The 72,089-nt window shown below is 39.4% G+C and overlaps 1 protein-coding gene, 1 long non-coding RNA gene and 1 pseudogene across 3 annotated transcripts; all 3 read left to right on the top strand.

The window, feature by feature from the left end:
• The first annotated feature begins 16,581 nt into the window (after nucleotides 1-16,581).
• On the top strand, nucleotides 16,582-33,794 carry LOC112649472 (uncharacterized). 2 transcript variants are annotated; one of them, XR_007409539.1, is made up of 5 exons: nucleotides 16,582-17,657; nucleotides 18,457-18,593; nucleotides 23,150-23,264; nucleotides 23,691-23,839; nucleotides 29,667-33,794. It is a non-coding gene; the product is annotated as an uncharacterized LOC112649472 (long non-coding RNA). The 2 variants fall into 2 exon arrangements; XR_003129590.2 differs by lacking the exon at nucleotides 23,691-23,839.
• A 4,940-nt stretch (nucleotides 33,795-38,734) lies between these two features.
• LOC112649223 (cell death activator CIDE-B) lies at nucleotides 38,735-39,896 on the top strand. The gene has a single exon (XM_025431379.3). The coding sequence runs from the start codon at nucleotides 38,787-38,789 to the stop codon at nucleotides 39,450-39,452; it is 666 nt and encodes a 221-aa protein (XP_025287164.1). The 5' UTR covers nucleotides 38,735-38,786; the 3' UTR covers nucleotides 39,453-39,896.
• A 5,106-nt stretch (nucleotides 39,897-45,002) lies between these two features.
• LOC112649095 (28S ribosomal protein S7, mitochondrial-like) lies at nucleotides 45,003-54,744 on the top strand (annotated as a pseudogene).
• Nucleotides 54,745-72,089: the final 17,345 nt, after the last annotated feature.

Here is a 72,089-nt window from a genome sequence, read left to right as displayed (position 1 = left end):
CTACTTCAGTTATCCTAAGAGCAATAGCCAACTTCTTTGCCACAAGGAATCTCCTGCCCGTGTGGCATATGCCACACTCAGGACCCCCTGCTGATTAGGTCAAGTTCCCAGCTCTACCACATAACAATACTAAAGTAAAATCACCAGACCTCACCACCACATTCTCCTAGGTCATTCTGGTTTTTTTCTTTTTTTTTCTCTTTATGATAGTCAGAGAGAGAGAGAGAGAGAGAAAGAGAGAGAGGCAGAGACACAGGCAGAGGGGGAAGCAGGCTCCATGTACCGGGAGCCCGATGTGGGATTCGATCCCAGGTCTCCAGGATCGCGCCCTGGGACAAAGGCAGGCGCCAAACCGCTGTGCCACCCAGGGATCCCTTTTTTTTTTTATTCCTAGGTCATTCTGATTCGAGGCCCTCAGCTCTCAGCCTGTGGACCAATCCAGTGAGTTCCTTGCTCACATGTGTGCTTCTACAAAGAACACAGCATGGGGTGGGGAGGCTGACAGAGCCCCAATAAAGGGTTGGAAAGGGGGGGGGGAACGCAAGGGGCACCTGGCTGGCACAGTCACAAGAGTGTGGGACTCTTAATCTCAGGGTTATAGGTTTGAGCCCCAAGTTGGGTGTAGAAATTATTAAAAATAAATAAAAACTGTTTTTTAAAAAAGATGCTCTAAGAAACTAAATAGGGCACCTGGGTGGCTCAGTTCGTTGAGTGCCTGCCTCTGGCTCAGGTCATGATCCTGGTGTCCTGGGATCAAGCCCCATGTTGAGCTCCCCGCTTGGTGGGGAGCCTGCTTCTCCCTCTCCAGCTCCCCCTGCTTGTGCTTTCTCTCTCTCTCTCTGTCAGATAAATAAATAAAATCTCTCTCTCTTTCTCTCTCTCTCTCCGAATAAATAAATTAAAAAAAAATCTTTAAAAAAAAAAAGGGCAAAAAAATCTTTAAAAAAAAAAAAAGGGCAGCCCTGGTGGCACAGCAGTTTAGTGTCACCTGCAGCCCGGGGTGTGATCTTGGAGATTTGGAATCGAGTCCCATGTCAGGCTTCCTGCATGGAGCCTGCTTCTCCCTCTGCCTGTGTCTCTGCCTCCTTCCCTCTCTCTCTCTCTGAATAAATAATTTTTTTAAAAAGCCTTTAAAAAAATAAATAAAAATAAATTTAAAAATAAAAAATAGATAAAAATAAAATGAACACAGTGTAGAGGAGAGCTAAATACAAGTGGATTCCCTGTTGGCTCCATTTCTTCCTACTCCATAACCAGTGAGGCCCGACTGGCCAGTCCCCACCATTCTGTCCCCACACTCTGAACACAACCTCTGAGAAAAGAGTGAACTAACAGAAACCCATTTATTTATTTATTTTTAAAGATTTTATTTATTTACTTATTCATGAGAGACAGAGAGAGAGAGGCAGAGACACAGGCAGAGGGAGAAGCAGGCTCCATGCAGGGAGCCCCATGTGGGACTTGATCCCGGGACTCTAGGATCATGCCCTGGGCCAAAGGCAGGCGCTCAACCGTTGAGCCACCCAGGCATCCTGAGAAACCCATTTACCTTAGGAACTTGTACACATCTCAGTTTCTTTTGACTAAATCTTATGTGTATCAAGATATCTGAATTACCATCAATATATTGAAAAATAAATGGGAAACCAGGGTACCATCCATAACTAGGACTAAACCTCATAGTTCAGGAACAGGTTACAGACCCTGCCTCATTCCTGATCATTAGAAGGAACCGGGAGCTCAGTGATCTAGTGCCTGTCATTTTCTCTTGTCATGGCTCTTTGCTCATTCTTCCTAAAAGTAATGTTCATTTCCTTCACTTCCATAAACTTCCAATATACACTGTTCTGATCTGCTCCTTAGACTCAAGTGATCCAACTATCATTTTGCTTTGGATCTGATTATCAAGACACTGCTATTTCTTCTATCGTGGCTTCCTAGCACTACTCCTGTGGGAAGTTCATGTGCCTAAATCTTTTTTGGCTTAGTTGCCTTCCAAGAGACCCTATGGTCCTTTATAGCAACTGACTCCCGGCAAATCTCATAGTCCTTCCAGATGTGCCCAGACATACCCAATTAGTCAGGTAATATGACCTTACACTCAACCTGGGGTCATTAGGGACACTTACAATAACTCTGTGAATAGGGAAGGTCAAGTGGTATCTACATTTTACACTTGAGTTAACTGAAACTGAAAGGGTGAGACTTACCCAAAGGCACACTGTCAAATACAGAGGCAGAACCACAGTCTAAGTACTTCGTACTCACCAATAGAGAAACCAACAACGATGATGACAAATACAACAGTAAATTTCATGGAAGAAACAATAATGTAGAGTAACAGAAAGAGTCACCTTCATATGTGCCACTCTGGCACGCAGATTATTTTGAGCTGAAAACAATCAAGGCCTAAAAGACTCAGGGAGAAACTGTGACCTCCCCTCAACTGTCTAACAGACTCCGCATGGAGGACCTGCTCCAGGAAGACAGCAATCACCATAAATTATAACATGAACCAGGGCCTGGAGAGAGGGAAGCACCTAACAAATCCTGTTTGTTAAAATTCTTCCCTTATGTCCCATTTTTCCTGCGTGGTCCGACACGTGTTTGTTTACCAAATATTTTTTGCTTTCCTTCCCTTTGAAGCTCAGGCCCCTGCCCCTACTAACTGCCTTAGGAATCACCTGTTACAAAATTACATCCGATTTGCTTCTGTTAATCTGTCTCATGTCAACTTGATTCTTAGACCAGCCAGTAGACTCTTGAGAGAATAGAGGAAATTTTTCTTCCCCAACATAACAAAGTCAGTAAACCAGTTGTATACAGACCTGATCTAGATGTTCAGCATCTTGGTATCTTGGCTTTTACCCCACCATGTCTAATACTAGGATGTGCAATACATACCTGTCAGTTGTCTCATGAGTACGTTGGCTGTAGCAGGGCCTTATCTCTTGTGAAATACTTCAACCAAAGACACGACAGGCTTTGTCAGACTATCTATCTTCCTTTGGCTTCGAACAACTCACGCTGAAGGCCAGCAATGCATTTCATGATTGAAAATGAACCTAGAAGTGCAGCATTTAAAAGGTCCATTAGAAACACAGCAGAGCTTGAAACCTCCAGAGTAAGGAAGGGAAGCAATATACATATTCATCTCCATACCAGACAAAGCCTCACAGCCCAAACCTTAGAAGAAATGGGATAAAACGGCAACAACTATCAGTCCTGTGTTAGGGTAATGAAAGCACCACCTTTCCCCAAGTAAGCTGTGGAAATCCATGTATCCACCAATCTGTGCCCATGGAAACAATTCTGTCTGCAGAAATTGTCCCCGCCAGAGAATGAGTTAGCACAGCTCCCAGTTGCACCTCCAAGCAGTGTGAGGTCAGAATGACAGACCTCTAGCCCTGCGACTCACTAGTGGCCCTTGATTTGACCATCTGCTTCCTGCCATCACTCCCTTATCCCCCAAGAAGAGAAAAAAAATTAAACTCTGGACCCTCAAAGCAAATCAAACAATGGGTCGGTCTAACTGAACAAACAAGAGATGATTCATTGGCTGATTTGTCCCCTCAAAGTGGCAGAGGGGCCGAATTTATTGCTTGTCTCAGGCATCCTTCAAACTGACCTGCAAAGCAAGCAGATTTAAAGTAACCTTAGCCTGGTACTCAAGAGTTTTGGGCCCAATTCCAAAGCCACTTCCATTATTTGCATTTTACACACACACATGCACAGAGACAAGTGTCTTTGCCATACCAAGGTCATTCAATATCAAGACCATTAAATTAAATTCTCTCTAAAATGAAGCCCCATTATCAAGACTAATTAAATAATGACTAAATGCACTGAGCAGAGCCTCCGCTTCAGAAGTGCTTATTCACTGTTCTGGCGCTCCTTAGCAAAAAGCTGGCTATCAATAAGGAAAAGTTATTTGTATCTTTAGGTTAAAATAAAACCCTTCCTCTCCTCCCTTAACTCCACTGTCACTTACACACCACCCACTAGTACCATAAACTCAGGTCTAGACGAGTCTGGAAAAGAGTTAGACTTGAAGGTCTAGCGTTTGGTTTTTTGTAGTCATTAGCATGTGAGCTTTAAAATGCCTCTCATTTTCCAGCACTCTCTCTGAGCCAAAGTCAGCTCCCATTCCATAATTCCACAGGCTGCATCATTATGCATGGCTTATAACACTTTAGGGGAAAGGATGGAATGTAAACAGTTCCATCCAAGCACACATTATCAAACAGAGCAGGCAGTGTGGGCGGGTGATGTACAACCTTGGCCGTGACATCAGTATTTAAGGTGGAAACTTCTCCTACAAAATATGGGAAGAAGGGAGAAAGAAGATAAGGAATTCCACTCAGTATCTCAGAAAGCCAGGACAGGTTAAACTCTCACTGCTGGTGTGGCCCTGCTAGTGTCAAATTTTGACAAGATAAAAGTAACTCCCTTCAAATTTTTGAAGTCCAGGAAGGAGGCTCCTTTGTCTACTTGACACAAATATAAGAAGGACCAGACTATTCTCCTCTCGTGACTTGATGCACTTAATATTCTATGGCTATACTACACACAGGTTGATCCCAAAGTATATTGCCTACAATGAAGAATACCAATATTGCATTCTATTGTTCAGATTTTCAACAAGTTCAGGAGAAATGAGAACAACCGATCAAAAAATAAAAGCTCAGTCTCAGCCACTGACTCTCTCCTACCCTAAGACCCATGCAATTATGATCCTTTACTATTTTGTGAGTCACAATTACCCAATGACTCATAAATAACATCCATTCCTGCCTCTGTGCCTTCATTCATTCTGGTTCATAAGTCTTCTTTTCAAAAGTCCACCTGGTTCCCATATATAGTTCATCTCATCTTCCCTGTAAAGTCGTCCTTTCTATTCTAAACTTCGAGGGGAGTTTTTCAAACTTTAGCCAGCAACAGTGTCTCCCGCAGGGCACGTTAAAACAAAGGTTACTTGGTGCCACCCACAGACATACCCAGCCAGTAAATCCTGGGCAAGGGGCTAAAAATGTGCATTTCTGTTAAGTTCTCCAGTAACACTAATGCTGCTGGTGGTTTGTAATAGTACTTGATTACACATGGTCATTTATTGTTTTTCCGTTGATTTATGAACATGTTAGGTAAGACTTTATGCTGGAAAAAATCCAGAAAACCCAATGCAAACTGGCTTCCAAAAAAAAAGAGGATTTATTTTCTCACTTAACTAAATCGTCCAGATGTATAGTTGATCCGGTAATTCAGTGAATCCCTTCAAGGACTCAATTCCCTTATATCTTTCTCCTTTACCATCTTCCGTGTCAACTTTATCCTAAAACTGGATTTTATCCTAGCAACAATATAGCTGCCAGCTACAATCAAGACCAGATTTTTCTGACTAATATCCAGAGGGATACACAGAACTTCCTACCAGCATTCCAAAGAAGAGCACAAAAATTGACCCTGATTAGGTAGCCTGAAGCTAGTGACCTGTGACAGGGAAGGATGGCTACCAGTAGGCAGATGTGAATATGGTTAGGAAGAGAATGGATCCCAGAAGGCACCCAGCAAGCGTCTGTTACACAGCCCAGCATGAGTATAAAATCAACCAGGGCAGTGATGGCATCATCTACATCTCATATCATACATGGAGCACTCGATAAACACTGGAGGACTCGGTGCCTTTAAAAAACAAACTTCTATCAAATGATTTAAATATAGTCTTAGAGACTAGATAGTCACTTGACTAAATTTTGTTCCTGATCAACCAACTTCATGCAGAAAACACTGGTAAGAGATTTCTTTTTTAAAGATTTTATTTATTTATTTAGGAGAGAGAAAGAGCACACATGAGCAGGGAATGTGTGGGGAAAGGGAGAAGCAGGCGTTCCCCTGAGCAAAAAGCCTGATGTGGGGCTCCCAGAACCTTGGGATCATGACCTGAGCTGAAGGCAGACATTTAACTGACTACATCACCCAGGCACCCCTTAGATGTATGTCTTATATACATCTAAGTAAGCAAGGAACCAGTCAGACTTTTCTGTTACAATGTTAAAAATTATTCTTCCTGGCTTACCATGACAATATCTAACTCTCTTTAATTTTTTTTAAGGATTTTATTTACTTATTTGGCAGAGAATGAGAGAGAGAGAGAGAGCACACAAGCAGGCAGAGCATCGGGCAGAGGGAGAGGAGAAGCAGACTTCCCACTGAGCAAAGAGCCCTAAGTGGAACTGGATCCTAGGACCCTGGGGTCATGACCTGAGCAGAAGGCAGACCCTTAACCGACTGAGCCACCCCGGTGCCTCCTAACTCTCTTTAAAATGAATTTTTATCTTAAACATTCATTAAAAAAAAAAAAATAGTTCTACTTCAACCAAAGGTCTAGGATCTGACTACTAGGACAGCTCTCACTGCCATGCACTTTTTTTTTTTTTTAAGATTTTATTTATTTATTCATGAGAGACACAGAGAGAGCGAGAGAGGCAGATATAGGCAGAGGGAGAAGCAGGCTCCATGCAAGGAGCCCGATGCAGGACCCGATCCTGGGACTCCAGGATCACACCCCCGGCCAAAGGCAGATGCTAAACCGCTGAGCCACCCAGGGATCCCTGCCATGCACTATTGTAATCATTCAAAGCTCTATTTTAGGGACACCTAGGTAGCTCTGTTGGTTAGTCATTTGACTTGATTTCAGCTCGGGTCTTGATCTCAGGGTCGTGAGTTTAAGCCCTGGGTTGGCTCCGTGCTGGGCATGGAGCCTACATTAAAAAAAAAAAAAAAAAAAAAAAAGGCTCTATTTTATATATTGAACTAAAAATCAGTTTCCTTATAACTTTTACTAAATGATCTTAGTTCTATTAAGGGCTACACCAAACGAGTCTTAGGGTACTGCTGGTATCTTGGGACATATATTTGAATGTAGGTGTCTTTTTTTTTTAAGATTTTATTTATTTACTCATGAGAGACACACAGAAAGAGAGGCAGAAACACAGGCAGAGGGAGAAGCAGGCTCCACGCAGGGAGTCCAATGTGGGACTCGATCCTGGGACTCCAGAATCACTCCCTGAGCCAAAGGCAGACACTCAACCATTGAGCCACCCAGGCATCCCAAATTTAGATGTCTTATATGCTGAAAATAAACAAGACCATGTTTAATATGCTACTTCAAATAAAAAACAATTTAGGAAAACATGGTAAGCTGCTGGATTAGTTTCTTAAGCTGCCATAACAAAATACCACAAACTCGGTGGCTTAAAACAACAGAAATACATTCTCTCACAGTTTGAGAGGCTGGACATTCAAAATCAGGTCCATGCTCCTTCTGAAGGTTCTAGAGAAGAATTTTTCCTTGCCTCTCCCTAGCTTCTGGTGGTTGCCAGCAATCCTTGGCAACCCTTGGCTGCATCACTCCATTCTCTGCATGTATTATCATATGGCCTTTCTCCCTTGTGTTTCTCTTCTGTGACTTTGTGTCAAAATCCTCCTCTTCTTTCTCTTATAAAGATAACAGCCACTGGATGTGAGGCCAACCCTAATGCACTAGGACCTTAGCCTAACTGCTTAATACCTATGAAGCCCCTATTCTGAATAAGGTCACACTCACAGGCACCAGGAATTAGGACTTGACCTCTTTTTTGTGGGAGCACAATTCAACCCACTACAGCTGTGTAGGGTACCAGTCATCTCAAAAATTGTATAAGGCTGTATGCTTGAAATATTTCGTAGCCTTTCCTAAAGAATTTTTTTTTTTCTAAAGAAATTATGTGAGGGGAACCTGAGTGCCTGAGTTAGTTGGTTAAACATCCAATTCTTGGTTTCAGCTCAGGCTGTAATCTCAGGATCATGAGATGAAGTCCTACATCAGGCTCCACACTCAGCATGGAGTCTGCTTGTCCATTTCCCTTCGGTCCTCCCCCAGCTTGTGCTTGCCCACTCTCTCCCTCTCGCTGTCTCTTTCTCTCTCTCTCTCAAATAATCTTAAAAAAAAAAGAAATTATGTGAGTAGACAATAAAATTAGGCCACATAAATATAACAAAAAGCAAAAAGCAGAGGGAAAAAAACATTTTTCCAGTAATAGTTCAAATATGAATGAACACTTATTGAGTGTTTACTACATATCACATCTATGTCGAGCTCTTTACATACATTAGTTCATGCATTTCTCATAAGAATCATGTAAGGTAGGGGATCCCTGGGTGGCTCAGCAATTCAGTGCCTGCCTTTGGCCCAGGGCATGATCCTGGAGTCCCGGGATCAAGTCCCGTGTTGGGCTCCCGGCATGGAGCCTGCTTCTCCCTCTGCCTGTGTCTCTGCCTCTCTCTCTCTCTCTATGTCTATCATGAATAAATAAATAAAATCTTTTAAAAAAATCATATAAGGTAGATGTAATAAATCGAATAGTATAATGATGCAATCTTCCCTCTCACCAAACAGATGTCCACATTGAATCCTCAAGACCTGTGAATATGTTACTTTGCATGGCAAAGAGACAGGCATAGAAGTGATTAAAATTAGGGGCCTGAAAGTGGAGGGATTATCCTGGATCATCTGAGTGGGCTAAATCTAATCACAAGAGCCCCTAAAAGTAGAAAACTTTTTGAACCTGAAGTAAGAGAGAAAAGAGGAAGACAAAGGCAAAGACAAAGAATGATGTGATGGACAAAGAGGCAAGAAAGATTTGAAGAGTGAGAAGGAGTCAACCCACTGTTGTTGGCTCTGGAGATGGAAGAAGGAAGTTACAAGCCAAACCACACAGGTGACCTCTACATGCTGGGATTTGCCCTCAGGCAACAGCCAATGAGAAAACAGGGATCTCAGGCCAACAACTGCAAGGAAGTAAATTCTGCCAGCAACCTGAAAGAGCAAGGAAATGAATTCTCCTCTAGAGCCTCCAGAAAGGAGCAGAGCCCTGGTGAAAACTTGATTTTAGTCCAGTGAGAGCCTTGTCAGACTTCTGACCTACAAAACTGTATGATAATAAATTTGTGTTGTTTTAAGGCACTAATTTTGTGGCAATTTGTTATGGCAGTGATAAAAAACTAACACTAATTATTATTATTACTAACCATTTAAAGATCGAAAAGAAAGTAACAAGTCTCAGAAAGATTAGGTAATATGCCAAAGTCATACAGGTAATAAGAGGAAGAGAAAGAATTAAATCATAAGTATGCTTGTCAGGGGCACCTGGGTGGCACAGTCAGTTGACCATCCGGCTCTTGGTTTCCACTCAGGTCATGATCTCAGGGTCATGAGATCGAACCCTGTGTCAGGCCCCATGTGCAGCCTGCTTAAGATTCTCTCTCTCCCTCTCCCCCTGCACTCCCCCATTCATGCTTTCTCTCTCTCTCTCAAATTATCTAAGTAAATCTTTAAAAAAAAAATACATATGCCTGTCAGCAGAGGCCATGCTTTTTATCACAAGGCTATACTGCCCATCCCAAGAAATGGTAAGAAACCAAAGAACTTAGTTTTATTATTTTTTTCAGGAAGTTAGTTTTAAAAGTAAAGGAAACAAAAATTATGTTAACCCTGTACTTCACCTCATGGAGTACCAACAGTGATGCCAGTAAATTTAGGCAGGCAGCTTTTCTGGTCTTTGACTTCAAAGCAGGGTTGACTTTTAGAAAAACTGTGATGTGAGCAAATGTGTATTCGTATACCTTATTCTCTCCCCTTCTTTCTCCTCAAAACTCCTTCTCCCTCTAATATCTTACCAACCTAAAATATCTTGACAAAGCAAATGGCCAAGAATAGGCCAAGATTGATCCTGAAAAATAATTTGGAGAGACTTGCTCCCATCTCCAAAACCTTAAAACTTTATAAAGCCACGGTAATTAAGATGGGATAGGAAAAAAGATCAACAGAATAGAAGAATCCAGAAACAGACTTAAATATGTATGAAAATCTGACATATGACAAATTAGCCATTGAGGATCAGAAGGAAAAGAATGTGTTATTTAATAAGTGGTTCTAGGGTAATTGACTCTTAAAACATAAAACTTTTATTTTACCAGGAATAGCAGAGAATTGCAATTCGGGATACACAAGCTAAGACAAAACCACAGGCAAGTCCAAAGAACAAAGGAAAAAAATGATCTTTTTAAAAAAAATTTTATTTTATTTTATTTATTTATTCATGAGACACACACACACACACACACACACACACACACACACACACAGAGAGAAGCACAGACACAGGCAGAGGGAGAAGCAGGCTCCATGCAGGGAGCCTGACGTGGGACTCGATCCCGGGTCTCCAGGACCACACCTGGGACTGAAGGTGGCACTAAGCCACTGAGCCACCCGGGCTGCCCTTTTTTTTTTAATGTTTTTTTTTTTTAATGTTCTTAAAAAATAATCTCTGCCCCCAACATAGGGCTCGAACTCATGACCCCAAGATCAAGAGCTTCACACTTCACCAACTGAGCTTGTCAGGTGCCCCAAAGAAGAGCAGTATTCTTCTAGGGGGGAGTTGGGAGTGGCTGTTATAAACAGAAAGTCCATTGGGGTACACTGGGAGTTTGAAATATAATGGTTTTTCATTGGCTAAGTTGTAAATTTCTCATTGGCTGTGTCATTGCCAGACCAGGAGAAAATCTTTCATCCTCCTGCTAGAGTAGTTAAGTACTATACAGGATTCTTCCTGTCAGGAATGTAAGGAATATCTCTTCCTGTTGAGTCTGCAAAGGGCCATGAGAAGTGTTACATTTTGAGAGTTCCACCTCCTGGCCTCCCAACTCCATTTTTTTTTAAGATTTTATTTATTCATGAGAGACAGAGAGAGAGAGGCAGAGACACAGGCAGAGGGAGAAGCACGCTCCATGCCGGAAGCCCGATGTGGGACTTGATCCTGGGACTCTGAATCATGCCCTCGGCCGAAGGCAGACACTAAACCGCTGAGCCCCCAGGGATCCCCACCCAACTCCATTTTTTTTTTTTTTTTTTTTTTTTTTTATGATAGTCACACAGAGAGAGAGAGAGAGGCAGAGACACAGGCAGAGAGAGAAGCAGGCTCCATGCACTGGGAGCCCGACGTGGGATTCGATCCCGGGTCTCCAGGATCGCGCCCTGAGCCAAAGGCAGGCGCCAAACCGCTGCGCCACCCAGGGATCCCCCAACTCCATTTTAACTCAGTTTCACATGACTATTTATATGGAGGGGAAAAAACATATCCTGACATTACAATATACAAAATCAATTGCAATTCAATTAAAGATGACTCCAAGTTCATTGGAGCCATTGGACCACTGAGCCACCCAGGCGTCCCAATAAAAACATTTTAAAAAATTGAGAACTTTTATTTACCACAAGACATCATAAAGAAATGAAAAGGGTGGGGTGCCTGGGTGGCACAGTCAGTTAAGCATCTGCCTTCAGCTCAGGTCATGATCCCAGGGTCCTGGGATGGAGCCCCGTGTTGATTCCCTGCCTGCTTCTCCCTCTCCCTCTGCTGCTCTCTTGCTCAAATAAATAAATAAAATCTTAAAAAAAAAAAGAAATTAAAAGGCTTAGAAAATTAGAGAAGACAATTATAAGTCATATAACTGGCAAAGATTCAGTATTCCAGAAATCACTAAAGAAAAATACAAATTGTTCAATAATGGCCCAATGATATAAACAGATATTTGACAAAAGAAGAATTATAAGTGTTAAAAAAAAAAAACATGAAAACCTGTTCAACCTTACTTGTAATTAGAGAAACACAACATACAAACATAAATTTGGGGCCACCTGGCTGGCTCAGTTGGTGGAGCATGCAACTTTGATCTTGGGGTTGTGAGTTCAAGCCCCATATTGGATGTAGAGATCACTTAAAAAATAAAATCTTTATTTTTTTTTAAATAAAATCTTGGGATCCCTGGGTGGCGCAGCGGTTTGGCGCCTGCCTTCGGCCCAGGGCGCGATTCTGGAGACCCGGGATCGAATCCCACGTCAGGCTCCCGGTGCATGGGGCCTGCTTCTCCCTCTGCCTATGTCTCTGCCTCTCTCTCTCTCTCTCTGTGTGACTATCATAAATAATAATAAAAATTTTTAAAAAATAAATAAATAAAAATAAAAATAAAATCTTTAGGGATCCCTGGGTGGCTCAGCGGTTTAGCACCTGCCTTTGGCCCAGGGTGTGATCCTGGAGTCCTGGGATCGAGTTCCACATCGGGCTCCCTGTGTGGAGCCTGCTTCTCCTTCTGCCTGTGTCTCTGCCTCTCTCTCTCTCTGTGTCTCTCATAAGTAAATAATAAAATTTAAAACAAATAAAATAAAATCTTTAAAATAAATAAATAAAAAATTTAAATTCTTTTAAAAAAACATAAATCTTAACAACCACCAAATTTGTAGTAAATTAAGAGTCTGTTAATAACAAGTATTGGTGAAGAGCAACAACAAAAAAAGTTATAAACCACTGACAAATTAGTATAAACACTTTGGAAGAGTTGAATATGCTCACTCTCTTATGATCCAGTAATTCAGTCCTATACACATCCCCTAGAGAAATTCTCGAACATATACATGAGGCATGTACAAGAATATTTCTTTTTTTTTTAAGACTTTATTTATTTATTCATGAGAGACAGAGAGAGGGAGAGGCAGAGACATAGGCAGAGGGAGAAGCAGGCTCCCTGCAGGGAGCCCGATGTGGGACTGAATCCCGGATCCCAGGATCATGCCCTGAGCCAAAGGCAGACACTCAACCACTGAACCACCCAGGCATCCCTACAAGAATATTTCAAAGCAGCACTTAAAGTTACAAAACATAAGAACAAAGCGAATATTCATCAATAGGGGAATATTTAAATTATAATACAGTCGTACAATGAAATACAGACTGATAATTAATAAAATATATGCATTACCATGAAAGTATCTCAGAAATATAGTGTTAAGAGAATAAAGAAAGTCATAGTGTTATTCCATACCTACAAAGTGTAACACACGCAAAACTAATATTTTGTATAAAGATATATACATGTATGATTTTTTAAGTGAAAATAGCAAGAGAACAATGAATACACAATTCAGTATAGCTTTCCTCCTGTGAGGGTGTAGTAAGGAGTACAGCAGGTTTTCAAATGCACTGATAGTGCTCTACATCTTAATCTAGGTGGTAAATATATGAATGTTCATCTATATTATATATCAGCTTAGAAAATATATGTTTGAGGCATAGTATTCAAAATGTGTTCCATTGAGTTGTTGAAAAGGAATACCAGAGCTGGACAGTGTTAAGGAGGTAAGACTCTGAGCTCCCCAACTCTGACTTCTCTCAGAGCAGCTGTACCCTTCTGATGACAGAGGTTTGAAAACCACTTCATTTCAAGCAGGGTTATTTTGCAGAAAGAAGGGTGCATCCTGAGTCACAAGGTCCCCTTGTACACTTATGTATTTGTATGTCATTAGCTATTTAGCAGAAGGCCAAAGAAATAAAAAGCTTAAGTATCAATAACATTGCCCACAGGTGTCTTTATCAAAATAAAGACAAAAGAGTCATGAAATGATATCATACATCAAGAGAAGAAAACTAGTACCTACTTTCATGCAACTTTTCAGGAATTCATCAATAATGAAATGGATAAAGAGGGATCCTTCTTTCAACCACCTGTAAACTTCATAAAAATTTCTAACATTAAAAGGAGGGCTTATCACTTAATCTTTTTAACCCTACCTCTGTTGCTCATTCACTCTTTTGCTCACCCTCTCCGATAAAATGCCCCGCATGGCTATATATTTTTTCTTTTATAAAGTGTGTCAGCAAATGTGAAAATTTGTCAACTCCCTGTTATTTCAGATCTTCTCCAAATCCCCAGCATAATCTCCATAACCATGGAGTATAATTGCATAAAATATTCTGATCTAGCTATGTTTCCCCAATTCCAGTATCTAAATGGAGACCATCAAAAAATGTTCTTATGGCTTTTTTCTTTTCTCTATAGCATTTTCAACCTGGTACAACATCCCTGCTGACTCTAATACGGTAAAGCTAGGTTCCTGTCTCATGGAGTCAAAGAATGAATCTCACAGACACAGGAGAATGAGTAAAGGGATAGAAGTTTATTAAGTAAAGATACAGAGAAAGCTCTCAGAAGTGAGAGGGATCCCGACAGGGTTGCCACTGAGGGCTTAGGGTTGGTCTTTTATTGGAAGCCTAATCAGGGAACCTAAATCCTTTTAACATCTCCATTGATATACCATTGAGTAAGGACTGTTTTTTTTTTTTTTTAAGATTTTATTTATTTATTCATGAGAGACACAGAGAGAGGGAGAGAGAGAGAGAGAGGCAGAGACACAGGCAGAGGGAGAAGCAGGCTCCATGCAGGGAGCCGGATGCGGGACTCGATTCCAGGTCTCCAGGATCACGCCCTGACCTGAAGGCAGATGCTCAACTGCTAAGCCGCCCAAGCGGAGTAAGGACTATTGATAACATCTTTAATGGCTTAAATCTTCTTTGGGGTCTGGTTATTCTTCGTTGGTCACAAGTAACTGTTATAACAAGACACCCTCCCCACCCATACATTAGCATGGGGTGGTCTGGCTTGTTGCTTTATCTCTGGTTTCTTTACACCTCAACATTTTCGGGACAAACTGGGCTAGGCAGAGCTAGGTAGGGGGCCACAGAAGCAGGCTCAATCACTGAGCCACCCAGGCACCCCTCCTCCAAGTTGTTAATGTTATGTAAATGTACATCGAATATGGCAGGAGGATGTAAAATTTAAAGGACCAAAATTAGAAATTTGAAGATATAGGAAGGTATTTTAAAATATGGCTAATCATCTTCTTAATTTGTTGGGCTTTGAACTTTGAACTTTTACTCACAGATAAATACTCTTATATACAAATTCTATTATAAAGGATTCTGTATAAAAAGGATTTCTAGGGATGCCTGGGTGGCTCAGTGGTTGAGCTTCTGCCTTTGGCTCAGGGAGTGATCCTGGGGTCCTGGGATCAAGTCCCACATCAGGCTCCCTGCAGCGAGCCTGCTTCTCTCTCTGCCTATGTCTCTGTCTCTGTGTGTCTCTCATGAATAAATAAATAAAATCTGGGGGAAAAAAAGGATTTCTTTTTATTTTTTTTTTATTTTATTATTTTTTTTTTTGAAAAAAAGGATTTCTAAGTCCAACTGGATGATCTTGTACTCAGTAAAGAAGCTTTTCTGTGCAGTGCATCACAAGCTAGTGTACCAACACTGAGGGGAATGTGCTACATATGGCATTTGGCACAGCTTCCTGGGGTATCACTATTACTCAAAGTCTTTAGGGGGCAGGGAGAAATGCAAGCAATTTAACAAAGTAATTAAAAGCAATTATTTTTTTATTAAAATGAACCCACATTCTAAAATAAAATAAACGAACATTCTAAAATGAATTATCTTCATATAATTTTAAGGTAAAGTACAACTATTCAAAGAAATAATTTGATTTCAGAGGTACTCAAAACTTTGCCCCCTCACCCTCACAGTTAAATTTACTTTTCTCTACAATTAAGGGTACTTTGGCAGAGAAGTTCGAGAAGCCAGAGCTATAGCATCTTGACAAGAAGCTAGCCAGTCTCTATTTGAACACTTTATATAATGCATGGGCTTTCACCCAAAAAAAGGAAAGCACTTACAATCATTAAAAATACCTTTAAGGGGATCCCTGGGTGGCTCAGCGGTTTAGCACCACCTTCACCCCAGGGCCTGATCCTGGAGAGCCGGGATCAAGTCCCACGTCGGGCTCCCTGCATGGAGCCTGCTCCTCCCTCTGCCTGTGCCTCTGCCTCTCTCTCTGTGTGTCTCTCATAAATAAATAAATAAAATATTTAAAAAAATACCTTTAAGGGTGAGCTGGCTGGCTCATTCGCCTCAAGTCTATGCCTTCAGGTATTACTGTGCTTGTGTGCTCTCTCCTCCGCCCCTCCCCCCACCCCATTCCACGTTAGTCTCTTTTTCTAGGTAAAGGCTACTTTTTCTTTTTTTTTTAATAATTTGAATTTTTCTGATTTTATTTATTCATGAGAGACACAGAGAGAGAGAGAGAGCTAGAGACACAGGCCGAGGGAGAAGCAGGCCCCCCACAGGGAGCCCGATGTGAGACTTGAACCCGGAACTCTGGGATTGCGCCCCGGGCCCAAGGCACCACTAAACCGCTGGGCCACCCGGGCCTCCCAAGGCTACTTTTTCTTTTTTTTAAAACTTTTTTTTTTTTTAATTTTTATTTATTTTTGATAGTCACACACAGAGAGAGAGAGAGAGGCAGAGACATAGGCAGAGGGAGAAGCAGGCTCCATGCACCGGGAGCCCGATGTGGGATTCGATCCCGGGTCTCCAGGATCGCGCCCTGGGCCAAAGGCAGGCGCTAAACCACTGCGCCACCCAGGGATCCCTACTTTTTCTTTTTCTTAAAGCCTAAAGAAAGCCGTCTAACCTAACTCAGCTCTGAAACCCTTCCTCTCTTTCCTCCTCAACTCCATCACCGGAACGGGAAGTGGGTGAGAAGGGGTCAAAGCCGGGAGCCCGTTGCACTTCCGCCCCACTGGCGCGAGAGGGCAGGGCGCAAGCGCCGCCAGGCTCAGGGAGCGTGACTTCCGTTTCCGTTGTGCCCCGCAAGCGGAATCATGGAGCGGGCTGGAGGAGGAGGTCTTGGTGAGGAAGAACGGTATGACTTTAATGGGGGCGAATTGTTTAGAAATGAGCAAAGTTCTAATGAAGAGATTGTCTGGGACTTTCAGATAAACATCTTAGGACAGAAGGATAACACCTCAGTTCATTTGTGTGAAAAATGCGAATTACCTATTAAAATCTATGGGCGGATGATTCCATGTAAGCATGCTTTTTGCTATGCCTGTGCAATTTTACATGGAAAAGAAGGTGATAAGATGTGTCCAGGCTGCAGTCAACTGGTGGAGCGAATTGAGGAGCATAAACAAGGTTCTTTATTCATTTGCAGCGGTGTTCAAGGATGCAAGACAACATTTTTGTCTCAAAGACATTTAGAGGCTCATATCAACCTCTGCCATATGAGAGCTGGAAACCCTGTGGCCGGGCCTTAATTTGAAAATGTTCATCTGACATGTTGCCCCAACAACACACGAAATTTCTGATTGTTTTACAAGGCTGCAAGACAAGCATCATATGAACCATATTCCAACAAGGCAGCATCCTATACCACCACCTCCTTTCCAACGTGTACTGTACAAGCCATACAATCAGCCATAAGAAGATATTTGTGCTCCTCCAACGGAATTCATTGTATACAGCTTCACCTCAACCTCCTTCAGTGACTCAGGGAACCTTTGTAAACAAGAAAACAAAGCAACCTACTAACTGTCCCTATTCAGAATGATTCAAATTTAGGTGCTTGAGAACCACTACCCACTGTCTCCACAGCTGAGCTCAGCATCATCCTGCATGTCAGAGTCAACTAGTGATATTGAACTCTCGTCATATACCTCCAGAGCAACATTCTGTACCATACTCTCACCTCCACCACCAAGAAGTCAACGCATCAAAAGGCACATCCTTCCCAGGTTGCAGGTACTTCTCGCTTGATTCACAGCCAAGCTTCAGGTCTATCAACGACAACTGCTCTCTCGCCTTCTCCATAGACGTATTATTTCTCAGATGCTACCTTATATGAAGTGTTTTCCTCCAGGACCTGTACAACCTCAACAGTGTAGTTCACTTGTAAGTACACACCCTTCTCACCATTGTAATTCACAATTTTTACCCCAATTCACATATAATCAAGGAACTTGGAGTCCTCTGTTTATAAAACTAGGGGAAATGAAAGCCACAGTCACTCCTTCCTCCATGAGTGTAGGATCTATTTTCTCGAACCCTACTTTTTGGACTGTATCATCCAGATCAGACAAGATACAAACCATATTAACAATGATAATAGCATTTTGAACAGAAGATATGATGAGGAAAAAACTTTAGTATTGCCCACCTTCTAATTAAGATTTGACCATTTGGGGCAGGAAAGTACCTCTTACAGAGGTGGCTCTGAAACTCTTAAAGTCTTGTCTCTTAAAATGGTTTTAAACTTTGCTCTTAGGAATGATTTCAAGTACTTTACAATTGTGCAGAAAAGTGGCTCAGGTGAGCATAGCTATGCTTTAACAACTTTGCTCCTCTACTGCAGTAAATTGACCCAGAGGTAACCATTTGCAATATTATTTCCTGAAAAGAAAATTGTGTTCTTTTTTTTTAAAGATTTTATTTATTTATTCATGATAGTCACACACAGAGAGAGAGAGAGAGAGAGGCAGAGACACAGGCAGAGGGAGAAGCAGGCTCCATGCAGGGAGCCCGACGTGGGATTCAATCCCGGGTCTCCAGGATCGCACCCTGGGCCAAAGGCAGGCACCAAACCACTGCACCACCCAGGGATCCCAGAAAATTGTGTTCTACTTTCAAAAGTGTCGTTTTTGTTAAACATGCTTAGTCGTTTTTAAATATTTTATTCATTTATTTATTTCAGAGACTGAGTGAGAGAGAGAGGAACACCAGCAGGAGCAGAGAGAGAAGCAGACTCCCTTGCTAAGCAGAAAGCCCGACGTGGGGTTCCATCTCATGACCTGAGCTAAAGGGAAGTGCTTAACCGACTGAGCCACCCAGGTGCCCCAAACATGCTTAGTTTTTCTTGCAATATATTTTGTTAACTGGAGTAAAGGTAGTAAATTTCAATATGGCTATAAAAAATAATTCCTTTGTACACAAATCTATTTCTCTATAACTTCTAATCTTGTTTCTAAGCCCAAATTATGTTTCCTTTCTTCTTCCTCTTCTTCTTCTTCTTCTCCTTCTCCTTCTTCTTCCTTCTTCTTCTTCTTCTTCTTCCTTCTTCCTTGTTCTTCCTTCTTCTTCCTTCTTTCTTCTTCTTCTTTCTTCTTCTTCGTCTTCCTTTTTTTTTTTTTTTAAAGAAGCCTCCACCCAACCGGCAGCGTGAATTCTTGACCCTGATATCAAGACCTGAGCTGAGATCAAAAGTCCAACACTCAACCAACTGAGCCATCCCAGGGGCCCCCCAAATTGCTTTCTCTTTAATGCAGCTGAGGCTCTGTGACCCAAACTATCTACAGGCTGAGCCCTGCCCTGTATTCTAAAAGCCATACAAACCAAAAGTATGTAACAGCTCTAGCCCTAATCTATCAAATCAGCATCAGATCCCTCTTCCTACTCCAACCCTGACCTTATGTACTATTTTTAATGGGGTATTTTCCCTTTGCTGCATTAAAAGATAAACTGAGGAGGTGTGTCATACTGGCTCAGTAGGAAGAGCATGTGACTCTTGATCTTGGGGTCATGAGTTTAAACACCACATTGGATACAGAGATTACTAAAACAAAAAATAAACTTAAAAAAAGAGAAACAGTCATATTAAACATTTTAAGAGTTTTTTTTGAGCAAAAATCAATTTGAATCACACAGTATCCAATTTTGCAGTTAGAAATTGCTCTGATGAGTTATATAAAATGAAAGACTTAAATAGGTAGAAAGGAAAAGGAACAAAGAAATTATATTAGGCAAAAAAGCAGACTGGTTATTGCAAGGTTACTTTCTTTGAGGGGATGGCAGGGCTCTATCAAACAGATTACTTAACTAGTGCTGGTTAGGTGATTCCTGATGGACTGTTTTAAGATTGCATTTCTGGAAGAACTGAAACTGTAATTAAGTTATGTCTTGGTTTAGTGATATGGGTTTTAACATACGTTAATTGTCCATTTTGTTGTCTTGTTTTTAACACCTGAAAGCCAGAGCTCACCTCATACTCTAGATCCAGCTATTAAGGCCTTTTCTTCTTCCTGTGTATGAGACCCTACCTGGGTAATTTATTAGGTATCATAGACTCTCTAGGACTGTGACCTTGATTATTCTTTGCCAGCATAAGGGTAAATCTAAAAAAATTACTTTAAAAATTTCCCTGGTGCAAAAAATAGAGAACTTTCCTCCCATAGCTCTACTTTTCTTTTTAAATTTCCTTCAGAAAATGAGATTATAATTGCTAGCTCAGCCTCTTTAAAATTCATGTAAATGTTTTTCAAAGCTAAATAAGCCTCTTACGGTTTTGCATACCAGATATGTCATTGCTGGGGGCCAAGGAGCCATCTCTTTGAATATGAACACCAACATGGGTTAACATGTATAAAAAAGGGTAAGAGGTTTTTTTGGTCTATACAGTCTCTTTAGCAGATTGCCTGTGATGCACATTGCAGTCCCATTTAATGCTTATTCAATAATAAAACTATTTCATTCTTATCTACATTTCACGAAGAAGTTTTATTGACCTGGCAGGAAATTTTATATTTAATTACATTTTCCCAACGATTTGGCAATAAGGATTTACATGGCAATTCCTGGATTGGGTGATCAGCTGACAGTCTTGTAAACACACAACAGTCAGGTAAGAAATCCTGAATTAAGAAAAGTCACCTTTCTTGCTCTCCACTATTTTGGAATGCTAGCCAGATGAACTACCCTCTCCGAATTCAAGATTTTATTATTGAGTAAGCATAGGTGATACCAGCTCTAAAATCCCCATCAGGATCACTATTGGCTTTGATGGTAGAAAAGTTGTAGAAAGCCAGAAATGTCTGCAGGGCTTTTTTTTTTTTTTTAATATTTTATTTATTTATTCATGAGAGAGACAGAGACATAGGCAGAGGGAGGAGCAGGCCCCCTATGGGGAGCCTAATGCGGGACTTGATACCTGGGATCACGACCTGAATTGAAGGCAGATGCTCAACCACTGAGCCGCCCAGGTATCCCCATGTTGTGTGTTTCATAAGGAACTCTGAGAAGTGGATTTTTTTATTTTTTGAGAAGTGGATTTTAGGGCTGAGACATGAAGTGAAATCAGGTTAGGACACCAGGCATACAAGCATGTGCCCTCAAACAGGGCGGGTAATTAGTTATCAGCTGGAGAAGTTGTGCCCTTGTCTTTTCTTGCAGGGAAATCTACTACGAAAGGGAACCACCATCTAAAAGATTGTTGCTTCCTTCTTTTCAAGAGTCAATTTGATGTAGGGAAAGATTAAGATATGCAGAGAGAACTGGTATAGCGAAGAAAAGGGGGTGGTTCTATGAAAGAGAAAGTGCTTTAATTTTCCATTTGCTCTTCCATTATTTCTCAGTCTTTCTGTACCAAATAACTTTTTACATTCTCCTTAGAATGATAGTCATCCAAAATGAGTGGGAAATATCAGAGAGGGAGACAGAACATGAGAGATTCCTAACTCTGGGAAACGAACAAGGGGTGGTGGAAAGGGAGGTGGGCGGGGGGTGGGGGTGACTGGGTGATGGGCATTGAGGGGGGCACTTGATGGGATGAGCACTGGGTGTTATGCTATATGTTGGCAAATTGAACTCCAATAAAAAAAATAGAAATTAAAATTAAAATTAAAAAAAGAAACATGGGGGGAAAAAGATTGATAGTCATCCAGTAAATACCACTAATTCATATGCTTCAAATGAGGTACTTCTTTTTTTTTTTTTTTAAGATTTTATTTATTTACCCATGAGAGACACACAGAGAGGCAGAGACACAGGCAGAGGGAGGAGAAGTAGGCTCCATGCAGGGAGCCCGATATGGGACTCGATCCGGGGACTCCAGGATCACACCCTGGGCCGAAGGCAGGCGCCAAACCGCTGAGTCACCCAGGTGTCCCGAAATGAGGTACTTCTAAGAACCTCCACAAATATGTTCGTTTGTCCAAATCAAAGAAACAGGCTTTACTACCATAAGACTGGATTCCTATGTGTCCCATTCCAGATGGGACAGAGAGATATTAACAATTTAAGAAAAAGCCCTGCAGGGCAGCCCGGGTGGCTCAGCGTCTGCTTTCGACTCAGGAGTGATCCTGGAGTTCCAGGATCGAGTCCCACATCGGGCTTCTGCGTGGAGCCTGCTTTTCCCTCTGCCTATTCTCTGCCTCTCTCTTTCTGCATCGCTCATGAATAAATAAATAAAATCTTTAGGGATCCCTGGGTGGCGCAGCGGTTTGGCACCTGCCTTTGGCCCAGGGCGCGATCCTCCAGACCCAGGATGGAGTCCCACATCGGGCTCCCTGCATGGAGCCTGCTTCTCCCTCTGTCTATGTCTCTGCCTCTCTCTCTCTGTATGACTATCATAAATAATTTTTTTAAAAAATTAAAAAAATAAAATAAAATCTTTAACAAAAAGAAAGAAAGAACTGGGAATTTGGATAAAAGATCATGTCTCTGTATAAAGGCAACAGGATAGAGGGGCTGCATTGGTCACATTGAAAAAGACAAAAATAATGTTAGGCCTGATAAATATCAACATGAGAAAAGAAACCAAAGTGCTGGGATGCCTGAGTGGCTCATTGGTTGAGCCTCTGCTTTCAGCTCAGGTCGTGATCCCAGGTCAGGGGATTGAGTCCCACATCAGGCTCCCTGTGAGGAGCCTGCTTCTCTGTCTTTCTATGTCTCCGCCTCTCTCTGTCTCTCATGAATAAATAAATAAAAATTTTTTTTTAAATAAAGTGCTTTATATAATCATACATTTTTTTTTTAGAATTTTTTTTTTTTTTTTTTTTTATTTATGATAGTCACAGAGAGAGAGAGAGAGGCAGAGACACAGGCAGAGGGAGAAGCAGGCTCCATGCACCGGGAGCCTGACGTGGGATTCGATCCCGGGTCTCCAGGATCGCGCCCTGGGCCAAAGGCAGGCGCCAAACCGCTGCGCCACCCAGGGATCCCTAATCATACATTTTTGTCCCAATGGGCATACCTGCTTTTTTTGTGCTTTACAGATACTTTATTGTGTTTCACAGATACTGCATATTTTACAAATTTACAAATTGAAGGTTTGTAGGAACCCTGCATTGAACAAGTCTATTGGCACCATTTTTCCAGCAGCATTTGCTTACTTTGTTTCTCTGTGTCACATTTTGGTAATTCTCATAATAATGAAAAATTTTAAATACTATATTTGTATGGTGATCTGTGATCAGAGATTTCAACTCACTGAAAGCTCAGTGAGCTTTTTTAGCAATAAAGTATTTTAAAATTAAGATACGTACATTGTTTTTTAAACACACTGCTATTGTGCGCTTAATAGACCACAGTATATTATAAACATAACTTTTATATGCACCAGGAAATCAAAAAACTTATTTGACTCACTTTCTTGTGATATTTATTTTATGCAGTGGTCTGAACCAAACCCATGATATGGCCAAGATATTCTGTATAAAGAAAACCTGCTCTTCCTATTCAGATCACCTGTGAAGCTGATGCCATAGAGAAGCTATTCGGGCCTCCCAGGTAATCCACTTGCCTTTCTCACTAGATGATATTAGTCTTTTTTTTTTTTTTTTTTAAAGATTTTACTTTTGGGGCACCTAGGTGGCTCAGTTGGTTAAGCATCCAACTCTTGATTTTGGCTAAGGTCCATTATCTCAGGGTCATGAGATTGAGGCCCACTCTAGGCTCCACACTGGGCATGTAGGCTGCTTAAGATTCTCTCTCTCTCTCTCTCTCTCTCTCTCTCTCTCCCCCTCTGCACACCACCCAACCCCAGCACGCCCTGTCTCACTCTCTCAAAAAAAAATATTTTATTTTTAAGTAATTTCTACACCCAACATGTGGCTCAAACTCACAACCCCAAGATCAAGAGTCACATGCTCCAGCAACTGAGCCAGCCAGGCACCCCGCTATTAGTCATTTAAAGACTTCTTTTTCTGTGCCCAGAAAGACTTGCAGAAGTGCTCCACAGCATTTTCAGTTTGTAGCCCCACATATAGGGATGTGCACTGGCTGCTACAGGGAATTCTGCAAGCAACAAACTTCACTGAGGTCATGGACCAAACATATAGGAGACTAGAAAATGACATGACACAGTGAGTATCATGGCCAAGGAAAGCTATTGGCCACGCTTTACAACTATAGAAGAACTAAGGACTTTAGAAACCCATCGAGAATGGCTCCTGGGAGGGACTCCTGGGTGGCTCAGCAGTTGAGCATGTGCCTTTGGCTCAGGGCGTGATCCTGAGGTCCTGGGATTGAGTCCCACATCAGGCTCCCTCTGCCTGTGTCTCTGCCTCTCTCTGTGTGTCTGTCTCTAATAAATAAATAAAATCTTTAAAAAAAGAAACCCATTGAGAAGGGTTACTTAATGCCTTTCTGCTAATGATGGGCTAGGAGACACTACCAAGGAGTACCCAGAAGTAAGTGAATTCCCAACTGATTTTCATTAGCAATCTGTTGCTTTTCAACAGTCACTGGTATGGAAGCAGGGGCAGATTAAAATCACCCTCTACTACTATTCACCTTTGTCTTGACTATCTTGCCAACTATCCACACTCAAGTTAGGGAAAAGCAGTCAGACTGAAAAGGCAAAAGGACACACTGTTACTCAAAGCTTAGCAGCAGCTACTCAATTTTGTGTGGCCGTCTACAGAAAGACAAAGAAGAGAAAAAATGAGAAGAAAAAAAAAAGAAGATAAAAAATGAAAAACCACAGTAGTAGCTACTAAACACTTTACTAAAGGGAATAACCCTACTCTGGTCAACCTAGGAAGGGAGCAAAGGAAGAAGGGAAAATTGTATATCATTATTGCAAAGAGCTAAGACATTGGAAAAGAGATATATTTTTTAAAGATTTTATTTATTCATGAGAGACACAGAGAGAGAGAGAGAGGCAGAGACATAGGCAGAGGGAGAAGCAGGATCCATGCAGGGAGCCCGATGCGGGACTCTATCCGGGGAATCCGGGATCATGCCCTGAGCCAAAGGCAGATGCCCAACCACTGAGCTTCGCAGGTGTCCCTGGAAAAGAGATTGTACGAAGTGACCCAAGGGGGTGCAAAAATTATAACAAGAGAATCAAGAAAACCCAAAAAAAATATTCAGCTAGAAAATAATTGGCAAAATGCTCAAAAATTGATAGATTGAGGGAATCTTAGGGGTAAGAACTGGAAAATGATATGCTTCAATACCTTTCTCTGAGGTTAACTTATCCTTCCCTTTTCTGGTAGATATGGGTGCTACTTAGTGTCCAGTTAACTTGGAAATTTCTCATTTTGTATCTGAGTGATACAGCAATATTGGTTATTGGTATTTCATGTCAACCTTCTCACACTCTTCTTTTCCCTCGGTGGTTCCCATTCAGATTTTTCATGTGACTCAGGAACATTTTCTTACTTTCTCCTAATTCTCTTATAAACCTATCAGGGAGCGACTCGTGCTGTGCAAATAAAGGCCTACCGTAATACATATGCCAGATGAAGTGTTTGCTGAGCTCCCTTGGAAAAGGTCACCTGATTTGGTTACTATGTGTCAGGGCTGAAACAAATTGATGCGTCACTTTAGGCCATTATTTAGCAATAATGATACTAGTTTGAGATAGAAAACCAGTAAAAGTATCTTATCAAAAGGATAAGCCATGGCAACGTATAAAACAATATTCTTTGTTTAGAGCTCAATTTGAAGTAATAAAACTTGTTATATTTTAAAATAGGGGGAAAAATAAAATATCTTTTAAAAATAAATAAATAAGAAAATAAATTTCTTTTAAAAATAAATAAGTAGGGATCCCTGGGTGGCGCAGCGGTTTGGCGCCTGCCTTTGGCCCAGGGCGCGATCCTGGAGACCCGGGATCGAATCCCACGTCGGGCTCCCGGTGCATGGAGCCTGCTTCTCCCTCTGCCTGTGTCTCTGCGCCTCTCTCTCTCTCTCTCTCTCTCTGTGTAACTATCATAAATAAATAAAAAAATTAAAAAATAAATAAATAAATAAATAAGTAGGGATCCCTGGGTGGCGCAGCGGTTTGGCGCCTGCCTTTGGCCCAGGGCGCGATCCTGGAGACCTGGGATCGAATCCCACGTCGGGCTCCCGGTGCATGGAGCCTGCTTCTCCCTCTGCCTGTGTCTCTGCCTCTCTCTCTCTCTCTGTGTGTGACTATCATAAATAAAAAAATTTAAAAAAAATTTAAAAATAAATAAGTAAAATTAGGGTGAAAAAGGAGGCATAATTTTGAAAGGGCATTCACCTTGTAATAGTCCCATACTTCTAGTAAAGAAGGAAGATAAATTTGATACAGGTGGTTGACTGCTGTGTAGATTTGTACAGTATCTTAAACAAGTAAATCAATTTTATTTTTTTTTTAATTTTTTTATTTATTTATGGTAGTCACAGAGAGAGAGAGAGAGAGAGAGAGAGAGAGAAAGAGGCAGAGACATAGGCAGAGGGAGAAGCAGGCTCCATGCGCCGGGAGCCCGACGTGGGATTCGATCCCGGGTCTCCAGGATCGCGCCCTGGGCCAAAGGCAGGCGCTAAACCGCTGCGCCACCCAGGGATCCCATCAATTTTCTATTTAACCTGTGTAGTTCCTAACCCTGCAACTATTCTGACTTCAGTACCATTGTCTGCAAAGTTTTTCCACTGTAACTTATTTGTATTATCTTTTTCTCTTGTTTTTTGCTTTTATTTTAGTAGATGACTCTATTCTTGTTTGCTTTTACTTATGAAAAAGTCATAGGTAAGTCTTAGAATTCCAGAAGAGTTTGGGGATTCCCTTACTATTTTCTCTAGCCATTGATAAGAGAAATCTGTCCCAGCAGGAAGATCTATAATTATTCAATATGTGGATACATTTCTGGTAATTTCAGTAATGTAAAACTGATACTTTGTCTTCAAAGGGGCTTAAGGCCACACTAAACAAAATGCAATATTACCAAACCGAAAGAAATATTTCAGGCATCTGTTGTTACCTAAAGGCTACGAAGTGTTATAATATAGGAGTCAGCAAATTATGCAAATGAAATGACTTACTACAAAAAAAAAAAACTTAGACAATTTTGGGGTCTAATAGGATAGTGTCAACAATGAATTCCAGCTTTTGCAGATCAAGGAAAATCTCTGATGATAGACTTGTGTAATATTTGCTCCACCTCTTCTGGTTTGATCCCTAGAATCTAAACAGGAATTTGAACAATTAAAATTGGCTATAATCTCTCTCCCAGCTTTAGGGATTCCAAATTTTGAAAAACCTTTCCATTTGTTTTGTACTAAAAATAAAGGTGTACTAGAATTTTGACTCTAAAGTTGGGATTGGATTATAGACCATGGATATAATCTGGATGCCATGGCACCCTGAAAATGCCTAAATGTTTCTGAGCTGTAGTGGCAGCCACCACATTTACTGAAAAGGCTCAAGCCCTTCCATTGGATTACTTGATTTACTTGAGTATCCCGCATGTGCTGATACTAATCTCAGAAGTATGTAAGACCCTACATTTGTTGGTACACTGTTGAGACTGGCTAGGAGCAAGCATTATTATGCAATCCTAACACTGTGATTGGAAGCTGCAACTTTCTAAACCTGGTAGTTTTTTGCCAGATTAGGAAATCAAATAAATGATCATGATTGTACAACTGTAGGGACGCCTGGGTGGCTCAGCAGTTGAGCGTCTGCTTTCGGCACAGGACGTGATCCTGGAGTCCCACATTGCTCCCCAGCAGGGAGCCTGCTTCTCTCTCTGCCTGTGTCTCTGCGTCTCTCTCTCTCTTTCATGAATAAATAAATAAAATCTTTTAAAAAATGATTGTATAACTGTAATAGAAGAAAACATTAAGCCTCAATCTGATTTATGTGATAATCCTTTTCAAAATGGAGATCCCATAATGTTTCCTGGTGGGTCATATACTTGGGACAAAGGTGACCAACTCAAGGCTTTTTATATTGTGGTGACTTATCATAAATCTTGGAAGCTTGTATTTTGTCTGAAATTAAGTTGGGTAAAGCAGATGAATTAGTAGCAGTTACTAGAGTTGAGATTCTTGGCTCTGGACAGAAAGCAAATATATATACTGATGATAAATATGTGTTTGGTGTCTGTCATGCAACAGGAAAAATTTAGAAAAATAGGGAATTGTTGACTTCAGTGAAGACTAAAACATCTCATGAAGAATTAAAGGCTGATTTGTTAGAGGCTTTACAACTGCCTACTCAGATTATCAGTATCCATTATAGAACTCACACAGGGCAATATGACAAAATTTCTAAAGGCAGTGATTTTGCTGAAAGAGCTACAAAAGCTGCTGTTAAACATGACAGACTCCAAACTTAGAAGCTCCACTTTTAATACTAGAAACCTTTGTTCATTTTCAAAACTAAGCTTCACAAAGAGAAATGAACAAATGGATTGAAAGGAGGGCTAAAAGAAATTCAACTGGACTATAAAAATTACCTAACAAAATAATTCCTATACCTTAGTCTTTATTTCCTTGATTAGTTTATTGTTATGTTGTCAACATCATCTAAGAGGGATTTTTAAAGGCAGTAAACTCTTACTACACCTATCAAATAGAGGAAATTATTCAAAACATATTAAAGAGTTTTATTATTTTTCACAATTCTTTACAGACCACTTCCAAGGTAGGTGCAAGAAAGTTTACCAGGAACCTGATATCAATTAGCTTTACAGAGAATTAGTGCCTATGGAAGGTCAGAGATTTTTGTCTAGTTGTGATGTGTATGATGTCTGAATGGCCTCGTCTTTCCATCTTCAAAAGCAGATGCTCAGCCAGGGATAAAGGCTCTCTTAATGCACATAATCTCCACTTTTGGGGCCCCAGAGGAATCAGAGGGAATCATTTTATGTCCACTGTTATCCAAGAATCATGCAAGTGTTTATAAATTCCTAAAAGCTATCATACTCCAAGTAGAATGGATGACTCAAACTCAAACTCACTGGCTAAGATTCAGCAATCTACTGGGTTAAAGTGGCATAGAGAGTTACCACCTAAAAATTAGAGCCATTCTTGCAAACAGTAGCCTTATCTCTTTCTTTGATTTTTTTTTTCTTTCTTTGAATTTATGTTTGGCAGTACAGGGGCAAAGGGCAGGCTGCCCTAAAATATGCCACTTCGTCACAGTGATCATTTTAAATAAAAGTTACTTAAGAGACAGCCAATGCAGAAAGAACTCTCTGATCCCTCCTTTGTTTCCACAAAACAAGAAATAAATGTGAAAGTTACCCTCTCTGTACCAGGAGGTAAAGAGACATCAATATTACCACAGATAAGAAATCTAGAGCCAAGAAGTCTATATAAACAACCCTTGGTACTTTTTACTAATTTACTACCACAGCCCAAATTCTGTTTTGAATTTCTTACTAATCGAAGCTCCCAAAGTTAAGCTTTCTTTGTCCTGTCAATTCCTCACAGATTTTTTGTCTTTTTACCTAAAAAGTATAAAAACTTCACGCCTTGGTGATTTCTTTGGGTCTCAATTTCATTATTGGGTCTCCATGCACATGTAACTAAACTTTGATTTTTTTTCTCCTGTTAATCTGTCTCATGTCAGTTTAATTCTTAGACCAATTGGAAGAATATCGAAGGTAGAAGTAAATTTTCCTCTGCTACATTGAAACTGTGAATTCGTGTCTGCAATCACTTCCTCTGCCCGTTTAACTGAATCCTCTCAGCATCATGTTCAATACTTCTTTTTTTTTTTAAAGATTTTGTTTATTCATTCATGAGAGACAGCGAGAGAGGCAGAGGCACAGGCAGAGGGAGAAGCAGGCTCCACGCAGGGAGCCTGATGTGGGGCTCGATCCCGGGTCTCCAGGATCACGCCCTGGGCTGGAGGTGGCGCTCAACCGCTGAACCACCTGGGCTGCCCCATGTTCAATACTTAAAAATGGTGTTTCTCTCTTTCCTTAGAAACCCTGAGACATAAAGTCAGAAGTGCCTAAAGGGACCTGCTGGAAGAAGTCTCCCCTCCACCCCCATCAAACTAAGCAATTTATCTTATACAGAAGTGTTCTAGAGAGAGGATAAGGAGTCCCCACATAGAGGGACAACTTGAAGCACTGTTGATCACCCATATGGCTGTCAAAGTAAAAGATAACCCAGATAGATTCATGCTTCCCATGTGAAGCCAGCTCCTCAGGAGGACTAGACTGGCTGCCACAAGAGCTTTGAAACTTAAATTTTCCTGAGTGACTGATATTGGTACTGAACTCAGCTGAAAGGAGGAATTCTAGTGAACGCAATACAATTCTCAGACTGCCTTGTTGTTTTGTTCACAGTAGTAGGTATTTCAGTTACTATAAGAAATACATTTTACTAGAAAACAAACATGTTATTTGTTACATTACTTTTTCTTTCTGTACTCCCAATGATGGTTCCTAAAGCTCTAAATTTTACTCCCAGTATGGATACAGCCTGGGCTTGTAAATCCAACAATCCGATTGTTGGCAGAATAAAAATAAGACCATCTTCATTACTACGTTGTTTTTATAATATTAGATTAAACAAATATGCATCATACTCGGGCCCCAAATTTGACACAACAAAATGTTTTGTTGACTTGTTTGATTAGAAGGGTGGTATAGAAAAGGATCTGATTAATAGAAAAACAGAAATCTGGCATTCATGGATAGAAACTACAGAATGTTGTGCCCAAGATTGCAAATCCAAGAAACCACCAAGGAGCCGACACCGATGTAATCACACGAGGGTTTAATCACAAGCTCGAGCGTGGGTCCAAGTGTACCCGGCACAGCAGAGCAGAGACTTGGACCCCGAGACTAAGAAGTATAGTAGTGTTATAGGGGTCCGTGGCCAATGAGATTGTAACATACATAGAAAGTTGCACAGTCATGTCGGTCCACACACAGGTGGCCAATTGAATTCTGATTCACCCTATAGTGACCATTTGAACTAGCCTATTATTCTGGTTAGAATTGGCACGCAGGTTTGGTGGGCAAAAGAGGGGTTTTCATTCCTTGGCGGTTAAAGGTCGAGGTCCTGCATTCCTGTGTGTGCTAGTTTCTGATAAGGGTGTGCTTAATAGCTAAACTAGGGTGAGGGAGTGCCTTAAACAATAGGCAGGTCGTGTGGGGGGTTTTACATGAGATGGCGGGTGTAGCACAAAATGGAGTTAGTTCTGCTCTGCTTGTCCAGGGGTAGGGGATTTTTGTTAGATTTCCTGGGTCCCACACAGAAGATAGGTCCTATGTCACTGTTAACCACTTTGGGATACAAGTTTTTTCCAGTCCTAGAAAGATAAACTTGCCTGTTGGATTACAATAATTACTTAAATATTCAGAGATGACTACAGATTTGGATGGAGGTGAAAAATGGCCCATAGGTTGGATTTGTCCTCAGACTTAAAATGAGAGCCATGTACACTAAATTCTGGAAGTTGAAGGGGAGCAGAATCTGCTAACCCAAAATATGCCTCTTTCATATAAGGGTTGTCTTTAACTAGTTAGTTTTAAGAAATAACAGACATAGGAGAAGCTCTAAAAACCAGAAGTTACTGTTTTGTACAAAACGCTTAAATATATAAGAGAAATCTCCATTTGTAAGGCTGTCTCCCTCTCTGTACCAGGAGGAAGATGATGACTAAATCTCTAAAAACCTTGTATCAGGGGAGAAGGTAGTGACTGAAATCTGCATAACAACCATACTCTCATTTACTGTGCTTTTCCATGATAACTGGTTCCTCCCCCCTCACCCCACAACATTTTCTTTTGCCTTTAGCTGGAGATAGTATATAAAATGATGGCGTGGGCCATTTCAGAGTTACTCAGTTCTGGGTATCTCCCATGTGTATAAGAGGTATATGTATTATTAAACTTCTGTTTGTTTTTCTCTTGTTAATCTGTCTTTTATTACAGGAAGGTCTTAGCCAAGAACCTATAAAGGTAAAGGAAAAATTATTTTTTCCTTCTGTACACACTTCAATCTGTACCCCTGCAATGAGTGCCTTATAGTAGGACTTTGATACTAGATAACGGCCATGAATGTCTTTGTTTTACATCTGGGAAAATTATTTGGGCAGAAGGAATAGTTACTGAAGGGTCTAGTTTATCCTTTAATTGTAATGTTACTTCTATGATGAAAAGGCAGGAGAAATTTATTTTAACAAAAAATTTAGTTAAAAACTTAGATTATCAAGTTCCAGAGTTAAACTACTCATTAGGCTTGGATTGGATGTGATATTGTAAAAAATCACAAATTAAGACGTTAGTTAGTTTTTTTCAAGTAGTTAATTATTTGAAAGTACAAACAAGACGTCACAACAGTTTGTAAAAATTAATGACAAAGGACAACATTTGTGCACTTTTGTATTAACCAAGAATCTGCTTTAATCATTCACCAATGGTATAATATACTGAAACGTTTTTCCCAAGGCAAATACTATACTAATTTTTAAAACCCATCCTACTGTAATTCTGATAACTGCTTTGTTGTGCATTTTACTATGGACTGGCTAGATATTTAGACTGTTGTTAGAGAAAGGTAGAAATAGCTATGTAGATAATTACAAAACTGTAGATTTACTAAAAAATAGAAACACAGAGAGGAAATTATAAGATTAAATACACATGTAAAAAAATTTAAAATTTTTCCTAATGTAAAAAAAGAACTTTTCTCCCTCTTCTTTTAGCATTTCCTTCAAAAAAACTAGAAATTATAAATGCCATCTCTGCCTCTTTGAGATATATGTAAATCGATTTAAATAGTAAATAAGCTTCCTGCCAGTTATGTATCCCAGAAATACCATTCTTGGGGGCCAAGGAGCCATCTTTTTTTTTTTTTCCAAGAAGCCATCTTTTTGAAAAATGAACTTCAAGAAGGGCAGTGCCCTGTTTCTCTGTGACAATTCAACTCCAAGATGTAACTTCCTGCATGTCAAAAGATATGAGAAATTGTATTTTTATTTTGGTTAAAGACAATTAACATGTATATAAGGGATTGTATCTGCCCTGGTTATGTAAATAAAGTAAGATTTCTTTTTTGTCTCTATAATCTCTTTAGGAGATTACCTGTGATGCATCACAGTCTTTTTAATCCTTATTTAATAATAACACTGTTTCATTATTTCAACATTTTGTGGAGAGATTTCACTGCATTGGCAGGAGATTTTATGTTTAATTATATTTCCTCAACATGAGTCACCTATCTTGGGACCAAAGTCCTTCCTTGAATCTCTAGCCCAGGGGCAAACACCTTGCAAAACTGATCTCTAGGACTCCTCTATTGTAGACTGCTCCATGGCTGCCTAGATTTTTTTTAGCTCTCTTAACCAAACTCTTAGTTAACTAATGAGGTTAAGTGAAGCTCTCAGTCCTCTACAAAACATAATAATGCCTATAGAATGCTTAGTGCTCATAGCACATAGACAATGCTGCAGTATTCACTCATACATTGAGTTTCTACTAGTTGAATCATATGCTGAAGAGTCAACTACTTCAGTTCCTGACTCTGTTGTATACCACTTGTACTTAGCATATGTATTCTTTGGTGTCTGGTTTCCTTTGTTCAATGTAATGTTTTGAACTTAACTCATGCTGGTGCATGTATCAGTTTGTTCCTTTTATTATGAGAGTTCCATTTTATTAATATACCACAATGTTTTTCCATTTAAATGTTGATATACATTTTGGTTGATTTCCAGTATGGGACTTTATTTTATTTTATTTTATTTTTTTAACTTAGAAATTTATTCTGTTTAATCCACAAGCTTTATATAAGTTTAGTTTAAAAACAAAAACAAACAAACAAAAAAAGAGACAAAAACAGTGAAAACAAGACACTATTTCAAAGTCTGGGCCCTTCCAGCCTTCCAAATACGAGAGCTCTGAAAGTTGTATATACCAATTGGAAGAACAAGACAAAATTATGAATGGAGCCATGACATTTCATAAAACAAACTTTTATATAACTGAAGGATCCTTCCTGGGACTAGTTAATTGCCTTTACAAAAAAAAAAAAAAAAAACACAACAGAATAGAATGAATTAGTAAGGGACTTTAATAAATAAAACTACTACAAACATTCATGTGTAAGTTATTTGGTGGACATAGGTTTGGTTTTATTTAGAATATACAAGTATGTACAAGTCCAAAATGCTGGTTAACATGGTAAAAGTACGTTGACTTTTTAAAATTCTGGGTTTTATTAATTTTTTTCAAGTAAACTCTATGCCCAATGTGGGGCTCAAACTTAAAACCCTGAGATCAAGAGTCATACATTCCACCAACTGAATCAGCCAGGTACCGTAGAGTATGTTGACTTTTATAAAAAAGTGCCCAACTAGTTTTGAAGGTAACTATACCATTTTATAGAACCCTCAGCAATGTGTAAAATAGCAGTGGTTCCACATCCTCCCCTAAAACTTGGGATTGTCAGTTATTTGAATTTCAGCCATTCTAGTATGTGTAGAGTGGTATCTCATTATATTTTTTGTTTATATCTTTCTGTTGACTAATGATGTTAAACATCTTTTAATGTACTTACCAGCTATTCATATATGCCTTTGTAAAGTGTATGTTTAAATCCTTTTTTCCCATTTATATTGTATCACTTGTCTTATTATTGAGATGTAAGAGTTGGGACGCCTGGGTGGCTCAGCTGTTGAGTGTCTGCCTTCGGCTCAAGCTGTGATCCCGGAGTTCCTGGATTGAGTCCCACCTTGGGCTCCTGCATGGAGCCTGCTTCTCCTCCCTCTGCCTATGTCTCTGCCTCTTTCTATGTCTCTCATGAATAAATAAATAAAATCTTTAAAAAAAAAGAGATGTAAGAGTCTTTCGTATGTTATGGATAAAAGTCCTTTATCAGATGTATGTATTGCACATATTTTCTCTTTGCCTGTGACTTGCCTTCCAATTTTCTTCTTGAGGAAAAGTTTTTTTCTTTTATATTTAGTGCGAAGCTGCAAAAATTTCCTCCCACAGATTCTTTTAGAAATGTTACAGTTTTAGTTATTTTATGTTTAGTTCCATAATCAATTTAAAGTAGGTTTTGTGTGTGATATGAGGTAATGGCCAACATTCTTTCTTTTTTTTTCCATATGGTTATCCAGTTGTTCTGATACCATTTACTGCAATAACTATCCTTTCTTCAGTTAATTACCTTGGCAAAGGTAATTTTGATAACTACCTTATCAAAAATTGATTGAACATGGGGCACATGGCTGGCTCAATTGGTAGAGCATATGACTCTGGATCCTAGGGTTGTGAGTTCAAGCCCCACACTGAGTGCAGAGCTTACTTAAAAAAGAGAAAAAAAATTATTGAAAAAATATATGTAGGTCTATTTCTGGACTCTATTCTGTTCCATTTCACTAAGTCAAAGTATACTTATGGACAAGGGATATTGCCAGTGGCTTGCTGGTGACATTCACCACTAGGCACTTTGGAGGCATGGGTATAAACAACAAAAACCATGTTGATTTGTAGCATATGCTGATGGCCAGCACATACATTTTCCAACCATGGTCAATTTCAAAGTACCCTGCACTGTAAATTCCAGCTGCCTCAGACTCCTCAAACTATAGTCTTTAGCTCCTCAACTCAGTGAGACTTCCATGTTTTGCTTGGGTACCCTCTCCGTGTGCTGAGGTTAGGAAAGTGCCTCTAGACAGAAAGCTGAGATGATCATCAAGATTACTTTGTTTCCCTTCTGTCAAAGATCACAGACCTGTATTGCTTCTAGTCCAAAGTCTGAAGAATTGTCATTTCATATATTTTGTACAATTTTCTAGTTGTCTATAGGAAGGAGTCTGTATCAGTTATTCCATCATGGTCAGAAATACTTCCCAATCAGCTTTAAATGCTTCACTGTTAAATATGAATAGTCATGAACCACCATATATTTGAGGACAGCCTCTAATGAAACACAGATCAAAATAAACAAAAGGAGGCACCTTGTAAGGGGACACCTGGGTGTCACATCTTGGTTTTGGCTCAGGTTGTGATCTCAGGGTAATGAGATCAAGCCCCATATCGGGCTCCACCCTCAGTGGGGAGTCTGCTTGAGAGTCTCATCCCTTCTCCCTCTGCTCCTCCTACTCGTGTTCACTCCCTAAATAAATTAAAAAATAAATAAATAAATAAATCTTTTGTAAAGAAGAACTTTGTAAGAAGCAGATAATACAAAAAGAAGGAAAAGTTTTTTAGAACTACAATATTTTTAGAGACTTAAGATATTGCATCTATAAAACAAGAAAAAGGATGCTGTAATAAAAGGAAAATTCAGACAATAAGTTTTATTTTTTTTTTTTTATGTTATTTTTTTAAATTTTTATTTATTTATGATAGTCTCACAGAGAGAGAGAGAGGCAGAGACACAGGCAGAGGGAGAAGCAGGCTCCATGCAATGGGAGCCTGATGTGGGATTCGATCCCAGGTCTCCAGGATCACACCCTGGGACAAAGGCAGGCGCCAAACCGCTGCGCCACCCAGGGATCCCGAGACAATAAGTTTTAGAAGTAAATATATATATAAATATGTGTATGTAAATATGTTCATGTGTGTATGTGTACATATATATGACATAAAAAGTATAGGCTGATAGAAAGTTGAAAATTTTTCCTAAAAAGTAGAACAAATGGACAAAGAGACAGTAGGAGAGAAATAATAAAATATGGACCAGTACAAGACATTAAATTAGAGGATCCCTGAGTGGCTCAGCAGTTTGGCACCTGCCTTTAGCTCAGGGTGTGATCCTGGAGTCCCGGGATCTAGTCCCATGTCAGGCTCCCTGCATGGAGCCTGCTTCTTCCTCTGCCTGTGTCTCTGCCTCTCTCCCTCTGTCTCTCATGAATAAATAAATAAAATCTTTTTAAAAAAGACATTATAGTACTTTCAAGGAAGATAGGAAATAAAAAGGATATTAAATCAAGAAAATTTCTACACTTAAGGGTCTTCATGGATTTATTTTTTTTAAAGAGTTTATTTATTCATGAGAGAGACACAGAGAGTGAGAGGTAGAGACACAGGCAGAGGGAGAAGCAGGCTCCATGCAGGGTGTCTGATGTGGGACTTGATTCTGGGTCTCCGGGATCACCCCCGAGTCAAAGGCAGATGCCCAACCGCTAAGCTACCCAGGCATCCCAGTCTTCATAGATTTACAAGACCCAGCACAATGATTAATACAACAAAGCACATCATCATGAAACTTTGGAATACCTAGAATGAAGAGAAGATTCTAAAACCTGTCAGATGGGATGCCTGGGTGGCTCAGTAATTGAGCGTGTCTGCCTTTGGCTCAGGTCATGATCCCGGGGTCATTGGATAGAGTCCTGCATCAGGCTCCCTTGCAGGGAGCCTGCTTCTCCCTCTGCCTATTTATCTGCCTCTGCCTCTTTCTCTGTGTGTCTCTCATGAATAAATAAATAAAATCTTTAAAAAAATTAAATAAAAAAATAAAACCTGTCAGAGAGTAAGATCATGAAATATACAATGGATTACAAAAGAGAATAACATGGAGCTTCTCAACAGCAACACTAGATGTAAAAGAAGACAAACACCTTCAAAATTCTAGGGAAAGTGATTTTTTTTTACCTCAAATGCCATAGCTCATATCAATCAAATATAAAGAAAGACCAAAGATATTTGAGACATGTAACATCTCAAAAAAAAAATAAAGGATGAGCTCCAGCAGAAAGGAGTAAACCAAGAAAGATGGCACTGTATAATCCAGAAAACAGACCCAGTACAGAAATCAAGTTGTTTTTTTATAATAGTGAGGGAAACTAGGATGACAGCTGTACAGCTAAACTAAAAAGCAAGCAACCAGTCCAGACTGAAACAGCATGATGGGGAACTTTAGGAGAGTGGTCCCCAAGGAAAAAAAAAAATAGAATTGACAAATTAACTCCTGTGCCTTCTTGAGTTTAAAATTCTACTTAGATTATGATAGTTATTTAGAAAACATGAGTCCATTTTCAATTCCAAAGAAAAATAGAATTTGTAAGAAACTGTCTTAGCTCATTCAAGATGCTATAAGAAAATACCACAGACTGGATAGCTTTTAAACCAGAAATTTATTTAACACATTTCTGGAGGCTAGAAGTCTAAGATCAGACTGCCAGCAAGGTCAGGTGAGAGTCTTCTGCATTGCAGATTCTCATTATAACCTCATATGACAAAAGGGATGAGGAAACCCTGTAAGATATTTTTTATGAGAACGCTAGCCCATTCATGAAGGGTCCACTCTCATGCTCTTATCACCTCCCAAAGGTTCCACCTCCAAATACCATCATTTTGGGGGGATTAAGATTTCAACATGAATTTTAGGGGGACACAGACATTCAGACCATGACAGAAAGAAAATCTTACTACATAGTTCAGTTGGCTGTCCACCATTTTTATATAGCTATAAATAGTAAATAATGATTTATCCATATATTGGGAGAATAGAAGGAAAAAATGTGTCAGTGAGGAGAGGGAGATTTTTGTAACAAAGTCTTCATAATCAATAGTATAAAATCAACAGATAATGCTAAAAGTTATAAAGTTTAAACACAATAAAACATGTTATTTTTAAAATATGAAGATAATAACAGAAGAAACAACTCAGTGGAACAGGAATCAAAAGTAATGAGGGCAGGTAGGAAGACTATTGTTTTTATATATGTGCCTAATAGCATAAGGTGACCTTTTAAACTGTGAGTACATGGGACGCCTGGGTGCCTAGTGGTTGAGCATCTGCCTTTGGCTCAGGGCGTGATCCCGGTCCCGGAGTCCCACATCTTGTTCCCTATGTGGAGCCTGCTTCTCTCTCTGCCTATGTCTCTTCCTCTCTCTCTCTGTACCTCTCATGAATAAATGAATAAAATCTTTTAAAAAATAAACTGTGAGTACACAATACTTTGGAAAAAATGTAAATTAGAAAAATAATATCTTCCTGGCACTATTTCTAATTTTGCCTTAAATGCAATACCTCAAAAATAGAAAGGTCAAAACATGATTAGAAGAAAGAAAGAGACCCAGCCTAGAACGCACCGCACCGGGAGAGGCAACTCCCCTGCTCCTTCCCTCCACCATGGAGTACCTCTCAGCCCTGAACCCCAGTGGCCTGCTCAGGTCAGTATCCAATATGAGCTCTGAGTTTGGCCGGAAAGTCTGGACTTCACCTCCACCACCCCAGCGACCCTTCCGAGTCTGTGATCACAAGCGGACTACCCGGAAAGGTCTGACAGCTGCCACCCGCCAGGAACTGCTGGACAAGGCAACAGAGGCCCTCCTGCTGAGTGGGATGTTAACATTGGTGCTGGAGGAGGATGGGACCGCTGTGGAGAGTGAGGACTTCTTCCAGCTTTTGGAGGATGACACGTGCCTGATGGTGCTGGAGTGTGGGCAGAGCTGGAGCCCCAGCAGGAGTGGGATGCTGTCATATGGCCTGGGCCGGGAGAAGCCCAAGCACAGCAAAGACATCGCCCGCATCACCTTCGACGTATACAAGCAAAACCCTCGAGACCTCTTTGGCAGCCTCAATGTCAAAGCCACATTCTATGGGCTCTACTCCATGAGTTGTGATTTTCAAGGACTTGGCCCAAAGAAAGTACTCAGGGAGCTCCTCCGCTGGACATCTGCACTGCTGCAAGGCCTAGGCCACATGCTGCTGGGAATTTCCTCCAGCCTTCGCCACCTAGTAGAAGGGGCCGAGCAGTGGCATTGGCAGCGGCAGGGTCGCCTCCATCCCTACTGAGAAGGGGCTCTGAGCTGCTCTCTGCCCCTACACTTGTTCCAAGACACACTGTAAGGACTCTGACAGCATCAGCTTTGGAGATCTGAGGATAGTGCAGATGAGAGAACTCACCCAATTTCCCCATGGTCTTCTGACCCCACTGCAACAGGTCCCATCGGCATAAGGCCTTATACCTCTAGCCTATACCCTTTCCCGAAGAATACTGTCTCTTCCTAGCCATCTTTCCAGCTTCCCCCTTACCCTAAAAGGCCACAAACCCATCCCCAAGCATCTTGATTCCACTCTGACCATTGCTACATCTAGATTTCTTGCAATTCTTCCTGTCCCTAAGCTTCCCAGTGCACTGGATTCAGCCTTTGACTTCACCTTGAGATCTCAATTTCTTTATATCCTTCTCCCCAAAATAACAAAAACATTTCCAATAAAAATATAAAAATAAAAAAAAATAAAAAAAAAGAAGAAGGAAAGAGATGAGATTTAATATACCTAGACTGAATTATTACTCAGTTATCTACCCACAACATTCATGCCTTTTTAATTCCTTCCAATGCTAGATCTTCAATCCAGACTCACTGGGTTCTGACATCAACAAAGATATGAGTTCAAATCCTGTATTATGAAAAATCCAAATGTTCTTTTCCCAAAAAGAGAGGCTACTAATAAATTATAACTATTGTTTTTGACAAGGTAGGCCAAGGTCACTGAGCTCTGCTCATAGAATTACATATCTTTGTTAAGGGAAAATGAGTAATATTTGGTGGTTTCCTAATTAAATTCCCTTAATTTTATTTTTTAAGGTTTTTATTTTAATTTTAAAGATTTTATTTACTCATGAGAGACACAGACAGAGACATAGGCAGAGGGAGAAGCAGGCTCCATGCAGGAAGCCTGATGTGGGACTTGATCCTGGGTCTCCATCCTGGGACTCCATGATCACATCCTGAGCCAAAGGCAGATGCTCAACTGCTGAGCCACCCAGGTGTCTCAAGGTTTTCATTTTAATTCCAGTTGGTTAACATACAGTGTTATATTAGTTTCAGGTATACAATATAGTGATTCAGTACTTCCATACAACACCTGGTACTCATCACAAGTGTACTCCTTAATCCCCATCACCTAATTACCCATCCCCACACCTCCCTCCCCTCTGGTGGCCATCCATCTGCTCTCTATAATTGTCTGTTTCTTGATTTCTCTCTCTCTTTTTCTCTTTGGTTTCTTAAATTCCACATATGAGTGAAATCATACAGTATTTGTCTCTCTCTGACTTATTTTGCTTAGCACAATACTATCTAGCTCCATCCATATCATTGCAAATGGTAAGATTCCATTCTTTTTTATGGCTGAATAATATTCCATTATATATATACCACTTCTTCTTTATCCATTCATCAGTCAGTGGACACTTGGGCTGCTCCAATATCTTGACTATTATAAATAATGCAGCTATAAACATAAGGGTGCATGTATCCCTTTGAATTAATGTTTCTGTGTCCTTTGGGTAAATACCCAATAGTGCAATTGCTTAAACATAGAGTAGTTTTAACTTTTTGAGGAACCTCCATACTGTTTTTCCACAGTGGCTGCACCAGATTGCATTCACCAACAGCGCACAAATGTTCCTTTTTCTCCATATCCGTGCTAACACCTGTTGTTTCTTTTTTTTTATTTTTATTTATTTATAATAGTCACAGAGAGAGAGAGAGGCAGAGACATAGGCAGAGGGAGAAGCAGGCTCCATGCACCGGGAGCCTGACATGGGATTCGATCCCGGGTCTCCAAGATCGCGCCCTGGGCCAAAGGCAGGCGCCAAACCGCTGCGCCACCCAGGGATCCCTAACACCTGTTGTTTCTTGTATTGTTGATTTTAGCCATTCGGAAAGGTATGAGGTCATATCTCATTGTAGTTTTGATTTGCATTGCCATGATGATAAGGGATGATGAACATCTTTTCATTTGTCTGTTGGTCATCTGGATGTTTCATTTAGAGAAATGTCTGTTCATGTTTTCTGCCCATTTGTTAATTGGATTATTTGTTTTTTGGGTGTTGAGTTGTATCAGTTCTTTATATATTTTGGATACAAACCCTTTATCAGATGTGTCATTTGCAAATATCTTCTCCTATTCCATAGGCTGCCTTTTCATTTTGTTGATTGTTTCGTTCACTGTGCAGAAGTTATTTATCGGACGTAGTTCCAATAATTTATTTTTGCTTCTGTTTGCCTTGCCTCAGGAGACATATCTAGAAAAAAGTTGCTATGGCTGATGTCAAAGAGGTTACTGCCTGTGTTTTCTTCCAGGATTTCTATGGTTTCAGGTCTCACACTTAGGTCTTTAATCCATTTTGAATTTATTTTTGTATATAGAGTAAGAAAGTGGTCCAGTTTCTTTCTCTTGCATGTTGTCATCCTATTTCCCAAACACCACTTGTTGAAGAGACTGTCCTTTACCAATTGGATATTTTTTCCTGCTTTGTCAAAGATTAATTGGCCTTGGAGTTGCAGGCTTAGTTCTGGGTTTCACTCACAGTAAATTACAGGCCTAGACTCTTACATGCTGTCTGTTTCCATATTTGGGGATAACCTAGCCTGCCTGTTGCACTGTGTTGACTCTGCATGTGAGTGTGTGCCTGCCTCACCCCAGTTACACCAGAGTCTACTTGCACGCGTCAGTCTTTCCAAGTCAACCCCTTCTTTTTTTTAAGATTTTATTTATTTATTCATGAGAGACACAGAGAGAGAGAGGCAGAGACATAGGTAGAGGGAGAAGCAGGCTCCCTGCGGGGAACCTGATGCAGGACTCGATCCCAGGACTCCAGGATCACGACCTTCACCAAAGGCAAACGCTCAACCACTAAGCCTGCCAGGCGTCCCAAGTCAACCCCTTCTTTTTTTTTTTTTTTTTTTTTTTCCAAGTCAACCCCTTCTTGTTTTAAGATGTGACACTAGTTCTGAGCTCTGGGGCCTCACTGAGTCTGGCCACCAACCTTTCAAGCTCTTAAACACAGTAAAGCTCTGAATGGGGTTCAGAACAAGACTCTCCAAAATGTGCTACTTTATGGCACTATTTGTGAGCTGAAGGTAATCAAGACCCAGAAGACCCAAGAAAAATTTTTGCTTCTCCCCAAACTACCTAAATGAATTTAGATAAGGGGACTGGTTCAGGAAGAGAGCTTATTTCTAAGAGATAACTTTTGTATCTGAATGACCTATTGGTAGGACAGGACAAACATCTAATTACCAAATAATCTGCTCTTCTTATCAACCTGTGAATCATCCTCCTCCTCTTTGAAGCCCCAGGCCCCTGTCCCATTCCTTAGCTCAAGATGGCACATAAGCCTCAATTACGCAGCTTGTCCTTGGGTCTCACTGTCTTCCTGGGGTCCTCATACATAAATAAGTAAATTTGTTTTTCTCTTGTTAAACTGCTCTATGTTAATTTTCTCAAATATTTATTTATTTATGAGAGAGAGTGAGCATGATCAGGGGGAGGGGCAAAGGGAGAGGGAGAGAGAGAATCTCAAGCAGACTCCTTTTTGAGCACAGAGCCCAGCACAGGGTCCAGTCTCATGACCCCAAAATTATGACCTGAGCCAAAACCAAGAGTTGGATGCTTAACCAACTGAGACACTGAGGTGCCTTGCCCCAAAATTGCCCTATGTTAATTTGATTTTTATATTAGTGAAAAATCCAAGAAGGATAGAGGAAAAAATCTTCTTCCCCAACAGCTCCACAGATTTTTTTCGACTCTTTTTTATACATGAATTCACTACAGAAAAGCTACATTTAACTTGGCTTTCTTTCAAGGAATATAGTTACTGGATTCAGTTTAGCCAAGTATCATAGCAAAAATATTCTAACTTGGATTATTACGGTGTTTGTACTTCCATTGCAGTGGTTTTCAGATTTTAGTATGTATAAGAATATCCAGAGGGGTCGCTAAACTGCATTTTCTTAGGTCTAATCCCCTTCCCAAAAGATTTTAAGTCAGTGGGTCTAGGATGGAGTCCAGAAATCTGTAGTATATATAAGCACACAGGTCATTCTGATGTCAGAGGTGCTGTGGTCCACACTTTGAAATACTATACTTACTAGTTTTCAATAAAGCCCTCATGGATCCACTCACATAATAGGAACACAAATTCTCCTTTCAGTGCTTTGAAGAATATGCATCTAGAAGTCTGTTTTTCTCCTCTGATGGCATTAAATGCAAAAAAGAAGGAAATCAAGAGCTAAACCGTTGGTACTGTCCCTTTAAAGATCATCATTATTCTGAAAATGAAATGTTTGCTTCCTTCCTTCACAAAGAAAAAGTTCTGCTTGCCGTGGGAGTAAAAGGTGTTATGATTGCAAAATTTTTGTTCACCAGACAAATTCCAGTCCTTTCATATGGCTTTAGACAATGCTCTCTCTTAACTGTTTGTACAGCACTTCAAAATCCTGAGGAGGTGGTTGCAGTGTGGGCTAATGCCAGTGTTATTTAGAGAACATGCAAACAGAATCAAGACTTAGCGCTGCTCAAGGGGACAGAACAGTGGCCTCCCAAGCAATAGAGCCATTGAGTCATGCTCATCTCTCTTAAAAGGGTGGTAAGTGAATTACTTCGTGAGTTCAAAGACCAGAATCTGGCACAAACACTTCTTGGGATGCTCTCCCTACCCCTGGTCGTAGGCTCTTATAAGATCCAAGGTAATGAAAGAAATATGAGAATTCAGTTGCAGCTCTGACACTTTATTGACTATAAGACCTTGAGCAAATCATTTTACTGGTCTAAGCTTATATAATTATGATGACAATATTTACCTCACAGGATGGTTGTGAAAATTAAGTTTCATTTATGATAATATATAGCAGAGTACTTGGCAGTAAACTGCTGCAACATTCATTTTTTATTCCTTTCTCATAATTTGGTTTGAAGTCATTGCTATACCAATCCCTCAAGGGCAGTGAGCTTCTATAGCCACTGTTTAGCTCAGAGCAACACCCTTTCCAATGGACACTGTATGCCATTTAATAAGGCCGACTTTATGGGCTGGCAGTTAGGAAGAGTTGCATTGTAATCATCAGTTACCAGTATAGAATGACAGAGTAGCAAGCAAGTTATGGTTTTAATGCTGAGGATACTTTTCTTTTTCTTAAAAATTTTAACCCACCTATTTTCACATGTTTTAAATCATGTTCAAAAATTAGATAAAACAAAACTTGGATTTACTTAATAGATCAATTAAAGCAAAGGCTCTCAGTGGTACAAGGGAGGCCATGCAGTTTTTCTGAAAACCTAATAAATGATCAAATCCTTTCACCTCTGGAGAAAAATACACATACACACTAAATTATTCATTCAGATGATGGAGGTTTACAGACTCCCCACAGACCATCGACAAAACCCAGGCTAAGAAACCCTAATATGTGCACCATCACTCACTTACCATACTTTCCCTAGTAAAGTAGGAGCCTAAGCCCTTCCTAACCCTAAGAGCAACCTGGAAGGCTGTTAAAACCCCATAGAAGACTTGTGTGGGCTCCTTTAACAGACACTTAGGTTCTCACAATGACTACATGCAGCATATGTCTAGGCAATGATGGGGTTGCCATGGTGAGGTGATTAGGAACTCAGTTTTGTAGTTTAGCCAATATGTTTTCCAGCTTCTGTAAATCAGGCCAAATGGAACACAGGTTGGGGAGAAGAGTTCAAAGAAAATGAAGTTTTCTTGAAGGGTCTCATTCAAAGTTTAGGGGTCATTTTCTCCACATTGCTTGCAATATGACAAGTATACTGGAAAATGCTTCTACTCCATTGTCAAGAACTGCTCCCTACCTTCCTAGTTCTGCTTTTTTGCTAATGGGGATTTCAGAATAGCAACCTGTCCACGCTCTGATTCTCAGATATCAAGAGTCAAACAGTGAGAGATCTGTTTTCCAGGTGACAAACGCTGGGGGAGGCAAAGATAAAATAGGCTGCATACAGCAAATAACAAGAATCAGACATCAGACAAAAAGCAAGTGGTAAACTATGTTCAATTAACTTCTATTATTACATATTTTTTAAACTTTCAGTGTAGGCATGGCATGGTTATTCTTAACCCATCTCCCTCCTACAGAGAGCTATGTTTTAAGGGTCGGAACACAGTATCATTCAGATATAAAGATAACAATCCTGGCCTTCCCCAAGAAAATGTGAATGCAGAGTTTCTCCTCCTTAAGAATCATTCCTAGTCCTTCAACCCTTGTGATTAAAGATATGCTTTTGAGGTATGCCTGGCTGGCTCAGTCAGTAAAATATGCAACTCTTGATCTTGGGGTTGTAAGTTCAAGCCCCGCGTTGGGTATGGAGATTACTTTAAAAAAATAAAATCTTAAAAAAAATGTTTTTGAGAGAATGCTGGTCAAGTCAAGTCAGGAGTGCAAGCTGTGGCTGAAGAACAAGACATATGTAGTTCTAGGCGGGGATGATATACAAAGAGAACATTAAGGTCAATGGTAGCTCTGAAAAGAAAATTAGCTTGAGTGATTTTGCATGATTTTCAAAATGATTCTGAAATTAATTCGTAAAGAATACATTGAAATGTGACGGAAAAAGGAGAAATTGAAAGAGAACCTTAGAACTGCAAAAATAGGATTCATCTTGTTATAATATTCAGCCAACACAGGAAAGCACCTCTTAACTTAATGTCTTCAGAAATGAGAACCACTGAGATATACAAACAACAGTTATGCCACCTATTCATGGGACTTAAAGGATGAATACAAATATATCCACCAATAGGGAAAATAGGCTTTGAACTTTTCAAGGGTTGGTCCTGCATTTTCTGTTCTACTCTGGCTATATTTCCTTCCTAAAAGACCCTATCTAGTCCCAGGCTTTAAACACCATCTATATACCAATTATTCTCAAATTTATTTCTCCAGCCCTGACTTCCTCCAGATTTATATACTCAACTGTCTACTTCATTGCAATTCTCAGGGTAACCAATAAAAAATAACTAAAATAGGGATCCCTGGGTGGCGCAGCGGTTTAGCGCCTGCCTTTGGCCCAGGGCGCGATCCTGGAGACCCGGGATCGAATCCCACGTCGGGCTCCCGGTGCATGGAGCCTGCTTCTCCCTCTGCCTGTGTCTCTGCCTCTCTCTCTCTCTCTGTGTGACTATCATAAATAAATAAAAATTAAAAAAAAAGAATAAAAAAAAATAACTAAAATATATAGAGAAAATAAAATGAGAAGGGAATCAAAATGGTACCCAAAAAACCCACAATAGGCAATACTGAAGAAAATGAGGAACAAAAATAATATAAGCAATATAGAAAATAGCAAAATGGCAAAATTAAGTCTTTCCTTTAAAAAAAATCTTAAAATACACATTTATTTATGTAGTTTTTCCTTTCTTTCTTTGTTATTGTTTTTTTTAAGATTTTATTTAATTATTCATGAGAGACAGAGAGAGACAGAGACATAGGCAGAGGGAGAAGCAGGCTCCCTGTGGGGCGCACAATGTGGGACTTGATCCCAGGACCCCGAGATCACAACCTGAGCCAAAGGCAGAGGCTCAACCACTGAGCACCCCTGGTGCCCAATTTTTATTTATTTTTTTAGTATTAAGTTTTCCCTTATCAATACACAGATTAAATGTAAATCAGTTAAACTCACCTCTTAAAAGGCAGATTGGCAGTATGTATTTAAAAAATGATTCATCTATATCTTATCTACAACAGACTCACTTTAGAACTAAAGACAGAAATATGTTTAAAATAAAAGAATGGAAAAAATTTATTCCATGCAAAAAGTAAACAAAAGAGAGCTTGAGTGGCTATACTAATAGCAGACAAAATAGACTTTAAGTCAAAAGTTGTTATGAGACCAAAAAATGACATCATATATTGATAAAAGCTCAATTCATCCAGAAGATAAAATAATTACAGACATACACAAATAAAAGAGCCCCAAAAATACGTGAAACAATCATTGACAAAATTGAAGAGAAAAATAGGCAGTTCTATAATAATAGTTGGAGACTTCAATTCTCTACTTTCAATAATCAATAGACATCTAGACCAAAGTTCAATAGCGAAATAGAGGATTTAAGATTTTTTTATTTTATTTATTTATTTTTTAAGATTTTATTTATTTATTCATAGACACAGAGAGGGAGAGGCTGAGACACAGGGAGAGGGAGAAGCAGGCTCCATGCAGGGAGCCTGACATGGGACTGGATCCCGGGTCTCCAGGATCACACCCCAGGCTGCAGGCGGCGCCAAACCGCTGCGCCTCTAGGGCTGCCCGGAAATAGAGGATTTAAACAACAGTATAAACCAAAAATACACCTAACAAACATACAGAACACTTCACCTGTAAACAGAATACATATCCTTCTCAAGTGCACATGGAATATTCTTCAGGATAGACCATATTTTAGGCTGCAAGTCTCAATAAATTTAAAAAGATAGAAATTATACAAAATATCTTCTCTGACCAAAATGAAATGACTCTAGAAATCAAGAACAAGGAAAACTGGAAAATTCACAAATGTGTGGAAATTAACATACTCTTAACGAATGGGTAAAAGAAAGCAAATTACAAGGGAACTCAGAAAATACTTTGATACAAATAAAAATGAAAACACAGCATACCAAAACTTACAGGAGGCAGTGAAAGCAGTGCTCAGAAAAAAATGCATACCCCTAAATGCTACATTAAAACAAGAACTATTTCTCATGGGATCCCTGGGTGGCGCAGCGGTTTGGCGCCTGCCTTTGGCCCAGGGCGCGATCCTGGAGACCCGGGATCGAATCCCACGTCGGGCTCCCGGTGCATGGAGCCTGCTTCTCCCTCTGCCTGTGTCTCTGCCTCTCTCTCTCTCTCTCTCTGTGACTATCATGAATAAATAAATAAAATCTTTAAAAAAAAAAAAAAAAAAAAAGAACTATTTCTCAAAGTAATAACCCAACTTTATGCCTTAAGGAATTAGAAAAAAGAAAAGTAAACTAAACTCAAAGCTAGCAGAAGAAATAATGAAAAGCAGAGATCAGTGAAATACAGAATAGAAAATCAAAGAGTCATAAAACAAAAAGTTGGTTTATTTAAAAGATCATCAAAAGTGACAAAGCTTTACCTAGACTGAGAAAAAAAATCTAAATAATGAAAATCAGAAATAATGATTTTTTTTTAGAAATACTGATTTCTGAGGCAATATTATTCCAAACTTCAGAGAAATTTAAAAAATTATAAATGAATATTTTGAATAATTTTACACCAGTAAATCACCAAACTACTAAATTTAATTTTTTTTTTATTTTTATTTATTTATGATAGTCACAGAGAGAGAGAGGAGGCAGAGACACAGGCAGAGGGAGAAGCAGGCTCCATGCACCGGGAGCCTGATGTGGGATTCGATCCCGGGTCTCCAGGATCGCGCCCTGGGCCAAAGGCAGGTGCCAAACCGCTGCGCCACCCAGGGATCCCAACCAAACTACTAAATTGACTTAAGATGAAATAGAAAATCTATGGAGCAACTGGGTGGCTCAGTCAGTTAAGTGTTGGACTCTTGATTTTGGCTCAGATCATGACCTGATCTCAGGGTCATGAGATGGAGCTGGTGTCAGGGTTCTGAGCTCACTGGGGAGTCCACTTGAGATTCTTTCTCTCCCTTTCTCTTTGCCCCCCTCCTTGCATGCTTGCACTCTCTCTCTCTCTCTCAAATAAATAAGCAAATAAATATTTTTAGTATATGTGCTGCCGAAGCGAGCACAATAAGCAAATAAATAAATAAAATTTAAAAAATAGATAAAATAGAAAATCTGAACATACCTGTGATAAGTAAGAAGATCAAACCAATAATCCAAAACCTCTCAACAAAAAAAGTCCAGGCTTCACTAGTAAATTCTACCAAACATTTAAAGAAAAATTAACATTATCAGCATCCTCTTTTCTCAAGTATTATTGATCTCTCAGGTGTAAGAATATACAAAGTTCCTTCTTGTCATGCATTTCAGTTCCTAGAACCCTTTTCTCTCAAATCTTTTATTCTTTTTAAGATTTTATTTATTTACTCATGAGAGACACAGAGAGAGAGGCAGGGACACAGGCAGAGGGAGAAGCAGGCTCCACGCAGGGAGCCCGACGTGGGATTCGATCCCGGGTCTCCAGGATCACACCCTGGGCCAAAGGCAGCACTAAATTGCTGAGCTACTGGGGCTTCCCCCATTTGTTTTTTTTAGAACCCTTTTCTGTCAAATCTTTATTTTTTTTTAATTTTTATTTATTTATGATAGTCACAGAGAGAGAGAGAGAGAGAGAGAGAGAGAGGCAGAGACACAGGCATAGGGAGAAGCAGGCTCCATGCACCAGGAGCCCGACGTGGGATTCGATCCTGGATCTCCAGGATCGCGCCCTGGGCCAAAGGCAGGTGCTAAATCGCTGTGCCACCCAGGGATCCCTCAAATCTTTAAACAATTGGCTTATTCTTATCCTCAGATCTCAGTTTGTTTCTCCTTCATGGAGGCCTTCCTAAATCATGCTAACAGGTTCTTTAATAAACAGCACACTGTAAAAAAAAATAATAAAAAAAAAATAAAATAAAATAAACAGCACACTGTTTATTTCAGAACACTTACCCTGAAACTAACCTTCCTCATTTACTTGTTTGCCATTTAATCTTGTTTGTCTTCTCTCTAAATTGAAGTGCTATGAAGGCAGAAGCCTGGTTCATCTTATTCTCAGTTGTGTAGCCAGAGCCTAGCAAAATATCTGACACATAGTAGGCATTCAGTGAATTTTAGTGAATTAATAAGTAAAAGGAAACATTTTATACAACTCTTAGACATTAGGGGTGCCTGGCTGGCTCAGTTGGAAGAGCATGTGACTCTTGATCTCAGGGGAGGGGGTGTCATGAGTTCAATCCCCATATTGGATGTAGAGATTACTTAAATAATTTTTTTAAAACCCCTTAGATATTAATCAGTGACTAAAAGTTTGACATAAGAAATAACTAGGTTTCAACTTCATATTTAGCAAACTAAAATACATTTGTCTCTGATCTATTCCATTTCTCCCCCCTCCAACCTTTTAAAGATATCAATTATTAAATATTCCCCTAGAAATTTAAGGTGAAGAATGATTTTTTTCTCACTGTAGCTAAATATTATCTTGGCATTACTAAATATCCTTTGGCATTACTCTTCAGACAACCAAATATCATAGTCCCTTTAAGGAGGCTACTAAAAAAGGCCAAATTACTAATGCTTTATTTGGCCATAAACTTAAAATAATAAACAAAAGTCATTCTAGATACTATTAATAAGTAATAGTAAATATATCAGTATTCCCTAAAGGGAGATCCTGACTAGTAAGACACTGCCTGAGTGTTAAGCATATCAGCCTCAGACACAGAGTTTATTCTCAGCCTACATTCTCACAAGAGTCTCCGACCACGCTGAAATGAGAGGAGAAATGACAGCTTCATTTCAGCCACATTTTCTCTTTTTTAAAATATTTTATTTATTTATTCATGAGAGACACAGAGAGAGAAAGGCAGAGACATAGGCAGAGGGAGAAGCAGGCTCCATGCAGGGAGCCTTATGCAGGACTCAATCCCCGACTCCAGGATCACACCCTGAGCCAAAGGCAGATGCTCAAACTCTGAGCCACCCAGGTGTCCCTGAGCCACATTTTCAAAAGGCAATTTGCCTGATTTTTTTTTTTTTTTGAGAGAGAGAGCACAAGCAGGGGGTGAGGAGGGACAGAGGGAGAGAGAGAATCCCAAGCAGGCTCCATGCCTAGCGTAGAGCCTGGTGCAAGGCTTGATCTAGCGACCCTGAAATCATGACCCAAACTGAAATCAAGAGATGAACACTTAACCAACTGAGCCATCCAGTTACCCCTTGCCTGATTTTTTTTTTTTTGTTAAAGATTTTATTTATCCATTTGACACAGAGAGAGAGAGCACAAGCAGGGGGAGCAGCAGGCAGAGAGAGAGGGAAAAGCAGGCTCCAGGTGAAGCAGGGAGCCTGATAACAGTGCTCGATCACAGGACCTCAGGATCATGACCTGAGCCAATGGCAGATGCTCAACCAGCTAAGCCACCCAAGTGCCCTGCCTGATTTTTTAAAATGCTGGTTTAGATTTCTAAAACTATTACCCACAATTGTCAAATGGCCAGAAATTCTGAACAAGTATCTTATAATCCTGTGAGTTCTCACAATAAAAATGACCCCAAAATTTAGTTGAGGCACTTGTACTACTATGAAGTCCCTAAACACTAAAAGATTACCCAGTTCCACACTTTACTTAGAGGTCAGAAAGGGAAAAAACAAATTAAATATTGTCAGCATTTAGGACCCATCACATAACTAGAAATACTCTCCCTAAAAATGTTCATCATTTTAGCTAACACGTATTGAATGCTTACAATGGACCAGGTTTTTCTAAGGGTTTATAATTTTTATTGCATATAAATCAACAATAATTCAAAAAGGCAAGTACTACCATGATGCTCACTTTACCACTGAAGAAACCAAGGCTCTGAAAGGTTAGATAACTTGCCAGAGGCTAACAAGTAGTTAACAGAAAAGCTAGCAGTAGAAGCCATGTAGTCTATTCCTTTGACAGTATTATCTAAAGGGGTTATACATTGAGGCACTGGTTGGCACAGTTGGTAGAGCATATGACTCTTGATCTTGGGGTTGTAAGTTCAAGCCCAAGGTAGGTGTAGAGTTTACTTAAATAAAAATAAACAAAATAAAGAGGATATGGATTCTACATCTTAATACATCAACATTCACTCAATAGACTCAGTTAATATGCACAACTCTAGTAGTCTTACCCTTACTTTTCTGTCCTTTTTCCAATTGAAAATCCTGAGCAACAGCAGTTAAGATGCTTATAGCAAAAGCTATCATTTCATGTTGAAAAAGAAGGGGAGAAAATTCTATGAACTATAAAAAAGTGATTGCATTTCCAGGATAGTAGCAAACCATATACCCCTAGGTTACCTTGTTGTGGTCATAAAGTCTGCCAGTTACAACACTATTTCTGTAACTTTTGTAGCCTTGGACTACAGTTTACTATTATTGACCTCAAAGCTAATCACTGTATCTATCTCCACTCTAACAAAAACCACTTTAGGATAAGTGCAAGAGCTAAGTCTTCATTTGGTGCAAGGATAACTCAGGCTTCCAATTTCTGTTTCTATTTCCACCTTGGTATAAGTGCCATATCTTTCAGCAGACATAATCATATAAGCCATTAATGGGTATCACCTCAGGAGGAGTCAGAGGATGAGATCCAACACAAAGCCTCTTCTGCAATCTCCCACCAGCATTAGAGAGCCCATTAATCCTAGGCAGTTCTGCTTTCCTTCAAAGAGATAAAGGAGCTCCTATTTCCAAGGAGATCAGGGATAGATGAGGTGAGAGGCAGCAATGACTTTTATAGTGACAAGAATATTTATTACCTAGTAATAAAAGTATTCTTGTGTTTTAATATAATTATTCTGATGCCATATCAAAATAGCTACATCAAAATAACTCCAGTTTCTAAAATGGCTATATCTAATTATTCCCTAGACTTCTGATTCTGTGATAAGATGGAGGAGGAAATGTACTTCTCCATATTCCTTTCACTAAGTATAATTACCAACCATAAACATTATATATAAAAACATAAGATGACTCTGAGAGGTGGAGAGAATAAAGACTAGGTAGGGACCTTGAGACTTATGGAATGGCATGATGTTAAATTCCCTTAGTTTTCCTTTTGCCTAATATATCCTGGATTGGATGCAGTAGAATCTTGTAACCAGGACACACCCATGAATGTAGACTAAAAGTGCTCCAAGTAAAACCTGTTGTCTCTAGCCAAAGGACCAGGATAAAGGCAGCCTGGTAAGACAGAAAACTTTTAGACAATAATCACCTTATTCTAGCCAAGTATCATGGGATAAAAATTGTGGTTACACACTACCCATGACAGAATAAGCCAGGTAGGAAACATAGACTTCTACCTTTACAAAGCTATAACTAGTCATCTCTTCCCCTATACTAGGTTGGTGACAAAAAAGGGCAGAGTAGACAGCCAGAATTTTCATTCTGACCAGTGGTAAAGAGGCCACCCCCCCTTCCATGGTGATGGTAGAGACCATGTCAGGAGCAGTAATGAGACACCCTTTCTCCTCTCAGCCAAGGTAATGTCAGCAGACTTGAAATTTTATCCCTGTCCAAAAATAAGGCTCTTACTCGTAGAATGTTAAAGGAGGCCTAGTAGGAAATATGCATTTCCATCCCTAATTGGCAGTAATGAGGCAACATACCATTTCTCACACTTGTGTGGTAACTGAGGAGTCCTATAAAAGTTTAATAAGATCCAGAGTCTCATAACATAATAGCCCCAATTACCGGGATACACAAATATAATCATTTATCATACTAAGAATCAGGAAAATCTGAATGAGGAAAAGAAAACCATCAGATTAAAACAAGAAGACACAAAGAATAGAATTATGTGACAAGGATGACAGTCATCATAGTGTTTCAATGAAAAATTGTGTAGAAGGTTGACAAAAATGAAAAGTTAGAAAGTCCCAAAGTTCCCATCAAATATAGTGTCCCAGTAAAAGAAAAAAAATAGAAGACATAAAGAAAAATCAAATTTCAGAACTGGAAATATAATTACCAAAATGAAAAATTGCTAGAAGGAGCCAACAGCAGAACAGTGTTGATAGGGAAAAGAATGGGTGGATATAAAGATAGGATAGTAGAAATTACCCATTCTGAGAAATATGAGCAGGAACTCAGGAAGACAGCTTATCAAACCTGCCACAGTGACAAAAACAAACTCTGTTTGAAGACCCAGTGTCAGTAAATTCACCAACATGATGATGAAAGAAGGAAACAAAGTACTAGCCAAATCCCTAATGATGCAGACTCTAGAAGCTGTGAAAAAGGAGTTTGAGAAGTACCATGCTGCTTCTGCATAGGAATAGGCAACCATCCAATGCAACCCCTACACCATCTTCCACCAAGCACTGAAAAACTATGAGCCTGTGATTGGGCTGGTACCCATCTTCAGAGATGGCCATTTCTACCAAGTCCCTGTGCCACTAACTGATCAGCATCATTGCTTCCTGGTCATGAAGCAGATGATTACTGAGTTCAGAGAGAAGAAACACTGGTGGATGCTTATGCCAGAGAAGTTGTCAAATAAGCTGCTGGAGGCTTTTCACAGACAGGGCCCTGTGAGCAAGAAGAAGCTTGACATGCACAAAATGGCCAAGGCCAACCATTCCCTGGCTCACTACTGCTAGTGATAGATGGAGGGTACAGGTTCAAGGAAGAGCCCAGGGCCCTCTGCTGCAAGAAACAACAAGACCCACTAACATGGTGAAAAACACTTATGTGTTAAGGATATAGCTCCTTTTTAAAGGCAGGCCTCGGGATCCCTGGGTGGTGCAGTGGTTTGGCGCCTGCCTTTGGCTCAGGGCGTGATCCTGGAGACTCCGGATCAAATCCCACGTCAGGCTCCCGGTGCATGGAGCCTGCTTCTCCCTCTGCCTGTGTCTCTGCCTCTCTCTCTCTCTGTGTGACTATCATAAATAAAAGTTAAAAAAAAAAAAAAAGGCAGGCCTCATAAGAATGGAGTAAAATATTTATTGCTTGTAAGTCCTTTCTTTAGGGGCTAGAACTTGCTCTTCCTGCCACATATCCTTACAAAGAGGGAACATATAATTTTGTATTTCCCCTAGGAAACTTATGGGGCATCCAGCCACTCTTCCCTCAATTCAGGATAGAATTTAGGATAATACTCAAGGAAGTAGGGTTGTTTTTATTTTTGTTTTTGTTTTTAAGATTTATTTATTTATTTATTTGAGAGAGAGAGAGAGAGAGTATGGGGGGAGGAGCAGAGAGAGAGGGGATAGAGAATCCCAAGCAGACTCTACACTGAGTGCAAGCCTGATGCAGGGCTCCAGCCCCTGAGATCATGAATTTATCTGAAACCAAGAGTCTGATGCTCAACTGACTATACCACCCAGGCACCCCAAGAAGCAGTTTTAATATTAGAAAAGGCTTATTAGAAAATTCTCACCCTGGACTGGTATGGCATGTGATGTGGTTCTGACATTTACTAAAACCAACTGAGAATTTAATTTTTTTTTAAGATTTTATTTATTTATTCATGAGAGACACACAGAGAGAGGGAGAGACATAGGCAGAGGGAGAGGCAAGCTCCTCACAGGGAGCCTGATGTGGGACTCTATCCCCGGACTCTGGGATCATGACCTGAGCCAAAGGCAGACATTCAACCACTGAGCCACCCAGGCACTCCACAACTGGAAAAATTTTTTTTAAAGTAAAAAGAAATAACCAATTCTAAACAACAGAAAAAAATAGATGGGAAAAAAATATTTAGGGATCTATGGTTCTATAACAAAAGATCTAACATTCATACCATCAGATTCCTATAAAGTGGTAAGAAAGAGTGGCGCTAAAGTAGTATTAAAAGAAACAATGCCTGAGGAGTACTTGGATGGCTCAACTGGTAGAGTGTGTGACTCTTGATCTCAGGGCCCTGAATTCAAGCCACACCATTGAGTATAGAGGTTACTTTAAAACAAGCAAACAAATAAATAAACGAAAAGAAATAATGCCTCTCTCTGATGAATAAATAAATAAAATCTTAAAAAAATAAAAATAAAAGATTTATTCATTCATGAGACACACACACACACACACACACACACACAGAGAAAGAGAGAGAGAGGCAGAGACACAGGCAGAGGGAGAAGCAGGCTCCATGCAGGGAGCCCAACGTGGGACTCGATCATGGGACTCGATCCCGGGACTCCAGGATCACGCCCTGGGCCCAAGACAGGCACCAAACGCTGAGCTACCCAGGGATCCCCTGGGTGCTCCCTTCTCTACACAACTTCCATTTGTGGCTTTACCTCGAGGCCAAAAGGGAGTGGGACACTATTTTTAGATGCTAAGCAAAGAAATATCAACCCAGAATTCCATATCCAGTGAAAATATTCTTCATGACAAAAGGACAAACCAAGACTATCTCAGATGAAAGGAAATTAAGAGAATATTTCACCAGCAACCCACCCTAAAAGAATAGCTAAAGAAAATTAATGAAGCAGGAAGGAAATAATAAAAGAAGGAATCTTAGAGATGCCTGAGTGGCTCAGTGGTTGAGCACCTGCCTTTAGCTCAGGGCATGATCCTGGAATCCCTGGATTGAGTCCCACATCCCTGGATTGATCCTGGAATCCCTGGATTGAGTCCCACATGGAGCCTGCTTTTCCCTTTGCCTATGTCTCTGCCTCTGTGTGTGTGTGTCTTTCATGAATAAATAAATAAATAAAATCTTTTAAAATAAGTAAATAAAAGAAGGAATCTTGAAACATTAGGAAGGAAGGAAGTATAATTAAGAGTAAAAAATTGGGTAATAAAATAGACCTCCCTTTTCCTCAAGTTTCTACACACTAAAAACGAACTATTTGAAAAAGAAATCTTAAAAAAAAAAAGAAATCTTAAGAAAGCACATGTACAATATCATCAAAAAATCCCAAAATACTTAGGATAAATTTAGCCAAGGAGTGAAGCTCTATACTGTGAAAACTGAAGAAAATGCAAATAAATGGAAAGATATCCCATGTTCATAGGTTGGAAGAATATTGTTAAAATTTCCATACTACCCAGTGCCATTTGTAGATTCAATGTAATCTCTACCAAAATTCCAATGCCATTTTTTTCACAGAAATAGAACAAAAAAATCCTAAAACTTACAAAATACCCTGAAGAGTCAAAGCAATCTTGAGAAAGAACAAAGCTAGAGACATCACATTCCAGATTTCAAACTATATTACAAAGTGATAGTAACCAAAACAGTATGGTACTGGCATCAAAACAGGCACGTAGACCAAAGGAACACAGTTAAAAGCCCAGAAATAAACCCACACATATATGGTCAACTAATATGTGACAAGGGAGCCAAGAAAAGGCAATGGGGAAATGATAGTCTCTTTAATAAATGGTGTTTGGAAAACTGGATAATCACTGGAAAAGAATGAGCCCTGATTTTTTTTAAAGGTTTTGTTTATTTGAGAGAGAAAGTGAGAGAGAAAGAGATAGAGAAAGAGAGACAGTACAAGCAGGGGGAGGGGCAAAGGGAGAGGGAGAAGCAGACTCCTCTCCAAGCAGGGAGCCCAACATAGACCCTGAGATCATGACCTGACCAAAGGCAGATGCTTAACTGACTGAGCCTACCAGTTGCCCCAGAATGAGCATTGATCTTATACTACTAACAAAAATTAACTCAAAATATTTTAAGGACATAAATATAACACTCGATAACTTATAGCTCCTAGATAAAGACATAGGAACAAAGCTCTTTGACATTGGTCTTGGCAATGATTTTTTGGATACAATGCCAAAACCACAGGCAAAAAAAGCAAAAATAAATCATCAAGGGGGGTTTACTCAAACTAAAAACCTTCTCCACTGCAAAAGAATCAATCAATAAAATGAAAAGACAACCTATGGAATGGGAGAAAATATCTGCTAACCATCTATCTGATAAGAAGTTAATACACAACTCATACAACCCAATAGCAAAAAGAAAGAAAAAAAGAAAAAAACCTTTAAAAAATCCAATTTAAAAATGACCAGAAGAACTGAATAGACATTTTTCAAGAGAGATATACAAATGGACAATAGGTACATAAAAGGGGCTCAACATCACTAATCATCAGGGAAATTCAAATAAAAACCACCTGTTAGTATGGCTGTTATAAAAAAGACAAGAGATAACAATGTTGGTAAGGATGTGGAGAAAAGAAGACCTTTGTGCACTGGTGGTGGGAATGTAAATTGGTACAACCATCATGGAAAAAAGCATAGGGGTTTTTCAGAAAATGAAAACTAGAACTATCATATGATCCAGCAATCTCACTTCTGGGTATACATCCAAAGCAAATTAGGATCCCAAAGAGATATCTGGACTCCCATGTTCATTGCAGCATTATTCACACTAACCAAGACACTGAAACAGACTAAGTGTCTAAGGATGAATGCAATAAGATGTGACACACACAGACATACACACACAATGGAATGTTTAGCTATGAGACAGCAGAAAGGCCTGCCATTTGCAACATTTGGACCTTGAAAGTTTTTTTTTTAAGATTTTATTATTTATTCATGAGAGACACAGAGAGACAGAGACACAGGCAGAGGGAGAAGCAGGCACCATGCAGGGAGCCCAACGTGGGACTTGATCCAGGTCTCCAGGGTCACACCCTGGGCTGAAGGCCGTGCTAAACCGCTGAGCCACCTGGGCTGTCCTGGACCTTGAAAGTTTTATGCTAATTGAAATGTCAGAGAAAGACAAATATTATATGATATCACTTATATGTGAAATCTTACAAAGTCAAATCTGGGCTACCTGGGTGGCTCACTCAGTTGTGTCCAACTTCATTTTGGCTCAGGTCATGATTCCAGGGTCATGAGATTAAGCCCCGCATCAGACTCTGTGCTGGTAATGGAGTCTGCTTAAGATTCTCTCTCTCCTCTCCCTTTGCCCCTATTCTGCCTCACCACACCGTCTAAAAATAAATTAAAAATAAAATAAAAATAAATAAAAATCCAAACTCACAGAAGAGAGAGTAGAATGGTTCTTGCCAGGGTTCCAGGGGTAGGAGAAATGGGAATGTGTTGGTCAAGGGTACAAACTTCTGATTATAAGAGACTAAATTCTGGAGATCTAATGTATAGCATGATGACTTAGTGAACACTACATTACATATTTGAAAGTTGCTAAGGGAGTAAATTTTAAATGTTCTCATCACACCAAAAAAATGATAATTATGTAAAGTGATGGAAGTGCTAACTAACCTTACTGTCGTTATCATTTTATTTGTTTATTTATTTTAAAAATATTTTCTTTATTTGTTCATGAGAGACACATAGAGAGGCAGAGACACAGTCAGAGGGAGAAACAGGCTCCCGTGCAGGGAGCCTGACGTGGGACTCCATCCCGGGTCTCTAGGATCAGGCCCTGGGCTGAAGGCGGCGCTAAGCCACTGAGCCACCCGGGCTGCCCTCGTTATCATTTTATAATATAAACATATACCAAATCACCATGTTTTATACCTTAAACTTAAACAATGTTATATATCAATTATATCTCAGTAAAGCTGGAGGAAAAATTAGAAGTAGGAAGGGGGGCATAAAGGGAGGGAAGAAAGAAAAAGAAAAAGGGATAAGACTATAGAAAAAAAGTTAAAAAAAAAAAAACTGTCCTCACAAAGGATCTGATTTCAATTGAATCATTCTGTGGAGCAATGTATTTTCCAGGACATTGTTGAAAATAATAGAACAATTAGCCAGCAATTAGTGGAGCTTGATAGCTGGGTGTTCTCAGGGAAAGAGACAAAAACAACTATCATTCTAAGGTGACTGCATATGCCCAATGCTGTGTCCTCTGAGAAGTATCAGAAGCTCATAATATACAGAGGAAATGCATTTCATTAAATATGATCCAGTTTAAAAAAAAAATCCATTTAGCCAGAAACAAATAAACAAATAAGTATAACAAGCATCCCCACAAACACAGGTGTGGTGGAATGCGGACCTGTAACCAAAGTTGCTACAATATGTTACATAAAATGTCCCATTTCCAGCAAAGAAAATTACAAGACATGCAAAGAAACAGCAAAGTCTGACCCATATATGGAGGGAAGGAGGCAACAGAAATTGCCTGAGAGTGAATGAATGTCAGATTTAATGAACAAAGATCTCAAAGTAGCCAGTAAAAAACATTCAAAGCAGTAAAGAATGTCATGCTTACACAAGTAAAGGTATCATACCAATGTCTCATCAAAGAGACTGTCAATAAGAAAATATAAACTGTAAAAAAGAACCAAATGGAAACTCTGAAGCTTAAAGTATGATAACTTAAAAGAAAAATTTACCAGAAGGGCTCAAGATGATTTGAACAGCCAAAAGAAAGAATTAGCAAAAAAGAAAGGAAGGAAGGATTTTTAAAAAGATTTTATTTATTTATTCATGAGAGACACAGAAAGAAAGAGGCAGAGACACAGGCCGAGGGAGAAGCAGGCTCCTTGCAGGAAGCCCGATGTGGGATTCGATTCCTGGACTCCAGGATAACGCCCTGAGCTGAAGGCAGATGCTCAACCACTGGGCCACCCAGGCGTCCTGAAAAGAAGGATTTGTAAGCATGAATGCAGACCTATGGATACTATGTAATTAAAATAATACAGAGGAAATGGGACATCTGGTGGCTCAGAGGTTGTGTCTGCCTTTGGCTCAGGGCATGATCCCAGGGTCCTAGGATCAAGTCCCACATCAGGCTCCCCTGGAGGAGCCTGCTTCTCCCTCTGCCTATGTCTTTGTCTCTCTCTCTGTGTCTCTCATGAATAAATAAATAAAATCTTAAAAAAAATAATACAGGGATCCATGGGTGGCGCAGCGGTTTGGCGCCTGCCTTTGGCCCAGGGCGCGATCCTGGAGACCCGGGATCGAATCCCACATCGGGCTCCCGGTGCATGGAGCCTGCTTCTCCCTCTGCCTGTGTCTCTGCCTCTCTCTCTCTGTGTGACTATCATAAATAAATAAAAATTGGAAAAAAAAAAACAATTAAAAAAAATAATACAGAGGAAAAAAAGAAAATAAAAAGAGCTTCAGAGTCGGGGCATCTGGCTGACTAAGTCGGTGGAGCATGTGACTCAGTCTCAGGGTTGCAAGTGGGAGCCCCATGATGGGTGTAGAGATTACATTAAAAAAAAGAGCTTCAGAGAATATGGGACCCTGCAAAGTATATAACATGTATGTGACAGAAGTGCCAAAGGGAGGAGAGAAAGGAGCAGAAAAAATATTCAAAGAAATAATAACTGAATATTTTCAAATTTGATCAAATACTTTAATCTACATATCTAAGAAGCTCAACAAATTTCAAATATAATAAAAAGCAACCAGATCCACAAAAAGATACATCATAGTAAAAATGGTGAAAGCCAAAAGATATGGAGAAAAATCATGAAAAGGAGCGAATGGGTGACGGGCACTGGGGGTTATTCTGTATGTTACTAAATTGAACACCAATAAAAAATAAATTAAAAAAAAAATCATGAAAAGAACAAGGAAAAAAAGGGTCATTTATAAGGAAATCCCAGTAAAATTAATAGCTGATTTGTCATCAGAACAATGGAGGCCAGAAGGCAGGATAAAAACATATTCCAAGTGCCAAAATAAGAACAAAAAACCATCAACCAAGAATCCTATATCTTTCAAAGCTATTTCTGAATAATAAATGTGGTATAAAGACATTCCTTGATCAACACAATCTGAGAGAATTTGTTGCTAGTAGACCCACCTTACAAGAAATAATGGGCTGAAAGCCAGTGCCCCAGACAGTATTTCAAATCACAAAAAAAAACCAAAAAGCACTTGTAATTATGTCATTACAAAAGACAGTATAAATGCTTATTTCTTTGCTTTCTTCTCTTAACCACTTTTAAAAAACAACTAAATATATATATAATTGCTCTGTTGGACCTATAACATATAGAAGTGTAATATGTTTGCCAATAACGCAAAGGAAGTAGTAAGGAGCAGAACTGCACTAGATTAAGGAAATGACTGTGGATAGTACAATGGATCAACAGGAATAAATGAAAAAATAAGAAATGGGAATGAGGTTGATATAACAAAAGCTATACATATATACATGTTCTTCTTTTTCCTGTTCATTTAAAAGATATAAAATTGTATGAAATAATAATTACAGCATGTGTTATTGTGCCTTTAACATATAGAATACATATAACAATAATATCACAAAAAGAGGAAAAAGGGAATAGAGCTACACAGGAGTAACATTTCTATGTCTCATTGGAACTTAATTAGTATAAATCTGAAGCAGATTCTGATTAGATCTATATGGTAAGCCTAAGGAATGACAAAAGAAATAATTCAAAACTATAATGGAAAAATTAACGAAGTTAAAAGTTTACTTTAGAAAATATCCACTTAATGCAAAAGAAAACATGTACATGAAAAATAGAGTAATGAAAAGACATGGACATGTAGAAAACAAAAAAGGAAAAATAGCACAAACAAAATTATATCATAACAATATAATTAAAAGGCAAAGCTTGTCAGAATGGATACAAATCAAGATCTACCTAAATGCTGTCTACAAGAGACACACTTGACATTCAAAGATATAAATAGATTGAAAGGATGAAAAAAGATTTATCATGCAAATGGCAATAGTAAGAAAGTTGGAGTGGCTATACTAATATCAAACAAAATATATTTTAAAACAAAAAAGTGGGGACGCCTGGGTGGCTCAGCAGTTGAGCATCTGCCTTTGGCTCAGGTTGTGATCCCGGAGTTCCTGGATTGAGTCCCCCATCAGGCTTCCTGCAGGAAGCCGGCTTCTGCCTCTGTACAGGTCTCTGCCTCTCTGTGTTTCATGAATAAATAAATAAAATTTTTACAAAAAAAGAAAAATCAATGAAACTAAAATTTGGTTCTCTGGAAAGATCAACAAAATTGACAAACCTTTAGCTAGACTGATCAAGAAAAAAAAAAAGATAAGACTACTCGAGTTATAAGAATCCAAAATAAAAAAAGGTAGCTGCTGTAGACTAAATATTTGTGTCACCTCAAAATTTCTAGTTTGAAACCTGATCCCCAACATGATGGTATTTTGAGGTCGGGTCTCTGGGAGCCCTCAAGAATGGCATTAGTTTCCCTATAAAAGAAACCCCAGAGAGCTCCTCTGCCCACTTCGGCCATGTGAGGTCACAGTGAAAAGACAACAGTCCATAACTAAGAGGGCTTCTCCAGAATTCAACTATGCTTGGCATCTTTATCTCAAACTTCTAGCCTTCAAAACTGTGAGAAATAAATGTCTGTTGTTTATAAGCCACTCAATCTATAGTACTTTCTATAATAGCCCAAGCTGACTAAGAGACATTACAGAAATAAAAACAATTTTGAAAAAATAGTATAAAAAACTGCATGTCGGGATCCCTGGGTGGCGCAGCGGTTTGGCGCCCGCCTTTGGCCCAGGGCGCGATCCTGGAGACCCGGGATCGAATCCCACATCGGGCTCCCGGTGCATGGAGCCTGCTTCTCCTTCTGCCTGTGTCTCTGCCTCTCTGCCTCTCTCTGTGTGACTATCATGAATAAAAAAAAAAAAAAAAAAAAATCTTAAAAAAAAAACAACTGCATGTCAATAAATTAGATAACAAATTAAATGGATAAATCTCTAGGAAACACAAATGACTGAAACTGATTCAATAACAAATAAAAATATGAGTAGACTTTTAACAAGTAAAGAAATTGAATCACTAATCAACACTTACCAACAAAGAAGAGCCCAGGACCAGGTGACTTTACAGGTGAATTCTGCTAAAGATTTAAAGAATTAAAATCAATTCTTTTTTAAAAGATTTATTTATTTGAGAGAGAGAGAGACAGTGGGAGGTACAGAGAGAGAAGGAGAGAGAATCTCAAGCAAACTCTGAGCTCAGTGCAGCACTGATATTAATTCTTGAAAAAATTTCCCAAAAAATAGAAGAGGGAGGGGCACCTGAGTGGCTCAGTCAGTTAAGCATCTGCCTTCAACTCAGGTCATGATCTCAGGGTCCTGGGATCAAGCTCCACATCAGGCTTCCTGCTCTGCAGGAAGTCTCCTTCTCCCTCTCCTTCTGTCTCCCACCCCCACTCGTACTCTCTCCCTATCTCAAATAAAGTCTTTAAAAAAAAATAGAAGAGGGAACATTTCCCAACTCATTCTATGAGTCCCTTACTACACTGATAGTCAAATCAGATGACACTATGACATGAAAAAATATCTACAGGGACACCTGGGTGGCTCGGTGATTGAGCGCCTGCCTCCCGCCCAGGGCATGATCCTGGAGTCCTGGGATTGAGTCCCACATCAGGCTCCCTGCATGGAGCCTGCTTCTTCCTCTGCCTATGCCTCTGCCTCTCTCTGTATGTCTTTCATGAATAAATAAATAAAATCTTTAAATAAAAATATCTACATACCAATATCTCTTAGGAATATAGACGCAAAAATCTTCAACAAAATACTAGTAAACCAAATCCATCAACATATAGAATTATACACCATGACTAGTGATTTATCCCACAAACACAAGGGTATATTAAATTGAAAAAAAATCAATGAATATATAATACACCACTTGAACAGAATTTAAAAACAAAAAAACACATGGATCATCTCAAAAGATGGAGATAAAACATTTGACAACCTCCAGTACCTTTTCATATCAGTAACATTCAAACTAGGAATAGAAGGAAAACTCTAATCTGATAAAAAGTATCTACAAAACACAGCCAACATCCTACTTAATGGTGAGAAATGGATGTTTTCCCTCTAAGACTGGTAACAAGACAAGAATGTCTGCTATCACCACTTTTTTTTTTTTCTCTCACCATTTCTATTCAAAATTTTTACTGGAGGTTCTAACCAAGACACTTAGGAAAATTCAATAAAAGGCATTTAGATTGGAAAGGATAAGATGAAACTATCTCTATTCACACATTATATGATCTGGTATGTAGAAAATCCTAAAGAACACATTGTTTTTTCAGTAGGCTCCACACCCAACATGGGTGCAGCTTGAACTCACAACCCTGAGATCGAGAGTCACATGCTCCATTGACTGAGCCAGCCAGGCACCCTAAAAGAATCCATTTTTAAAAAAAACTCTAAGGATAAATAAGTTAAGCAAGGTTGCAAATACAAAAAAAATATGCAAAAATTTCTTTCTACGCATTTGCAATCAACAATATGAAAATGAAATTAAGAAAATAATCCTTTTTATAATAGTATCAAAAAGAACACAATATTTAGACATATTTTTTTAAAGATTTTTAAAATTTATTTATTCATGAGAGATACAGAGAGAGAGAGGAAGAGACACAGGCAGAGGGAGAATCAGGCTCCATGCAGGGAGCCTGACGTGGGACTCGATCCCCGGTCTCCAGGATCACACCCTGGGCTGCAGGCGGCGCTAAACCGCTGCGCCACCGGGGCTGCCCTATTTAGACATATTTTAATAAAAGAAGTGCAAATCAGGCTGGGCACCCAGGGAAGAGTTGATGCTTAAGTGTGAAGGCAATCTGCAGACAAAATTCCTTCTTTTGGGAGGTCTGTCTTTTTTCTCTTAAAGCTTCCAAGCGATTAAATTAAGTCTATAAACATTATGGAGGGCAAGTTGCTTGATTTGATCTATTGATTTAAATGTTAATCTCATCTAAAAAATATTTTCCCAGCAACATCCATACTAATATTTGACCAAATATCTGGGTACTGTGGCCTAACCAAATTGATACATAAAATTAACCATCACAGATTGGAAGACTTAATATTGTTAACATGGCAATACTCCCCAAATTAACCTAAATATTCTATTTAATCTATATCAAAATACCAACTGGCTATTTTGTAGAAATTAACAAACTGATCCTAAAATTCCTATGGAAACCCAAGGAACCCAGAATAGACAAAATAATTCTAGAAAAGAACTAAGTTGAATTTAAAATTTCCTGAATTCAAAATCTACTACAAAACAACAGTAATCAAGACAGCATGGTACTGTCATAAGAATAGACATATTTCAATGGAATATAATCGAGAATCTAGAAATAATCCCATGTATCTATGGTCAATTGATTTTCAGCAAAGGCACCAATACAATTCAATAGGGAAACAACAGTCTTTTCAATGAATGGTGCTTGGACAAATTGGTAGCCACATATAAAAGAATGCAGTTGGATCTATATGTCACACAATATACAAAAATTCAAAATAAATAAAAAACTTAAATATAAGAATCAAAACTAAAACTCTCAGAAAATAGGAGTAAATGCTCATGACCTTGGATTTGTCAATGAAATCTTAGATATGACACCAAAAATAGTGACTTAGGGACGCCTGAGTGGCTGAGTGGTTGAGCATCTGCCTTTCGCTCAAGGTGTGATCCTGGACTTCTGGAACTGAGTCCCACATGGGGCTCCCTGCATGGAGACTTCTTCTGCCTCTGCCTATGTCTCTGCCTCTTTCTCTCTGTGTCTCATGAATAGATAAAATCTTTAAAAAAAATAGTAACTTAGATTTCATAAAAAATCTTAAGAAGCTTTTGTGTTTCTTAGGACTCTACCAAGAAAGTGGAGACAACTGACAGAAAGGGAGAAATTTTTTGCAAATCACATACCTAATAAGAGATTCATATCTAGCATACATGAAGGAATAATAATAACAACCTAATTTTTTAAATCAGCAGTCTAAACAAACATTTCTCCAAAGATATAGCCAATAAGCACATGAAACAATGTTCAATGGCATTCATTATCAGGGAGATATAAATCAAAACTATAATGAGACAACACTTCATACCTACTGGGATGGCTATACTAAAAGGAGAAGGATAATTAGAGTTAGTTTGGTGAGGATATAAAGTCATAATCATCATACACTGCCAGTGGGAATATAAAGCTATGTAGCCACCTTTGAAAACAGTCTGGAAATTCCTCAAAAAGTTAAGCATAGAGTTACCACTTGACCAAGCAATTCTACTTCTAGGTATATGCTCAAGAGAAATGAAAATATGTCCACACAAAAACCTGCATGCAGAAGTTCATAGCAGAATTATTCCAAATGGTGGAATCAACCCAAATGTCCATTAACTGATGAATGGATAAACAAATATCTAAAGGAATATTAGTCAACCATAAAAAGAATGAAGTACTGATACATGGTATAACATGGGTAAACCTGGGATCCCTGAGTGGCGCAGCGGTTTGGCGCCTGCCTTTGGCCCAGGGCGCGATCCTGGAGACCCGGGATCGAATCCCACGTCGGGCTCCCTGGTGCATGGAGCCTGCTTCTCCCTCTGCCTGTGTCTCTGCCTCTCTCTCTCTCTCTCTGTGACTATCATAAATAAATTTAAAAATTTAAAAAAAAAAAAAAACATGGGTAAACCTTGAAAACATGCTAAGTAAAGATAGTCACAAAAGACCATGTATTACACAATTCCATTCATGACATGTCCAAAATAGGCATATATATTTAGAGGGAAAGTTAGTGATTGCTTAGAGGGTTATAGGGTTTCTTTTGGGGGTGATAAAGGTTGTGGTGATGATTGCACAACACCATATACTAAAAACCATTGAATTATGTACTTTAAGTGGCTGAATTGTTTATTATGTGAAATATGTCTCAATAAAACTGGAAAAATTTCAGATAAAGCAAAATGAAATTCTAAAGATGGTATGGTAAATCAGAAGAATGAAGGAAAAATAAACTGAAGAACAGAGAGAAAATAAAATGAAAAATTTTACTTAACCCCTAACATATTAAGAATTTCATCAAATATATACAGTCTAAATACACAAATAAAAAGACAGTAGCAGAATAGTTTCAAAATGTGATGCAATGATATACTTATAAAAGAAACTTCAAATAACAGGATATATGCAGGTTGGAAGTAGAAAGATAGAAAAAGTTATATCATGAGAGTATTAAACAAAGGAAAGCAAGAGTGGCTATATTAATACCAAATAAAGTAGACCAGAGAAATGAAAATTACCAGAGATAACAAGGGAGGGGACATTATATAATGAAAAAGTGTCAGTCCACCAAGATGACATAACACAATCCCAATGTTTATGCCCCAAACAACAGAGCTGCAAAATATATGGAGCAAATACTGATAGAATGAAAGGAGAAATAGACAAAAAAAATTGTAATTGAAGACTTCGACACACTTACTTGTCTCAAAAAGGGACAGAACTAAACAGGAAATCAGCAAGGATATAGAATTCAACAGCACCATCAACCAACAGGATCTAATTGGCATTTACAGAACATGCCAGTCAACAACGGCAGAATATACATTCTTTTGACATGTACATGGAACATATACCAAGATAAACCAAATCAATAATAGGAAGATAACAGGAAAATCTCCAAACAGTTGGAAACAAAATCAAAATCTAAACAATCCTTAAGGCAAATAATAAGTCTCAAAGAAAATAAAATAAACATTGAATTAAATGAAAATAAAAATAAACACATCAAATTTTGAGGGATATAGCTAAAGAAGTGCTGAGAGGAAACTTATAGCATTAAATGCTTATATTGGAAAAGAGAAAAAGTCTCAAATAAATAGCCTAAAGTTCTGACTTAAGAAAGTAGAAACAAACCCAAAGCAAGCAAAGGGAAGGAAATAAAGAATGGAAGTCTATGACACTGAAAATAGAAATGATAGAAGTTGAATCTATGAGCCTTGGGATGCCCTGGCTGGCTCAGTTGGTAAGGTGTGTGACTTTTTATCTTGGAGTTTGTGAGTTCGAGCTGGGTGTAGAGTTCACTTATTTAAAAAAAAAAAAAAAAAAAAAAAGTTGAGTTTATGAGTCTGTAATTCACAGAATCTACCTTCTTTCATTTTGAAAATCAGTACAATATCTGTTCCTCTCCCAGTTTCTCTATGGATCTAGTCCTTTTTCATGATCTCTTAAAGATTCCTAAACAGTAGTGCTATCTGTGATCAGTCCCCTGAGATATAAACTGTGCCAAGAGACTGAGGTCACAAGCTCAACTTGTATCTTGACGCTGGATTCATTCTTACCTTTTGTGATGCAGGCAGACGCCAAATCAAATTTGAATACTCTCTCTCTCTCTTTTTTTTTTTTTTACTCTCTCTCTTACAACAATATCAGCCGTAACCAACAGACCCTTGCTCTCCGTGGCCATCAGAGTAGCTCTGTAGAACCCTAAGACTCTGGAAAACAATTTGAAAATCACTTCACTAAACTATTGTGCCTCTCCCAAAGAAATAGAAAAACCAAATCTCCATAAACTCAATTTTCAGCAAGATTACAGTCTCATTGCCTGACCTTGGCTTCTTAACCTGTGCCTAATATTTGCACTCCTTTAAAAAATGTAGATATCATACTCGTTATTGCATAAACATGTTAATGAGAGAGTGACTCTGGAACCAGCATTTTATCTTAAACTTTGATAAGTATAATGTCATGATCATTAGAAAACCTCAATGCAACCTCTAGGTATATTTTGGTGATTGGGTTTCTTTTCCAGTAGCCTAGGCTTACACTATTTCAGCATACAGATAAATTCCTTCAAGAGCAACAAAACATGAACTACAACCTTGGATAAAAATTTGAAAATCATAGCACTGAATAAATTGATTCCTGAAATATTTACTAAAATAGCAGCTGGTATCCAGTAGTATATCACCGAATACCTTCCTGCGACAAGAGAATCTGAGCCAAAGAGGTTTTTATCTTCAGTGTATTTTTGGAACCTGTATTTATGAACCAAGTCTGAGTCGTTCATTGAAAAGTAGTTGTTTGGGAATTTGTTATGCTCTACTAAATGAGAATATAAAAACACAAGGAATATGCTCCATTATGAGTATAAACACTCTTTCTTGCCTCCTCCTTTTGTTTTTCTGCCTGCTTGGTACTGGCAAGGCCCTTGGGAGATACAAAAAGGTAAAGGAATGGACCCTTTCCTGAGGGAGTTTATGGCCTGGTTGAGATAACATACATGTCTAAGAGGTAAAATAATGCAATAAACATGACAAAGTGGCTGATGAGTACTCTGGGAATGTGAAGGCTATGGGCTGTTGGGTCAGAGAAGGCACCAAGAAAGAGACTAAACTTGAATTAGAACTCAAGGAATGGGGCAGTCCCAGTGGCTCAGCGGTTGAGTGCCTGCCTTCAGTCCAGAGCATGATCCCAGGGTCCTGGAATCGAGTCCCACATCAGGCTCTTTGCATGGAGCCTGCTTCTCCCTCTGCCTGTGTTTCTGCCTCTGTGTGTGTGTGTGTGTGTGTGTGTGTGTCATGAATAAATAAATAAAATCTTTAAAAAAAAAAGAACTCAAGGAATGGCTAAGATTTGGAAGGACAGTAAGGAGACAAAGGGCATTTCAGCCAGATGGAGCAAACATGCTTAGGGAACAATGGCTAGAATGGAGGGTCTATGTTGAAGAGTAAGAAGGATGCAAGTAGGTCAAGATTATGGACGATATTCTTATATTAAGGAGCTTTGGCCTTAGCATGTTGGCCACTACTAAAGTGTAGCCATCTGCATCAGAATTGCCTGGAGAGACTTTAAAATGAATTACAGGCCCCAAGTCCAATGACTCTGATTCAGTAGGTTTAGGGCCGGGGCCAGGGAATCTTCATCTTGAAAAGTAATCTACCGCCCCTCCCCAGCATACACACACACCATCAACTGATTCTGATTTGCCTTTAGGCAATGGAAAGCCAATGAGAGGCTTTTAAAAGAGGAGTACCATAGTAATACAGTAGTGATTCAGGAAAATAAATCTTCAGTTGTATGTTAGATTGAAGAAAAGGAGATAAGTGAAGCCAGAGAGAAGGCTTTCCAATAATCCAGGTGTTCAGTCTAATCACTGTGAGTTATCCATCCCTTTGTTCCCAGGGCCTGGCATAGAGTCTGGTACATAGTAATTCACTCAGAGGCTGAGATACTTGTGAAGCTAATGAAACTTATGCTTCAGAGTCCCAGACTTGCATAAACCCTTTCCCAATCCCCCCTTTTTTTTAATTAAAGAAGTTCACATATATACCTATTTTTTAATTCTTTCACTTAAAAGGGACCCCCAAAATTGTATAATACAGACTCCATAAATGCTAGATCCAGCCCTGTATTCAGTGTTTATTGAGTTGAACTCAAAGATTTTATCTGTGGACAAATCACTTTTTTAAGTTAAAAAAATTTTTTTTAAAAGATTTTATTTATTTAGTCATTGGAGACAGAGAGAAAGAGAGGCAGAGACATAGACAGAGGGAGAAGCAGGCTCCTCACAAGGAGTCTGATGAGGGACCAGATCCCCAGACCTGGGATCACACCCTGAGCCAAAGGCAGACACTTAACCGTTGAGCCACCCACCCAGGTGTCCCTGTGGACAAATCACTTAATGTGTTCTTCCTCCTTGCTAGACCCCTTAACCCAAATTTATTCTCAATATAATAGATTGATCCTATTAAAACAAAAGTCATATCATATATCACTCCTCTGCCTAAATTCTCCAGTTTCAGAGAAGCCAAATCTTTACAATGGTCTAAGGTCCTATACAACCTGGATCCTTTTTTTATATAAATAATAAATTTATTTTTTATTGATGTTCAATTTACCAACATACAGAATAACACCCAGTGCTCATCCTGTCAAGTGCCCCCTTCAGTGCCCGTCACCCATTCACCCCCATCCCCCGCCCTCCTCCCCTTCCACCACCCCTAGTTCGTTTCCCAGAGTTAGGAATCTTTGTGTTCTGTCTCCCTTTCTGACATTTCCCACACATTTCTTCTCCCTTCCCTTATATTCCCTTTCACTATTATTTATATTCCCCAAATGAATGAGAACATATAATGTTTGTCCTTCTCCGACTGACTTACTTCACTCAGCATAATACCCTCCAGTTCCATCCACGTTGAAGCAAATGGTGGGTATTTGTCATTTCTAATGGCTGAGGAATATTCCATTGTATACATAAACCACATCTTCTTTATCCATTCATCTTTCGATGGACACC

Source organism: Canis lupus, chromosome X (genome assembly GCF_003254725.2).
Source record: "Canis lupus dingo isolate Sandy chromosome X, ASM325472v2, whole genome shotgun sequence".
NCBI lineage: Eukaryota > Metazoa > Chordata > Mammalia > Carnivora > Canidae > Canis > Canis lupus.
Note: the sequence above shows the minus strand (reverse complement) of the source record. Positions and strands in the feature narration are given on the sequence as shown.

Excerpts from the sequence above, each read along its gene's own strand:
- LOC112649223 (XM_025431379.3), top strand. The coding sequence starts at position 38,787 with ATGGAGTACCTCTCAGCCCTGAACCCCAGTGGCCTGCTCAGGTCAGTA.